General features: G+C 38.2%; 1 protein-coding gene across 1 annotated transcript; it reads left to right on the forward strand.

Moving 5' to 3' along the window:
- Positions 1-5,572: 5,572 nt before the first annotated feature.
- On the forward strand, positions 5,573-57,706 carry dlgap2a (discs, large (Drosophila) homolog-associated protein 2a). Its single transcript, XM_041972887.1, has 12 exons — positions 5,573-6,732; positions 15,800-16,014; positions 25,406-25,474; positions 26,402-26,561; positions 28,236-28,452; positions 36,607-36,666; positions 41,707-42,092; positions 52,792-52,880; positions 53,015-53,454; positions 53,538-53,629; positions 56,036-56,188; positions 56,317-57,706. The coding sequence occupies exons 1-12, from the start codon at positions 5,647-5,649 to the stop codon at positions 56,521-56,523; spliced, it is 3,174 nt and encodes a 1,057-aa protein (XP_041828821.1). The 5' UTR covers positions 5,573-5,646; the 3' UTR covers positions 56,524-57,706.
- Positions 57,707-65,583: the final 7,877 nt, after the last annotated feature.

A 65,583-nucleotide genomic window follows, 5' to 3' on the forward strand; every position in this document is an offset into this window, starting at 1 on the left:
ATGTCTCATCAAGAGGTATGAGTCATCACAGCCGATCAGGAAAACATCAGTTTCTTCTGGCATTTTAGATGTCCCTCTTAGCCTGAAACAAATTGCCTCTAAAGAAAAGAAATCGCTTAGAAGAGATGAGCTCCCACTTCTTCTCTTTGTATTGCATTACCAACTAAAACATATTGTCTCAGCTGATGTGCCAGACTTGAAATGTGTCCATGATTTTCTTTTTGCTGTAACCTGGATGGACAAGTGATAAGATCTGCTGGACAACTACAGCGATGGATACAACAAACCTTGCAGAGCTGACAGACTTTCTTTGTTCGTCAGCTTCTTCTCACATTTAATAAGTCATTGCTGATATGCCCAGAAGGTTTAGGAAACAAGTCCCTCTTTCTTAGATTTATTTCCTAAGTTCTAAAGCGCATGCATTTAACCTTTGGGAGAATGAGAAGAATGCTGCTTAACTGATTTGTTTTTCTTAAAAAACAAGGGATGTGACTTTATTCTGACCTGTTGATGTGACACTACTTGACAGGGCTGTTTCTAACTTGTTATCACTTCTAAGATTTTATTTTGTGTTTTTATTTTATAGTCTTTTTTTATTATTTAGGACGTGTCAGAGATAGTGTAAATAAGTTTTCTGCCATGGTAAAATACTTTTTGAAAGCTCTCATTGTTGCATTGATAAGCAGCAAGTAGCTACATTGAAGTAAAGCGTAAAAATCTGAAATATTGTATCTCGTGTTGCCTCAGCATCAGAACTCACACCTTAAACCTAATTCTCTCCTAAACAGCGCTGTAGCTACATGGTTAGCCACAACGCTAACACTGCCAAGTCTGAAGGTCGCATGCCTTTGATCTCTCAGTCTAGTTCAGAGCTTTATTATCTTTTAACTTTGTTTTCAACTCTGGAAGAGTAAGAGCCAAGGAAGGAGTGGGGGCTGTCAGTGATACTCAGTGAAGATATAATGCTATTTAAATGCTAATGTGTTAAGAGGAGCAAAACGACCTTTACTCACACTCTGCACGTGGGCGGAGCAGAGTGGTAGCACAAAACAGAAGCCCTTAATAAATGAGCCTCTTCCTCTGACAATGTTTTCTATCGCTGCACAACTCGTGTCAGGCATAATGTGAATTTCACAGTTGAACCCAAGAGGACTTTTACTTACACTGAAGAGCTGGGTGTCGTTGCCGGTGTAAATCAGACATGACTGGATAATTGCAGGATGAATATGAAAAAAAGTTGAATATGCCCATTAAGGAAAAAAAAAGTTTTTCCCGAAAAGTTTGCATATCTACAAAAGCTTAGAGTTGCCACCCTCCCCCCAAAAAAAGGAAAAAAAAAGGGACTGTGAAACATATCATGTTATAACATCATAATTTTTAATCATAAGACTTAGAAATATTGGAGCAAAACACATTTTATGGAGATTATTCTCAACAAGCAGAAATATTTCAGTTCCTTTTGTCAAGGATTAATTGTTATATTTTGATTTATTGTTGTACATACAGGAATGTGGGACAGCTATTAGCAACACATTACGTCTCCTGCCTGCGTGCCGTGAGACAGTACATGTGTATGTCTGGGTGTGTCTGATGCTTTTTGGTTAACACGTACTGGTGGTTGTGCCTATGGCCTAACTGTCTTCTGAAAACTAAAATTAAAATTTTGTAGGCTAATTGCCCCACTGGGACTGGGAGAATTAAGTTGTCTACACGAAGACATAGTTCTGTCTGGTTTAATGGTTTAACATAAAAAATACTCCAATCCAGTACTCTAATACTTTTGTTGCAAGTTTTTACAATTAAGTTATCACGTTATGTCAAGATACGTTTCACGTTTTTACAATAAAATGATCACATTATAACGTGATAAAGTCCTAAATTTTGGGGGATCCTCATGGTGTTTTCAAGGTGAATTTGAGAGATACTTACCTGCTTAACAATCCTATTAAAACATCTGTAAAACTGCTCAGGTTCACGTTTTGAGCTTCAGATTCTGCACAGCTACTCATGAGGCATTACTAACTCCATGATGAATTTGGCTGCTATTCTCTGGTTTTCATCGAAAGTAATGTGGTTTTCCTTAAGGACGAGATATTCTACTATGGAAAAGAAACACATATCTTGATTCTGACACTTCTGTAGTAATTTCACATGTCCCAGTTTTTGTTGTTTTTTTTTTTGTTGTTGTTGTTGTTGTTTTTGTTTTTGTTTTTTTTTGTTGTTTTTTTTAAGTTTGTTTTTTTGAGGCAAAGAATATACATGCAGCCCTTGTACTTTTGAAAATATACTTAAGTTATTTTGGGCATTTCATTTCAGACTGGAAGCAGAATAAGCCTTGTCAAGGAGAAGTTTTGCATCACTATTGTGTCTTTTCCTAAAGATATAATATTTTCTTCCACATCTTCATCTACATAATCCTTACAGCTACACGTTGTCCGTACTAGCAGTACATCTTAACAGTTGGCACTCTTGCCAGGAAGCCGATAACGTGAATGGCAGGTGATTGTTCTGTGTAAAAACAGCAAGCGCTCTATATGCGCACAGATGTCACTCATACATGTCTCCCTGTTTGCTGAGTACTTGCCAGGCTGATACACACTCAGTGAGGAAGCAGTGCAAATATTTAACAACCATCAGAATATTTCCTGAGATCTACAATTCTCTGCACTTTCCTTTTTTCTCTGTTTACTGTAATGTTAAATTCTGTATCAGCTGCAAAAAGAGATGAATAGAAGAAAAGAAAGATGAGGGGGGAGGATGAGTCTGTTATCTGTCATATTACCCCAGCAAGTGCCACAACTCTGTGGGTAGATAATTTATTCAGTGCAGCTTCTGGAGTACCTCAGGGGATCATCAGCCGTCAAAGATAGGCCTCGGAGTAAGACAGTGACATAACATCAGACAGAAATGTAGTGTCACATCAATCAATAATGCACCATCATCCTTCTGTTCTGATTTCCAGGAGACGTGAACAAGGCTGAGTCAGACCAAGCAAGTTAACTTTATCCTTCTTCTTTAAACACATTCATAAATAAAAGTTTCTGATTGGTGTTTTTTTTTAGCTTATTCATGGTGCACCCTTACGAAACCAGCCTTTCTTTAGAGGACATATTTTAACTTTTTTCTCCCTCTTGCAAACTTAGAGTATCCTAGATTAATTTTACATTAAGCAGCCGAGTAGACATCCTAATGTGGGACTGGTAAACAACAAGACTTTGTTTTCATCTCAATAAATGGAAGACGAGCAACAGAGGAGCATGGCTGCACCGCAGGGGTTGAGATCTCAGACCTCATTATAAATACGCTAGAATTAATTTCAATCACTTTGAAAGATGAGAAGGAGGATCTGCCCTTAGTTTCGCTAAAAGGAAAGAAAACATTGTGACCATTTAATACAAATTTTTTTTCTAAGTGACTTTATTCCTGAGACATTGGTAAAATAATTCTCTTTATAGCCAACAACTACCTTGGGAAGCAGCGACAGAACTCAGTTCATAAAAACATTGCATGACTTTAAATATTTACATTTTTATATCAGAATGAAGCTTTTATGGAAATATTTTATTTACAAGCATCAATTTTAGTCACCGTCTCATTTTTAGAAAAAAAAAAAAATGCAGTTTTGTTCTTTATGCTGACATCAATGACTTTTAGTCTTTCAAGTAGAGACCAACAAAAGATCAAGGTTGGTCACACATAAGTGCATGAAATATTAAATGTTTAACACCACATAATGGGTTGAAATTACTTCCTGGTACCATGTGAGTGATGTCAGTGGAAATTAAATGATGAGCTTTTTTGTTTTTATTTTTGTTTTTGTTTTTTTTTTAATGCACAAATTACCTGGTTGTGTAAAGGCCAATAAAGTCCATGTTTTGTAAAAGGATGAGTAGTGGTGTTGGCATGACTCAAACATCTGTGTGACTGGGTTTGTGGTCCACATGGGAGCAACATTTGTACAATCCGATTTTTAAAAAGCAGGGTTATGTGAGATATCTGTATAACATTATGCAATAATTTGCAAATGTCATAAATCAATATTTTATTCGCAATCAAGCAAAGAAAACATTTGAAATGTTGAAAGTGGGAAATTTTATTTTTTCATGAAAAAAACATTACTTCATCCAGAATTTGATGGTAGCAACACATCTCAAAAAGGTTAAGAAGGGGGCAACAAAAAGCCAGAAAAGTTAGGTGGTACAAAAAAGAAACAGTTGGAGAAACATGCTCCGGCTAACTGGGGTAATTGGCGGTACATCAGCAACATGACAGGGTATAAAAAGAGCACCTTAGAGAGGCAGAGTCTCAGAAATAAGAGCAGAGGTTCAGCAACTCAACAAATTGGGAAGAAATTTCAGAAGGATTTTATATAGTTTAGAAATGCAAATACATTGAATATTCCATCATCTACAGTATAATGTCATCAAAAGACACAAAGAATGTAGAAACATGACAGTCAATAATTGGGCTTCAAATCTTCAACCTGTGGTGTCATCATCTCACCCTGGCTATGCAGCAGCACATAAACAAAGTCTATAATATAAATATAAAGGGCAAATATCACATATTATTGTAGTCACTGAAGTGTCAATACACTGATGCGTTTTAAAAGTGCTACAGTTGTGTCTAAAACCTCTCGTCTTCCTCGCCTCTCCTGCTGTAGCTTCTACTGAAGCCCATAAAAACTCTCCTTCACTTTATGGGGGTACATCGGGAGTGCAAGTGCATGAGTTTATGAGGCGTATCATTCGCAGGCAAGTGAGCTTAGCTCCATCTGTTTGTTTTCTATTTTACAAGACAGGGTGCATACAAGTTGAAATGAAACCTGGGTGAGCCTTCCTACCCCAATATGCAGTCTCTGATGGAAAACAGTGTAAAAGAAAAAACTACAAGATGGAAGTCAAAATGATCCATGTGTTTTCTACTCATATCTTTGAATACTCATTAAACACTGTTGCTTATAGCTTATAAATTGAAGATGGTACTGTTTGTCATGTAAAGTCATATTGAGACAAAATCCTAAGATGACTTTAAGAGATGACATTGAAATCAGAGTGGGAGGAGAGAGTGTGGTAGATATGAAGATAAAGCAAACGTCTGCTGTGATTGAGTTTAATACCTTGGAATGTAGTTCTGGGATGTTTGCCCTTGGTGACATATCACAGAATTGGTTTTTAATCTAAGGGTACATGACCAACAGAATGAAGGAGGAGGGAATGCCAATTGGTGATCACCTCTCAAGGTCTCCATCTGGCCGTACACTTAGCAGCGCTCTCCTCGGGGCTTTGACGGATGACACCAGCACTACAGAGTGATAGGCTATTATTTCACTTTGCATTGGATGAATAGCAATGCGGGCTTCTACCTGTCGTCTGTCCCTCTCTTTTATTCATTCTATATAACACTTTATCAGAGAGGAAAAAAATTAGATGGGAAATAGATTTCACACCCTCTTTTTTTTTTTTACTGTCCAAATAGCATGTTTTTTTTTTCTTCCCTCCTTATTAAGTATGAAATACATTTCTTTTCCAGGAAAATTCTTTTTTTTATTTTCTGTCTGTGTTTTTATCTTTTACAGACCAGCAATATTCATGGTCGCCCTCGCAGTACTTCGATGAGGACAGCTACTCCCCTCCACCCAGGAACATGAAGGGTCTCTCCGGTGGCCGCCCTACCCAGCTCCAGCTCACATCCCCCACCTCTGCTCACACCTGTGGCCTGGCTGAATGCGACCACTCCCTGGACCACCATCTCCACCATGGTGACTCACGGTCTCCCTCCTATCTCCTTAGCCCCACTGAGAGCTGCCCACTTGAGAGTCACCACCGCTGCTCCCCACGGAGCTCCATCCACTCTGAGTGCATGATGATGCCGGTGTCCCTTTCAGCCACAGATCACTCAATTTCTAGTAGCACTTTTCCTCGCATGCACTATGGCAGCGCTTCACGGGACAGCGGTGGAAACACTTCTGGTGGCAGAGATTCCCGAGATGATGGTGGCTCATCTTCGCATTCACATGGTGGCAGTGGCAAAATGAATCGAATCCCAGCAAACCTTTTGGACCAGTTTGAGAAACAGATGCCGCTGCACCGGGATGGCTTCCACACACTGCAGTACCAACGCACCTCCACCACAACTACAACTACAGAGCAGCGCAATGAAAGCCCCGGGCGAATTCGCCACTTGGTTCACTCTGTACAGAAACTCTTCACAAAGTCGCACTCCCTGGAAGGTTCTTCCAAGATGAACGGCACCAAAGGCGACTCACACAGGGACAGCTCGCACCACCACCATCACCACCACCAAGGCCACCACAAACACAGCAAACGCAGCAAGAGCAAAGATCGCAAATCCGATGGCAGCGGCAAGCAGCGCTCTGGAGGTTGGTGGAGCTCAGATGACAATCTGGATAGTGACAGCACGTACAGGACACCGAGCGTCATGTCACGGCATCACGTGGACCACATCAGCCACTGTTACCCCGACACAATGCACGGCCATCTGGCGGGAGACCTTTCGTTGAAGACCTCCAAGAGCAACAATGATGTCAAGTGCTCAGCTTGTGAGAGCATAAACATGGCACCCGAGGGCAAGTTTATGAAGAGGAGCTCCTGGTCAACGCTAACAGTCAGCCAAGCCAAGGAGGCCTACAGGAAGTCCTCTCTCAACCTGGAGAAGCCCATGACTCCCACTGACCTCAAACCAAACCGTAGGCCATGCAACTATCTACAGGTGAGTTTGATCTATTTCTGAGGTGTGTGTGTGTTTTGTATGTTGTTTAGTTTTTATTTAGTTGTATTTTCTTTTATGTTGTGTGTTTTCTAAAAAATCTTTAAAGCTTTTGGTTTTGTGGTGTTTGATTGGTCCTGACGACAAGTTAAGGAAGTGACATGTTTTATCCTGCAACTGGATTAATTGAGCATCCATTTCAGCAGCAGCATGATAATATGGAGCACTGTAAACCCAATTTTTTTTTCCCAATCCAATCCAACCTTTTTTGTAAGCACTGCCACGTATAGTGTGGGGCCCCACCTCCATCAAAACATCTACTTTCCCTGTTAAACAAATTAATTACATAATGCAAAATTAGTATTAAACTAAAATAGATGACCCATACAATGTACCTGCTTGTATCTGATATGATATTGATCGAAAATTGGTTGTATTTGATTAGTTACTTCCTATATAAATATTTAAGTTTTATGTGTGAGGGGCACCAAACTCATGGGTACATTTTACAAACGGAATTTAATCTACACCTGTCAATCAAAATCACAACCGCAGTGTTCAAGTGCACAAGTGCCACAGATCTAAGGCAAAGATGAACAAACTTATGAACCTGATAAGGAAATAGCAGCCTAATGAGAAAGTAAAGATAATTCAACCATTTTTTTTACAAAGAAATCCTGACACATGGCGTTCGCTTGAAGAAAAAAAGAAGATAAAGTGGGTTGGCCCAGACCAACCTGGTTGAAATATTCAGCAGCTGGCAAGTGACTGAGGATGAAGACCTGGAGCCTCAGCACTAGAATCAGTCTGTGCATGGCACAGCGAAATTTGAGTGTTCTGCATAGAAATGGTGTACAAAATCAGAACAAGAAATGGGAAATTAAAAAAGTAATATTAAAAATGATAAAGAATAAACAAAACGGCCACAATCAGTGACAGCAGCCCACAGGGCAGACAACCTACATTTTCACTTTAAGAAGCACATTTATGAGGAAAAGGGACACAAGGAGACTGTTATTAATGTACTGCTGACTGTTTCTCAGTTTGTTCACCCTTTAATGTTATGAAAAACTTAACTGGATGTGATGCTAGCAGTGGCTTTGACTGCTTTCCTTGCTTGTTAGTGAGATAATAGACTTTAATCAGAGTCACTGAGAAATTTGCTTACAAGAATAAAAAGAGAGCTGAATTAAGTAGTGCTGGTTTTGTTTTGTTGTTCATAGAGCTTTGCGCTCCACCACACAAGCTCACAAAATAAATCTTTTATCGCCAGTCGCGACTGGCCCATTTACAACAATGTCAAAGTCATGAGAACCTGGGACACTGAGGCAGTAAAACAAAATGAGTCCCAAAGCCCGCTTTTGAAGGCATAAACTATTCTTTTTTGCCAGTGTCAGTCAACAGTCGAGGAGGGAAAGCTGCTCATCTCAGCTGAATTTCTGATTCAACTTTAAGACTATTTTCTTTGTCACTGCTCTGAATATTACAATGTGAACCTGTGGTATGGTTCAGCATGTGGTTGGCAAGAGAAGGGACTACCACAGCAGGATAAATCAATTATGTCTGTAGATGATCTCTGCCAGAGGGGAACAGTTGGCCGAATGACAATAAGATATCAATCTTTATTTTGACATTGTTTTGCATTTTTCTTTTAATAAATTAATAAATTTTTGCATAGGTTTCACTTCAGGAAAGGGTATTTGTCTGAGAACCTACATGATCGACTCTACAGGAGCACTGCTGGCAAAGAATTCAGAATGAGTCAGCACTTTTGATAGAAGCCTTTCATGGATTTTATGTGCATGCTGAAGGCTATATAAAATAAGAAAGCACACTTTGAAATGCCAATTTGCAACACTGCAGAGTTGCAAAACAGATTTTGTAACAATAAAGCTGCAAATGCATAACAATGTGATATCTGATAACATCATGTAAGTATCGCCTGCAGACAAAATAGCGTAAGCACTTCAGCAGAATGAGAACGAAAGATCCCGAAACTCTGTCCTATAGTATAAGTAGAGAGCTTGCTGTATAGATTACAGGCTGTCATAAATGAAAAGCCAATGCATTACTCAAATCAGCCAATGGAACCAAAAGAAGCTCTCAGTCTAAGTTTACATCAACAGAAAGTTATGCAATTTTGACAGGCATATTTTTAAACTTAATTGATAATCATGTTGAATAAAAAAGGAGGTGCATTGAACCACTTAAATTTATTGCAATCGCAGTAAGTAAAGTAATCTCTCAATGAGAGAGTGGCAGGGTGGATGGCTGCCCCCACCCCTTACTTGCTTCCATCCATTTGGTCATTCAGCTGAACTGATGTCCAAGTCACGGCACTATAAACACTTCTAAAAATATCCTCTGCTCTTGCTCCCTGCCGCAGGGCTATATTTAGCTCAGTGTTATCAATCCAGTCTGCACAGAATCAATGCCCTCTCAGGGACCTCTCAGAGAAGATGTATTGAAAGAGAGGGGAGCTGGGGATGTATACAGTTGAGGTTTCTGTCTCTGTGGATGCACTGAAATACTCCCAGAAGCGGAGAAAGCAAGAAACAAAGTAAATGAGATGGCTGTTTTTGCTCCCCATGCTGCTGTTGTTCATCACAAACAGCAGTCAGGCAGAGAAATAGAGCCTATAGTCAGGAAGATTACTCTGCACACACCGAAGGGTCACATTGGGAAGTATTAACTTCCTGCAGCTGCTGAACTGGTGCTACCCACAACTGTCTGCACTGTAACAGCATCAACAGTATTCAGAGAGTGTGTGTGTGTGTGTGTGTATGTGTGTGTGTGTGTGTGTGTGTGTGTGTGTGTGTGTGTGTGTGTGTGTGTGTGTGTGTGTGTGTGTGTGTGTGTGTGTGTTGGGAGGTGTTATTTCTTTTTATCGCCCACCAGATGGTTTGATGTGCTAGTCACCTTGTTTGCGTCCTTGGCTGATGACAGAGAGGATGAAAAACTTCTGCTGTGTTATTAAAAGTATGAGATTGCAAACAGAGAAACTTCTTTACTGATGTGTCAGTGTGCATTTCTGTGTGTGTGTTTGTGATAATGTATGAGAGATCAATGAACTGAAAATTAATATTGGCTTCTTCCTTCCTGAAATGACAAATGTTGGGGAATCAGATCTGACATTAGCCATCCCTCCCTGTCATTCCCACAAAGTAGCTTTATTGAACCCTTCCCTAAACACCTGCATGTACCTGTGTAGATGTGTGGATTACCTGTGCTCTATAAGTATCCGTGGGCCAAGAACATAACTTTAGAACACAATAACTGTGCCTTATTGACAACCCTCAGCCCTGATTAAGTTTTAGCAAACACAAGTCTGTTCTCTCTCTGAATACAGTGCAGTACAAAGGGAAGATTAGCCTTTGATAGTTTTGCAGACAGGGCATTGCTGTGAGATTTAATTAGCTTATTAATTGCCATGTTGACTTGCTGAAGGTGAAGCTTGAGAGGCTGCTAATTTTACTACAAAAGGGAAGTGCAAAGTAGCACGAACAAAACTGGTGATGTAATGAAAAACAAGTGACACACCTGCTTGCGTTGAACCTCTGCTCCCTGAGAATCCAAATAACTCAGTTTTTAAACTGGCTGTATCATGTTTATTTAGTTAGCTTTATGTACTGATAGAACAGGCTTTTACACCATACTGTTTGCAAATCCCCATCTCTGATTTGTAAGCTGAACTGGGAATAAAAGGTAGATTTCAGACAGATGTTTATTCTTTATTTGAGTTATCTCAACTTACGTTTGCTTTTATTATACTATTTATGCCAATGTATTATCTGTAAATGCTGCCAAGTCCAGGAAAGAAAATCCAGGACAGTAAACAAGGCATTTCATACAGTCCAGGAGCAGCCAGAGACTTTAAGCTTTTAACTTTGCAGACCCTTCATGCATAAAAAAAGGCTCATATTTATGTTTTATTATCTCACACCAAAAGTCTGTTTTAATTCTTCATGAAGTTTGTGCGGATATTACCATTTAATTGTCATTTGTGTGTGAGTGTGTGTGTGTGTAGGTTTGGGTGTGTGTAGGTGTGTGCTACTGCTCTCCCAAACTAAATCACTGACAACAGCATCCTAATTCTTGAGGGGTTTAATAGCCATGTTTGCAGCTTTATTAGCATTTTCATGCACTACTGTATATTAATGTCTTAACATTATAGTGTCAGAAGGACTAAATTTGGAAAATTTGTAGTATTTACATATATTTATTATATAAAGCTTGATTTTTTTATTTGATTTATTTATTTATTTATTTTTGTTCCCTGTGTTTATGGATCTTCTTCCTCCATGCATCTATATTGTTTTAGCAGCAAAGAGTAAAGAAGAAAATGTGCAAGCTTGAATTTAGATTTTCTTGCTCAGGATGGAGGTCTTCAAGGTGCAATAGAAGATGGGGATGCATGTCAGCTGAAGGAAGATGGAGGACCGAGCACCTGTGCCAGCTTTCATCATAATGAGCTGACGGTGCTTCGTTGTCAGCAAATTGCTAACAGAGCTTGACAAGGATATCGCCTTAGACAGCAGGAGTAGTGTCACAGCATTTGTTATGGATATTATGCTGACGATGTTCAGCTTTATCCGGTGAACCAAAATCATGAATTTCTAAGCTTTTTCTCTGAAATAATCACTCATCATCACTGTCCTAACCACTTAATCTATTTAAACTGTTGGTTTTTCAACTGGACAGTTTGTTCTGTCCTGTCCTTTTAGTATTTTGTGGAAAGGTTAAAGGTTTTCAGATATGTTATACAAGTTAATTTAACAACACACTTAAGAAAATAATAAGCCCCAGAGAAAAGATCAACACTTTTTAGCAATGCTAGTGTTAGCTGTCTTTTATGAAAAGCTCCAAGTAATACTTAGCTATTAGCATTTGACTGAACTGAGCTGGTTGCTTGCAGTTTGCAAAGAGGTTCACAGATCAATGGAAAAGTGCCCACACACCTCACTGGCCAACTCCAACTTCTTGCCATGCATTATTGAGAAAAAGGGACAATAAAAAGTATAGCCCAATTACGTCAACAAAAAAAGCTGTGTGGAGATGAGGCGTTAGTCTCAGAACTTGCTTTGGCATTTTTTGGAGCGATTGGTTTAGTGTATGAGCTCCAACACTGTTATAGTCAAAAAATGAAGAAGACTTCTGACTTCCTTTTGCTTTATTATAGAGTATGTCTGTTTACACTTCCATTACATACCATTAAGTCTCAATAAAATAGAAAAGATTACCATACACACCTCCTAATGACATACAGGTGGATGTAAGAGTGAAAGAGATGAAATGTGAGTGGTTGGACTGTGTTAGGTGTTCAGGCTAAGAGAGAATAAAATAGACAGCATGTTCCCACACAGCATGTCCAAGCAATTTTATGAGAGATCGAAGAGCTGTAAGAGCTTTCTAACTCTGTCTCCATACTCTCTGTCTCAACTATTTCTCCATCTTTCTATACTGTACCCCCACCATATCATCGCTTCCTCTCAGTCTCTGTCTACCTCACTCTATTTCTTCACTTAATAGCCGTGACTTATGTTTCTTCGTGGGTGTATAGGTAGAGCTGCAGAGTTAATCAATGAAATGCACTGCTGCACTGCAGGAGCTTTGCCTCGTGGCAACACCAAGCACACTCAGTCTGCATGGACACAGATCAAAGCACTTAAAGGTAGGCACACATTTCTAGTCTGCACTATCTGGATATTCATGACATTCCAGTCAGCCAGTTCACCTGGGTTATCTTTTTGGCAATGCTGAAATGCCAAAATTGCTCGGACGCATAATAAGAGTTGCAGTCATACCCTTAGTCTGTGTGGAAAAAGCCTTCGTCAACATGATTTTCTCCCCTCAAGACACCTCTCAATAACTGGATGGTATCCAGTTGATTAAAATAATTCCAATGTTCTGTTGTGAAAATTTAAGTTTTATTATAAAACTTCACACTTGGACTGTGAATTTTCACACAACTCTCACAGAACTGATCACATCCACAAGGAGCTTTATGTCACTGCCAAGAAAAAAAACAAAAGAGGACCTATCACGTCTTTATTTAGGACAATAGATTCCCTTACTAACAGTCTGTAGATTAGTGAGCAAAAACGTTCAAATATTATGTTTCAGACTCAGTTTGTTCTAATTCAAAATCTTTTTCTACCTTTCTTCAGATCTGAGCACAGATGGTTCTTTCAACCCCATATGGCTTGGTTTTTACGCTGACACTCACAATCAACTATGACACCTGCTGTAGAAAGATGAGCACCTTTTTAGTAATGCCCATTTCATTCATTAGGCTAAGGGGGACTTCTGTCAGGTTTTAAAAGCAGCTTTATGACATATAATAGAAATAGGAGGCTGCAGATTTGAGTTGAAAGTGTTCATAATTATGTAAATTAGCAGAAGAAAATGTGATGTTATTAAAAAAAGAGAAGAGAAAACTTGAAAGTGTCTGAAAACATTCCAGTGACACATTTCAGCTTTACTTGGAATACTCAGATGATTTATGTGCTTCCACAACAGTAAGCAGCATACTATCTTGCCCACTGTTCACGGGGAGACACCCTCCAATCTACACGGTTTATCAGCGAATCCAAATTAAACAAATCTCACCACAGCTTGCGCTTGTCCTCTGGCGTTCCGTTCATTAATTAGATGTCTAAAAATATCAAACCCCTCCAAGACTTAATTAACCCATCGACTCCATTTGGTAGATGGTGTTTGGCTGTCGTAGGAGGGGAGATAAATGACTTATCAGTGTGTGTTTGAGTGTGTGTTTGAGTCCTAATGGATTTGAGCATGTCCATGTTCAGTGCATGTTCCTGATAAAAACCATAAAAGTAAGTTTAATTCATCCATGCATGTCTAGAGGATGACCATTTTGCACTTTGCTATATTTTTAGCTTGTACTTTTGTGATGTGTATACACACTGTTTGCTAATGCTGTTTCCTGTGTTGTAATGCTATGACTTTGCATTTAAATCAGATCTTCTTCAGTGCTATTTGTAGAACATAAATATGACCTAAAAATATCAAAGACTAATTAAAATCCCATCAGTCTGTAATTGAGCAAATATTGGGTGCAATAAGGCTACAACTGATCCATTATTCTAGACATTTTGGTTGATTTAACACTTGTTTCTATCAGAGCTGGTACAGTGTGTGGATATCCTTTGTGTTGTTGCTCAATTTTATGTCTTTTCATTTAAAAACATAAGAAGCTTTTAATGTTTTTCTCATATTAAAAGGGTGTTTTTACCTTTAGGAGACATTTCATAGATCAAATCTGTTTTATTTTTCTTTTGAACAACAATCGCATTTCAGTGCACATTTGCATAAGAAAACAGTTAGGAGTCATGTGTCTGATGCATCAGTGACATTTGAACGTGGCCTATCTCCTCCTGACATTTGCCACAGACGATCTGCTGACACACAGCTCACTGTGAACCTGTAAAAAGTGATTTAGTCACGGGTGGAATACGGAAAACACATCATTAGTGTAATAAATGAAATACATTTGTCCAATATTTAATTATCCATAGTGGTTTGGGGTAGTTTTGAAACAAGTGTAACTGCTGCTCTGATCCAAAGTTATAAAACTGAAGACATATAGACATGAGTAAGATTTAACTTAATAAACTAGAGGAGGGGGCATTTTAACTGCTGTGGGTCTGATCTGCTTGCCAGAATGTTAAAGTGACAAACGAGTATAGCGTCAGGGAAGACTTCAACTACCACATAGAATTTAATGATTACTGACAATGTCATATTTTATGAGTGCATGAGCAAGCCAAGCTTCTAGCAGTTGGAGACAATCAGCAGAGTGCATTTGTAAGACTTCGGGTGGTTTCTGCATCTGTGTGTAAGGGTTTGTGTAAGCTAAGCTGGGTTCCTGACTAAGCTGTTGTTGTAAGTCAGCTCTGCTCCTTTAATGACAGTAAAATGAGTGTGTGAGGCAGTGAGTAAGACAAAGAGATGTCAGGAGTAATTGTGGTATTATGTGCAATGGCATTGCAAAACCATCAATATTGGTTTGTTATAGAGGGGGAAATCTAGCCCACAGAGAAACTTATTAAAATAATATGACATTACTGTGTGTGGTGTAATAGCATGTGCCATAATGGACTCATATTGTTCCTTTGCAGTATGATTATGACTAAAAAAATCATTTGCTCCACATAATATGTATTTATATTACTTTTTGTTAACAGTTACATGTGCCCTCCTTGACATTGATTCCAATAATAAAAATATTAGCCTTATATCAGTGCATTGATCTCCACTCTTAGACCTGCCTGGAAGATGATCCATCTTCCTGCTAACTCTACAGCCATATGCAGTGAAGACAGACGGTGCAACTGACTCCCTGTACTCACTTGCAATGGGATAATGATGAAGCTTACGCCTTATATTTAATTACCTGCTTTAACGAGTGGAGGAAAATTGCAGCATGCACTCTGCCTGTCTTGTTGTGATGGCAGGTGCAATCGCTAAAACAAGGTGAGCAAAGGTACAAATTTTCTTTGGTCTGAAGCTGTTGTCTGTAAGAAATCCTGTTTAACAGCCCAGCTAAATTCACTACAGCAGTTCAAACAGTCTGTTCTCTACCCAAACCAGGTAAAAGAAATTAATATTGAGTAGTTGCAGAAGCTACGTCAAGGTTGTGATGTGTGTTCAAAATGACTCCATACTTAAGAGGAAAGAAACAATTGTCCCACATGTACAGTTTCTACTGAGGTGCTCATCAAAGGCAGCAATGCTGCAACAAATAACTAAAAAATTAAAGTTTTTTGTTGGTCTGCTTTACATGTTTGTTTGTTTTTGGGTTTTTTGGATGGTGATATTAGATTACATTGTTTAATGTAGCTGAATTAAGATGATAATCTTTGAGCTAAGAGAAATTTTAGCCCTTTAATGTGATTATAGATTGCATGGTGACTGTGCTTAAGCATGGCTAATGTATAATTAGCTTATATATATATGTGTGTGTGTGTATATATATATATATACACCATCACTTTTAAGGATACATAAGCCAACTTTGCATTTGTCCTTTTCTTCTATTATTAATCAGGTGCCCCAGGATGAGTGGGGGGGTTATCCTGGTGGTGGGAAAGATGATGAGATCCCTTGTCGGCGAATGCGGAGCAGCAGCTATGTTAAAGCCATGGGCGATGAGGAAAGTGGAGAGTCAGACTCCAGCCCAAAGACATCACCTCAGAAGTCGGTGCGGCCCAACGCACTGGTCAAGGCCATTATCAGACCCAGGGACCTGCTGGACTCTCAGAGGTATAGCACACGCTAAGTCAAACATCGGTAGTTTGGTCTGTTTTTTTTTTTGCTTGTCCTTGTTTATGCATTACTATTGCCTCCGGTGTTGGCACAAAGTGAACAAGATTGGCCTCAAGAGTGTTCATGCCCATTTACTTTTTTACACCATAACCATCAGTAGGATACTTATTTGATTATTTAATCTGTCAGTTTCTGCTTTTATATGTTCAAAACAGAAAAATCTGTAGTTTCCTCTGTGCACATTGGATGGGATTCCACTGGGATGTAAACTGGGCACTGTAATGTTTTCATTGTACCACTAGGGGGTACCAAAGAGGAAATTAAACAATTTAAAGTAAAGATAAATGGAGTGATGAGGTAATCTAAAAAACTTCTAAAACCATCACAGATTGCAATTTATGTCAACAATCTCTGAACATCCTGAAAACAGAGAACTTGCACACTAATACTTTCCTACTTAAAGATTCAGATTGGGGGTTTTTATGTTTCATGCATGGTTCCACCACAACTCATTAGAATTCCTTTATGGGTATTCACATCGGCTGAAAGAAAGCACTCAGCACTTTCTTCTGGGATGCATCCCAATTTACTATGAGGAACCAGAGGGCTTGTGTTTTGATAACAGAGCAGACGAAGAAAACACTAAGAGGATTACATGATGAGACAAGCTGATGACAACATCATAAAATAAAGCACCTTGTTATGGAGAGATACAAGAAAGGTTACTATGATTACAGCACTCACAAATCTAGCGGGTTAGAATAAATTTTAATAAAAGAGAACATTCAGTAACAGCTTCACTTTTATCCAAAAGGTTTTTGATGATGAACATGTATTCAAATTATGTTTTTTCCCAAATTGTTGTATGTGCAAGGTCAATTGTACTATAATTAGATGCAGCTGTTGGACTCTACAGAATTAACTGTGTTTGGGTCACTGCTTTGAGTCAGAAGTTTGTTTGTTTGTTTGTTTGTTTGTTTGTTTGTTTGTTTTGTTTTGTTTTGTTTTTGTTGTTTTTTTTTGTTAAAATGTGCTGCTTTAACTGGGTTGTAATTTTTCTACTGTGTCTCTGCTTTATAATTCTGTTACCTTTTATAGTACCTCACATCCTTTTTCATCTTTTTTCCATTCATTTTGTCCCCACTTTACTTAAATATGCAGTAGTAGAGTGTATCAATTACTGCTGGCACCAAAAACAGTTTTTTACATGTTAGACTCAGTTCTGGTCATTATTTCCAGCAGTTTGTTGATGTTTATTTTCTTCAAGTTTGAATCTATAAATGAAACTATTGTTATTTTAATATAGCTGTTGCATTTAGTTCATTCTATGCAGCAGATTCATACTATCAAGAGTGTTTCTTTTTTATTTCCTTTTTATAAATTGGCAAAAAGCAAAATTCATTTTTATTTTCTCTTCCAGGAACCTTTTCCTCTGTGTTCACAGCAGAATGTGAAAACAGTAATTACAGCTCAGAGTTGTGGGTCGATTTTGATAATGTGACATTATAAAATATATTGCACACCTGCCCTTTAAAAATGCAATATTTTTACTTGTCTTGCTGCTTGTATATTGAACATTTTTTACCAGCTCAGTTTTAAGCTGAAATAATCCATTTAAGATACGTTGACTGAGCTTAAAAGCAGAAGACCTGACTGGTTATAAAGTTTGTTGATGGTCGTAAGTACAAATGGTTTCTAGTAATTTGGTGACTGTTGTGGGATCCCTTTGTTTAAATAAGTAATGTTAAAGTAAACATCAGCCCTGAAAAACTATTGATTATTAATTTATCTATTTATTCTTCTGTTTGTGTCTAGAAGCTTGACAAAGGGATTTTTAATGTTGCTAGAGGAGATCAAATATAAAGTAGATGTACAGTGAGAGAAAGATTGTTACATCTCAGTGTCAGCGACCAAGCAGTAAAGCATTGAGGACAAAGAAATTAATTACAAAAACTGGATTTTTATTGACCCAAAATGAATACAAAAATCCAAAAGAATAAATAAACCAGCCAGCCTATAAGAGGTCAACTTAATATTAACATACTCAAAAGTGTAACTTAAAGAAATCAAACTGAGGAAACTGACCTACTACAATGACACAGGAGGTTAACTTATATAGTGGTTTGGCCAAACCAAATAACACACACAGTGGAAAACAAAATGGCTAACAATAATTAAACAAAGACTCAAAACTAACTAAAGTGGATAACACCCCTCATAACCCAGTGCCACTTGGGGCTCCACAACCTTTTGCTATGCCTTTGCTACCCTAGTAAAATAACTCTTGCCCCACCATGGTAACTCAAACACAAAGAAACAGCTATTAACCAAACTATGCAGGATAATACTTTCCATAGCTGACACGTGCATTACAACAATGTGCTGAAAACATGCTTCTTTTTATGCTTCTAAAAGTGAGATTCACACCATAAATCATGTATTCTGGCTGAGTACTGTCCTTCAATAAAGCCAAAGTTGCGTTGACATATAACCTTACTTTTTTTCTTCTTCTTCTTCTTCTTCTTAAAATAGGGATAATGTGTGGACATTAATCACAATGGCTCTGAATGTTCAAAACATCGGGGCCCCATGTGCTCTTTAGGGGACCCCTTAGGGTATACTGGACCCCAGGTTGGGAACCACTGGACTACAGCTCTGCACAGTACACGTCTTAAGAAAGTGAGCTGTACAGATGAATTCACAGCCACCACATAGTGACAATCTGAGGAAGGTTTGAACCAGGAGGAGAAGCAGCTGTTGCTTAGATTGGATCAGAGGGAGGTGGGGAAAAAGAAAAAGCTGTTCTAATAAAAGGAATTCCCATTGACCAATCCTGAACCAGTGCTCAAACGGCAAATTTTGTAAAGCACATTCTCAAGCTGATCATCCAAAAAGAAGTCAGATTCGAACAGCTTTATTGACCAGAGAAGGGCCATTCATTTGCAGCTTATCCACAATCACACAACTTGGAGGCCAGCATGATTACCCCAATAAGATGATTAATAACATTCTAAAAACAGGCAGCAATTAAAACAGATCATAAACATACATTATTGCATGTGCTTCATGTAAGAAATGATCACAAACTGAATTTAAATTCATTATTGTCTGAGTTTGAAAACCTGAGAGCAGAGCGAATAAAAGATGTGAGGTATGGGTTAATATGTATGAGGATCCTCATTTGACACCAGAATCAGTCGCAACAATACATTTTATAGACTAACTAAGAAGAAAACTTATAGATATGACTACCAGGATTGTTTCTATAAAGACTATAGCTAAGACTTAGGTTTCTATTACTGAAGTATAACATAAACATATATTTCTTCTTTTATGCAGTTTCTTTTACCCAGGCAGGGATGTGTGGAAGATTTCCCCACACACCTTCAGGGCTGCACCTGACTGCAGAGCAATAATTTGACTTAAATTGCAGACATTATGCAAAGATGACCTTGCGTCTGACCTCACTGTAGAGTGTGGCCTGTGACAGACACGTAGTTGCAGTATTTGATGTCAGTACGAGACTAGATAACACATTCTGACTAACGCTGATGAGTCCCTCACTCATATTGCCATATCCTAGTCGGAGCACTCATCAGGCTGCTGGCACAGTGTTCATTCCCATTCAGCAAAGGTTTTTTAGATTTTGTCATGCATAATGCCTTTTTTCCCTTGAATTATTAAAGCCACAGTGGGTAATATCGACAGTACCAGTAATATTCTCTGTTAACCTCACCCTCATAAAAGGCCTCTGCATGAAAAGTGGTGAACATTTTCTGGTTCTGTTTCTGGCGTCTCTTTGCAGGGTAAAAGGAGAATGAGCAGGACTGTAAAGGTCCAGTTACCAGCTATTACTAACAAATAGTCCCCTTATAGATCTATAATAATAAGCTAGATATCCAGGCTTGCTTGATAACAAATTAAATATCACAGACTGTGATCAAGGAGGAACATAATGATATCTGTCAAAGAGGATGCAATTGTTTGGCTTCTTAAATGCGCTCAGATTATTTTGAAAAGTATAGTTTAGCCACAGTAATGTATCCTACTTTTCCACACCTTGTAAAGCTTCCCCTCATTATCTATTCTGAATAGTGATAAAAAGTGAATGATTTATGAGGATGCAACAGCAGGAAGGGATATAAATTGTTGTTATTGTAGGCCACTTTCAATAAGTGGTTCTGTATGTGGTTACCAAGAGGCTCTACTGAAGGTGCGCAGTATGGCTCAGAATGTGTGGCTTGCTTCTGAGTCTATTCAGTCAATGTTATTGAGTCTGAAGAAGGTTTGTTGGTCCTTTAATTTCAAAAGCTAGGAGTGTTCCCAAGAGTGCCATTACTAAAGACTCCCGATAGTCTAGCAAATCCACTCAGAGGATGATGCCATGATGGCATGTCCTCTAAACCAGACTGTTAAACTTGACAGACTGATATTGGAGAATATCCATCCCCCTGTGCGTTTCTCTGTAGCATTTCTGATAGTACACAATGGCAGAAGACAGAGTTCAACACAGTTTTAGCTGTCCTCCAGCTGCTACGCACTCAAAAAAGACACTGTGCCTTCCTCAGGAGTCAAATTAGCAGAGCCACGAAGGCATTCTTTCCTATTACAATACAATACAATGACGTCAAAGAAATGTCCCATGTTTACCAATTTCAGCAAGTTCCTGGCACATTACTGTGGAACACTAAGTGAGACAGACTAAATGGACAATGCCACACCGCTCAATTAATAAGCTTAGGTTTTTGTTTATCTCAAAACCAAACCAAACCATATATATTATGCATTTTCTTAATAATTATTTAATAGCATTTTTTACTTGTCTCTTCTGTCTTGTCTATTCTGTCTGCTTTCTGCACTTTATTCTGTAATAAGAGCTGCTGTAACGAGTGAATTTCTCCACTGTGAGATTAATAAAGTCTAATCATCATCATCATCATCAAAAGATAGATTTTGGAATTGAGTTTATCATTGATGCTGCAAATCTGCCCAAAATTATGATGCAACTTCAATCTTGCAAGTTTGGTATAACTTGATGAGCCGTGTCATTTTTACACCACATGAAACACAAAAGTTATATCATATCATATCATATTATATCATATCATATAAATGATTTGATATGATACATCTTTATTTTAAAAAAAACATGTCTGAAATTTGTTTTGCACCACGTCCGCAATGTTTGCACAACAAAATATATCCTCATGAAAGTTGCACACATGTACATCATCATCAAAACAAAGCAGCACGTGTTGCTCTGAAATGTGGTTTTATGACAAATGTTGCTAAAAAAATCGGCTCATCCTAACCCTGGTTATGGGTGAAGGATAGATGGTTGAATTCACTGATTAATTTTTTAAATAATATTATTATGACAAAAATACCATCTATGTTTTACCTGAAACTTCCTTTTAGCTAAAATACATAATTACTCAACAAGGCACGCAGTAGGGCTGTGTTTCACTCTACCAAAATGTAAAACCAGTTTAAGCCAACGTACAGTGATGTTTAGAGCCATGCATGAGTGGAACTCACTACCACAAAATATTATACAACAATGCACTGCTTATTGTTTTAAAAAGCAACTGATAATATACTATAAAAATAATCAGATTTAAACTGAATAATGTGCGAGTGTGTTTTTGTATGATAATATAAAAGATAAGAATGCCTACATTGTAAATTAATGTATAAATTGTGTATGTGAATTAATAGTGTATTAGTCGAAAATGTAAGATGATCAAAATGTTATTTTAATATTTAATTTGTAATCTGGTAAAAATGTAAATTGTACACTTTTTCTACTGTAAACTGACCCCAGGAAGAATAGCTGATGCAGCATGCTGCTGACGCTAATGGGGATCTCAATAAACATAAACATAAACATAAACATAAACATAAACATAAACATAAACCACTGAAAAATCTCAGACATAATGCACATACACACAATATGACAGGACTACACAATATACTACAATATACAATACACACCATCTACAGTACATACTTATGTTGCACACATGGTATCAGACAAGCAGACGATGGTGTGTGTACATTTCATACTGTTCAACCACAACTACCAGAGCCTGCAACACATCTTCACACTAATGTCAGAAATGACATACCTTGTACCTTTGGCCACGATTTGGCTCTTGCAATCATCTTGGTTTTGTTCAACAAATGTTTTGTCTTCATTTTGTCTAAGATTTTAATTGTTTTGGGTTAAATTATGGCAATCAACAGTTCCTGCTGTAATTCCTCATAACTCTTACAAGAATTCTCTCTTGTAAAGCACACTTTATGCCACACACTTTTTGTGCTTTTACCTCAAGACCATGTAACTCTGACTCATATCTACAACTCTGTTTCATTGATTAAGGTCTAACTAGAAATTTAGAAGTTTAACTATGTTTACTATAGTTACACTTAACTTAACATGCTTTAACCTTTATCAAATCAGTTTTCAAAATTTTCAGTGCCAAAAAATACTAAAAAAGAAAGAAGCCAAAGAAATGCCAAGGTTTTTTGGAGAGAGGTGGAGGTTGCGTTCACTGTTGACAAGAATTGTTGTTGTTCAGATCACTCACTTGGATTAAAACCCTCTCTCATCACTTCATTGTCCAGACCCATTGTTGGGCAAAAATTGGGCCTTTTTCCAACTCTTATTCCTGCTGTGGACCGTACCTGTTACTGTTTTGACTTCCCTGTATTAAAAGCAGAGATGCCAGTGCCACCTGACATCAGAGTTCTTATTCTGTCATGGTTCATTGGGCTTGTTTGGATGGAATTAGATTAGATTGAAGACAGAAGTGTCGTAGGTCGGATTTCCTTAGCACCCCTAGCAATTTGATGTCCCTCTGCGGTTCTGATAGGCCCAACACAAATTTGACAGCAGCGACTCCCTGAAGCAAATCATGTTTAAGTGAGAACAGGCTGTCAAGTCTTGTCACCTCCCTCCATCTTTCCCTCTTTCAAGCTCTCTGTCACTCTCCCGATTGACAGGGTCTTTGTATATCTCATCAACAAAGAACATATCACAGTCGCAGGTGTGCTGAGCTGGAACAGCCTGTGTACTTGAAGTAAAGGGAGATGTTGATATATGTTTTAATTAACAATCATTTACCCAACTTCAACCCACATGCACTCTGGTTCTGTAAGCTGCAAGGCCATCAGCTGTGATATACTCTTGTTTTTTTTTTTCTGGTTGGACCTGCTGAGGATGTTTAAGCATCATATTAATGATGATGAACACAGTGACATGTGGCAAACTTCCCTATTAGCCATTAGGATTATGAGTCAATCATGTGTCACATTTGATAACAGGTTGTGCTGACACACATGCACAGAAGAGTATCGCCATTTGACATTCATCTCTGCTAACGTCTCTTTGAGTGACTGTGACCGGATGTGTAATCACACAAGCCAATCAATCACACTAATTTTTGTCAGTTTCATAAATAACTCCCCTCTTTTTTTTGTTGTTGTTGTGCAGAATGATTGCTTTCTTGCATGGCTGTGATTAATCAGAGCTAATACTGGCAAAGCTTGAGATAATTTCTGATTTAACATAAAGTAGTTGCTTATTTGATTAGCTTTGTGTTGTGCGTGAGCATATCTCTGAGCTCTCAAGGTCAGGGCAGAATTCCACTTCATCGATTTGTGGCTGATAAAGACACATCATGCATAGCTAGGCTTGATTTTCTGTTTCTATCACTTTACCTGATTATTTGCTCCAAATGATTACAACCATCTTGATGTTTTGGTACATGGCTCAAACAGGATATACAGAAGTTTAAAGGTTAGATATAAAGTATATGTTTACTATAGTATAGAAATCAAACAGCAGCCACATTTTGCATCAGGACTCACTAAACCTCTGCAAGAGGTATAGTATAGAAATCACCCTGTGTGTGTGTGTCACGATCTGAGCTGCTGTGATCCGTTTTGTGACAACCGGGCCAAGCTAGCAAACTGTTGCATGTCTGTCCTGGTCATGAGGTTTTGAGTGGGCTTTACCTGAGTAATAGCCAACTTGCAGGAAGGGAAGCTGCATATTGAGCTGTTTGAAGGACAAACAACAGTAGGGATTGACAATCTGCCATCAGTAAATGTTTCTCTCTTGTCTTTTTGGTGTGTAACACACTGCACAGTTAGATTCTGTCTGCATTATTTTTAGACAATTCATGTTGAATCTGTGACATGTTTGTAAACCAGAGAGATCTTCTGACTAGCTGTTTAAGTGTAGGAGGTGAATCCATGATTTTACCAACTTGTGTGGGTTCTCCTTACTTTTTGTCTCTGCCTCTTCCTCTTTTCTTTACAACCAGCAAGTCTTTGTTGTTGGCGATGCCACTCCCATAACAAAGTTCACACTAATCTTATTCTTTAATTACACACAGAAATTTTGGACAGTTTGCTAAAGACAGTAGTGAGATAAGGAGCTTAATTTGCACTGTTAATCTACCCAGTGTTCTGATTTCCTTGTAAAACGGGATTGTTACAAAAACATTTTCACTGTTTTTTAGCATAAGATTTTGTTTTGACTGATTTGAATAATTTCTGATTTCACATGATGAGCAAACAGCAACCACATTTTGCATCAGGACTCACTAAACCTCTGCAAGAGTCCTTTCCCTGACAGCATGAAAGCCAGGAAGCGTTACATTCCCATCATCCCTCGTCCTAATATTGGCCGACAATAGAAGTGCATTAGTGGAAATTTGGTGTGGCATAATTTGATAAAAAGGGCCAACACATTCTCAAAACAGCATCCCTTCACTCAGCTGATGATAATATCTCTACAGGCAGGGGTGGGTGAAGTAATTCACCCATCCCTAAGCCTTGGCCTGAACACTTCTGTCTGATCTTGTCAGCTAAAAGCTTTTCTAACATTCACTGCACAGGAACAGACAGAAGATTTTTTTGTATGGATAATCTCATTTATCCACACGGGATGATAGCGTGTGGTTTATGATGAAGTATAATTGTTTCGTGCAGGCAGCTTTTTATCATCAAACACTTTTCGGTCAGTTGTGGTAGTGGACATTGTAACTGTGCATCCCACAAGTCATAACACGATCCTCATAACATTATGTGTCTGTGTACATGTCTCATTTGGAAGGCATTGTCTCAATCGGGCAATTCTATCCACCAGCCTGTTGTAATCGTTACATTTTCCCACTTTTCTCATCACAGAAAGGCCATATTGGTCATCCTGTATCACCCTAATGTTTGCAGCATTTGGTGAAAACTCCCAAGCAAACATTCAGTGTATCACAAAATCCATAAAGAAGTACTCCATTGGACTTTTGCTCAGTGATGTCACATCCATCCAACTCCCACTGGTGGGACCCAGTAACTTTGTTTTCTTCTCTACCCACAGCTCTTACCGCCTGGATAAAATCAACAGTGACATGCGTAACTACATCACCAATTTTGCTGCAGACTTAAGGTGAATACAGGCTCAGCGCCTCCCCTTACCTCTCTGTTGCTGCCATGTTGCAGCAGTCGGTTCTCAGAGCCAGCTGGCTCGCTGCCCTGCTGACGTACTCAATATGGACGCCTCACAGATTAAACACTCAAGACTAGTCAATGAGAGGTCACCTATGCCAATCTGCTGATACTAAGCATGAGACAATGTTTAACATAATAGAGATAAGATATTCTCTGATCATCATGAACTATTACAAAATGATTATGAAGGTTATTAATCCCATTACACCTCTTTAAAGATTTTAATGTTGATATTATGTAGGAAATATCTTTCTGCAGCAGCACAAGACGAATCGAAGGACTTTTATCACGCTGGTATTTTCCTGCTGCCAAACGTCAACATTTATCTCTTTAAGAAGCCCAAAAAACTGCTTTTCTCATCCCTGCTTTCCATTATAAATAGATCTAATCTTGCATTGGTAGTCCTGAAGTGACTCACAAAGTATTATTCAGTTCACTTAAAGCTCAGTTCCTCCTCATCTTCTCCAACAGATTTCCAGCCAGTTGTGGCTTTTAAGCATTTCTTATGCCCAGCGATTTTGATTGACCTGGCTGACTCTGGAGCTCTCTCTCCGAAGTGCTTGCTTACTAACTAGCTCCTGATTTGCATTTCCCTCATTTCCAAGCATTGATTGGATGTTTCAGCACATCAGAAATCGAACTGGCTTTCTAAGGACGCTGATAAGCACATCACCATAGTGGGGGAGAGCAGCAGAAAGAGAGGGCTTTCCCTTTTGAGAAATAAAGTGTTATAATAACTCATCTAACTTTTTTATATATGTATATATATATATATACATATGTAGCTAAAGTCAAACTGCTTGTCTTTTTGGTTAAATTGTATTTAAATGTCCATGTCTGTTTCTCTTTTTCTACCTCTGTTCAGTCAGAGCTACCACCTGCAAGCAACCAGGGACATGCATCCAAGCCTTGCCCTTGATCCCTCTATAAACTACAACTCCCCCAAGTTTCGCTCCAGGAACCAGAGCTATATGCGAGCTGTCAGCACGCTCAGTCAGGCTAGCTGTGTTAGCCAAGTGAGCCAGGTAAGTGTGCACCCTAAACTTTGCAATGCTCATCACAGTTTAGGACTGCTGAGACCCACAGAGAGAATTTCCACATAATTCTTTATAGCAATTTCATGCATGATTGAATGTCACTTTTTTTCCTTTAAATACATTTTTATGTTATATTTTTATGCAGCCCCTCAATTCGTCTCTGTCTAAGACAAGTCATTTTTAGCTACTGTATCTTTACCTATCACACTTGAAGTAAAGGTTTAAAGGAAGGGACCAGCAAACAAATAACAAACAAAAAAAGTCTCCTTGCTTACAATCTGTGTAAGTCATGATTAATACATTATTGATGCAGTGTGAATAAATTAATAAATGGGCTTTGCATAAGATTTAATTAAATCATTGCAAACATAATCAATACTTATATTTATTCATTTAGTAGTTCTGTTTTTAATGACATTTTGCAGATAGGATAAATTAAAAAAAAAAAAACTTTCCAGTAAATTGATCAATAATTGACTGTAAGGGAGGACTAGGCTTTTTTTTTATACAGCACATTTCATACATAAGGCAACCAAATAAAAACACAAGGCTCAGGTGTTCTTGGTACCACAAAAGTAAACTGTCAATATTCCATCCATAATTATTTGTTTGAATGTAATTTTTTATTCTTGATCATACAACTTTCCAAATATGCATGTTCATGTCTGAGCATGAGAATGTTTCCATGAGTATCCAAGATTACTTTCAATTTATAAAGACGATTGGTTTGATGTTTAGAACATACTGCACCTGAAGCAGATGACCATCTGAGGAAATCTGTGATGAGGAGACATTAGCATGTTTAGCTTAGTTATTTACCTCATTATTTGAAACTATGACCATATATAATATGGACATAAAATATTGTATAATTTCTGTTATTGTTTCAAAGGAAAAATATAACAGATCCACTTTAATAACCCTGAATGTCCCTATTTCACTGACTGTTTATAAATAACCTTTTGAAAAGCTTTTTCTTTTCTGTATTAATTAATTTCAAATTACATTCCGTGGATTATTTCATATTGTTTATCTGGATTAATTAAGGGACTTAGCAGGGGTTATTGAGATATGTATCTCCCTCTTGAAATACATGCTTATTGATATGTTTGTAGTCTTAAAAGCTCAGCTAAGCCTCCTCTAATTCCAAATCCAGGTAGAACAAGATGTGTATCTTTTTCTTGAGATTCCCTAATGTAAACATTAAACCATTTCTAATCATAAAGCAACTACTTATAATAAATCTGCATCTAGTCTGTCTCAGCACCGTATGACCTTGACTTAATGAAAATTTATTGTACATTGTCTAGAATTTGCAGAACGCTTGAGGTACTGTAGTAAAAGTAAAAGGTGCCAGCCAACAGGTTATTACCTGGTGTGGAAACTATTTCCAGGCAACACACAAATAAAAATGTATGACAATATTTTTTGTGACATTGTAAAAAACGGCTTTTTCATTGTTCTCTCTGCTGGTTTTTAGCTTTTAAAGCATGTGGAATACATTCAATTTCAGCAGAAAGCCTTGTTTTTATGCGAAGTGATGAAGCAAAGACGCAGTTCCTTACCAAGGCTTTTATGACCAACCAATTAATTTCTCCAAACAGACATGTCCTTGTATCTTAATCGTACAGAAAGCATATTTGGAGCTTTCTCTTCTTGCAGGTGAGTGAAACTGAAATAAACGGCCAGTTCGAGTCTGTGTGTGAGTCAGTGTTCAGTGAGGTGGAATCTCAGGCGATGGAGGCTTTGGACCTGCCTGGCTGCTTCAGAACTCGGAGCCACAGCTACCTGCGAGCCATTCAGGCTGGCTACTCCCAAGACGATGATTGCATCCCACCCATGGCCTCCACTGTCACCTCCACCATCAGGTCAACCACAGGTAAGGATTATTAGACCTAAAATTAACTTGAACAACACAAGGCTGTCTTGGAAGTTGGCATTTTGTTTGCCTGGAAGAACTGGCAAGTTAATACTAAAACTATATGGCACTGATGTGTGGTAATTAACAATTATAGAACAGTTAGTGCCAACTGGTTTTTATCTTTGCATGAACTGCTCTTGTCTGTTTCCATTCTTTATGGAGGTTTGATGACAGTGGCTACTACTTATGAGCTGTGCCAGTTCATCATGCTATATACAGTGCTTCATTCGTTCATCCTCATGGATGCATCAGAGAGTAAAGCTATGAACCCTATTGAAAATCCCATATGGACATTGTCTGAAATTAAGCTTATGGTCAAAGTAGTGACATAACAACTTCCTCTACTAAACTTTGGAAGTCTCACTTTCTGTTTGGTGTCACATGTTGGGTTTCATGGTGGCACACAGTAGATTTCAATACAAATATGTTATTTAGATCATTCTTTACTTATAATATCAGTTTTAACCATACTGCCAAACACTGACTGCACCACTCAATTTTTTTATTAACTTATTTATTTATTTATTTGTATATGAATTATTTTGTCTCATTTCAAATCTCATGTTGAAATCCTATTACAGAGCTGAAGATTATTGTGTCAAGTCCTCGATAATGGATATTGTAAATCTGACAATGACTATACTGGTAACTGAACTGTCACACTGATTAGACATATATAACCCAATAAATCTAAACCTAGTCAGCTGACGAATGCATTTACTTCTGATACCGGGCCTTTATTGTAAGTCGTAAGCTGCTTGTGGTTTCAACTACTCCAATGATTGTTGGATTCACAGAGGAAAGAATACACCCTTGTAAAGATGAAGAATGTGGAAAGAGAAGAAGCAAAAGTGTCGGGACAAGAAGTCTGAATGGATTGCACCTCCTCCCACAGTCAATTTATGAATTAACATAAGCTGGGTTACCATAGGAAGAGTTAGAGGTGTGGACATCTGGAGATGTGCTTGTGGTCAATTCCTAATACCTGATAAATGTTTGCTTACACTGCTTTCTCAGTAAACTTAAATATTTGCATCTCTACAATACAAAGTTTTTCTTGACATTAATTGTTTTTACTGTTATGGAAATGGGGCAATTAGTGCTTTGATTGAACTGGTCAAACTGGACCTTTCCGTTTCAATAGGGTTCATACTATACTTCCCGATCACTGAGAAAATGTTTAGAAGCTTTGCTCACCTTTACCTCTTTTCACTGCACAAAGTTTACATTTCCTTACATCAACTAAAGGAGAAGGGCGCCTAAGGATTTATTTAAACATGCCATTTATTATATATAATGTCCATTGTCTGTGATGTGCTCTGGGATCTAAACGTTTCAGCTTTGTGCATTGAAAAGATGTGAGGAATGCATGCTACGAATTGCGTTTGAGAAGGCAGTGTAAACTATTTACTTAAAATGAGTCAAAATGGGAGTGCTACCTCAGTGATACTCTGGTTTTCAAAACTGTTTTGCAAATTCTAGTTGGAAATTCCTATTTTTATGGTATTATGTTGAGTAAATTGGCCAATAGTCATTACTTCAACAATTGGATGCTGCAGATTTCAGATATTATCTTATTTTGACTCATGGCATTCAGTGCATGAATTTATGTTACTGCTTTGTGGCAATAAAAGGCACATTCTCTCCAGCTGCTCACACCTGTGGCCATATTACAGATACATATTTACATTTGTCTTCCAGACAGAAATTATGTGCAGGAAGAAACTTGTTTACCTGACCAGACCAGTATACATGAGGATTTGCCAGACACGGTCCCGTTGACTCATGATGATCTAGGCTGCCCCATCAGAAGAGACAGGCTTTACCACCAAGATAACATGGGGGCTACAGCAAAACCTCTGTCTGGACCGCCTGTTTCTCCAAGCCTCTTCAGGTCACCGAGGTCTAGTGCCCCAGAACGACCATCACCAAAAGCCATCCAGGCCAGTATCAAAGAGTCAGCCACTTTGGCTGCCGCTATCAGCATGCAGTGGAAGGAAGAGGTCTCTGCCATGCGTCGAGAGTTAGCTGAACTCAGGAGGGACCTGTGTAAAGAACTTCGGGCTTTCAACAGTAATTTCAACACATTTACGCAGCATTACAACACATGGTCTCCCCAAGGTGGCAGCATGACAGCTGAGCCCAGGACAGGGTTAAGTGAAGAGGTTGGGACTGGTACAGGGACAGGAGCAAGAATGGGAGGAGGACTAGGTCCAGGAGAAGCTGGAACCACTGCAGCAGATAGAGGCACCGGAGGAGCAAGAGAAAAGAAACCCCTGATATCTAAAGTGTCTGTGGGAACTCAAGCAAGAAGCAAAGGCCTGGTCAGGCAAAGCACAGCAGATGCAGCGGTTAATTGTCCAGAAGAAAAAGAGGAAAAGAAAGGTGCACGCAGAAGTCTGCCAAAACAGCTCTCAATGGACCCAAGCATTCTTGCTTGTCCACAGTCAATGTATGTAGAGAGTGCCATTCCACTCTCTTTGGATCCAATACTTCCTGGCTCTGTCAGGGCAGTGCAGCTAGAGATATTTGACTTGACTGCTGTGCCTTCCACAGCTAAACCAGAGCCAGAGCCAGAGCTACCAGACCAAACAATTGTGAGTTTGTATGACATGGTCACCAATGAAGAAGTCATCACTCAAGATATTGCGCCGCTCTCATCAGAATCAGTTCTCGAATGTGCTCAGGATTCATCAACAGAAATAGAAGAAAAGCTAATCACCCTACAAATGAAAGCTAGAGACCCAGTTAATGAGTCCCATTCAAATATTGAACAATGTCTCTACGATCACATGAAATCCCCAGACTCGGAACAAATAGAAACAGATAAGATGCAACTACCATTTCCAGTTCCTACAGTTACTGTGTCTCCACCAGAGGAGCATGATGATAACATATCAGATCCAGAATCCCCTGATCCTGTTAGTGTCGAAAAGCCACAACCTGTCTATCAAGACCCTTCTACTGTGTCTTCACCATTCTCAGGATTAGATGATCCAGATTTCTCAGACTCAGCAGAAATAGAACCAAAGCCATTAAACACACACATACTATCTTCATCCAATGCTAATAATCAAGCCTCACACTCAGTCTTTGATGCACCCACATGTGATCTAGATACTATTATATCATGTGATCTACAGGCTGACATCCCATGTCCATCTATAGTGGTGTCAGAGTATCATGACCCAGACTCACCTGCAAGTCCAGCTGACAGCGACACATATCAAGATCCCATTATTACATTTCCTGACTATCTCTCTGACCCTCCTCCTGAGCCAATGACATCAGTCTCAACCATTGATTCTAGCTCAGAAGAAACTCGACCTAACCCCAAGGCAGAGTCTCTAGACACAGAGTGGCCTCCTCTGCCAGAACCGCTTGACACCGCACCCATATATCATGCTGATCTGGTCCACTTTGACTTAGTTATGCTGACTTCCCTAGATCAGGATGACCTTGACTCAGTGTTCATGGACCCTGAACCGGAGCCTTTTGATTTGAGTGCAGACTCTTCATTCAATGCTGAGGATTTAGATCCACCTGCATATCATTCAGATTCTCAAAGTTCACCCCAACCAACAGTTGACCCTGCTACAACGAGCTTCATGAGTACATCAGCAGAGTTTGTCTGTCTGGATTCAGTTACAGAGCATCATCTGGGTCATATGTCTCATGATGTGGCCTCAGAGTTACATGAAATACCATTTCCCCAGGTCACTGTCACAGTATCTCCTCCTAGTTCAGTCTCTCCTGATACATCTCTGGAAATAGACTTTGGACCTACAAGTCCAGTCCCAGAGTCTCCTCAACTTGATACAGATCCATCTTCACCAGTTCTCCAAGAGCATACAGAGTCAGGTTATGAACTAGCTGAGTCACAGGAATGTGTGGCTATATCCCAAGAGACTGAGGGGTTTGTAGAAGACATAGAAGAGGGGATCCCCAGTAATCAGGAGAGAGCCCCAACTGACCAGGCCTTTATGTGGTACAGGTGGCAGAAGAGGGGCCAGAGGCAAGACTCATTGCGCAGGAGTGCCAGCGTTGAATTGTGGAGCGGTAGATACGAGTACAACAGTGCAGAAATCACATATGTGTCTCTCACTCTGTAAACTCTTACCTCATTTTCAGCAGATAAAATGTAGCTCAAACTAAACAGCTTATGGTTTGTAGCTGCCAGTGCAATGCAGAGAAAATAGCAGATAGAAATGTCACGTTAATTAGCATTCAAGCAAGGACTTCGTTCTTCGCAATCCTGCAGTAACACTCCATGGAAAAAGACTGTGGACTGCAGCAAAACTGAAAATTATGGATTGCAAGATACCGCAAGAATGTAGTAAACCTTTGTGGCGAAATGTACGAAATATTCCAAAAACATTTTCTGAAAGGAGGATAAGCCTCTTCAAAGTAGTGACACTACTGTTATGAATTATCTTCCAGGACTCTTTATTTAAGTAAACTGTTTTAAATCGTCAATCAGACTCATAATGGGTGTTCTTTTTTGGTCTGTGCATCAAAAATGTCTCAAAAATATGGTTTTAGAGACTCTTCATAGAGCTCTGAGTAAAAGAAATGGACAAGATGGCGTAATGTGTACAAGATCTTGACAATCCTTGCAGTGATGATGGAAACTTCCCACTCCTTGTCTAAACTATTTTTGTTTTGCCACGTCAGTGTGGGGTGAAGTCAATCATCGTAGTTATCATATAACTATAAAGACATGCTGTTTACTATGTGAGCTGTTGGGTGGGCTCTGCAGTTAAATGGAAAAGGGATGTGATGCTGTGAAATGCTGTTTGCACAATCTTAGATAAAGATGGAACACTGTACTGTTGCAGTTGTGTGCAAAAGTTTGGACAACTTCTGAATTTTGTTGATAACTTAAAACTAGTAAATCAATCAGCAAACACATATTTAAAGAAAGAAATTCAAAAAAGAAAGAAAAACTAATGCACTTTGTCTTTATTTTATAAAAGCATCAAGAAGATTGGATCAAATGGAATATTGTTAGCGAATATATGGCTTTTGCAGATGAGTGTCCACATTTTTGCATGCAACTAAAATTCTGTGGGATAATAACATTAAATTATTCTCTCAAATATAAATACAAACTAGTACAGTTTCAGTATGTAGCCTCTTTGAATACACAACCTCATATTATCTACATACATACACTTTGCTATCAAACATACTGCACATATATACACATTTTTGCCAGACTGTAAGTATAGAACCATGTTTTTTTTAAGTCAATAATTATAGCTCATTAAATTTATCTGATAATCTGACAATTGAAGCAACATGCTTTGTTTGGAGGTGATTCTCTTTTTCTTTTCTTTTTTTTTTTACTGTAATATGTCATTAATGCTCAGGAATCAAAGACTGAGAATGTAATACCAATGAGACATAAGTGTAATTACTGCTGAAATTGTGTTTCTTCCTGAAAAGAAATGTTCATCATTATGTGAATATTTTTTAATGTGTGTGACACTGAATGATGAAATTATTGTTACAACAGTGCATGACAAATGACCTCTGTACTTTGTGCATTACATAAACTGTGCCTCAATGTTAGTATTTGGTTAAGCCCATAATATAATTTTGATATTCCGAGCATCGAAAGAGGCCAAGAATCTCACAGAATTCTGCAACCAGCAATGAGAAAGAGACAGTTCACAGGATATTCAGTATCTGTGATATCTGTCCAATTAATGGGCTTTAAATGAAATCGCTCACTCAAGTCTGTGCTCTAATAAAGTGCAGTGGAACAAGAAGAATCTTTAAGTAGAACATCAGTGAGCTTCCAGAGAGGGATTTTTCATGTGTGTCATCTTGAGTTGAATTAATGAAGAGCACTTTGTAAAAGTTTGCGAAATTGGCCAAATCAGAAAGCTTTTGAAAGAGATGAGAAGTTAATTAGATTTTTTTTTCTTTTCTTTGTATTCATTTTACCCATTTCACCCACATAAACTGCACCACTCTTAGGAGTTTTGTTCTTCACTTTCAGAAAATAAGGTACCTAATTTAACTTTTAGGGGTACAAAAGATTGCCACTGGGGTGGTACCATCAACACTGGGTACTTATTTGTACCAATTAAAAATTAAAGCTTATAAAGGCCAATATTTTACCTCTGGGGGCTGTCCTCTACCCTTATTTAAAAGTTAGAAATGTCTGTCTCTCACCATACCACAAAAGGAGATTATGCTTCTTCTCTCACTCACACATTCATATGCCAATGAACACATCAGAGGCAATGTGGAGTTTAGTGTCTTACCCAAAGACATTTCAACATGTCTGGGAAAAGTTGGGCTTAAAATACCAAACTTTTCACTGGCAGACAATCACTCTTCCTCTTGAGCTACAGCCAGGGTGGCAATACAAATGAGGACAATGTGAGTACATTTAAACAAAAATCAAAATGCAAAACAGATCATCTCCTACTATATCTCCTACTATTGTACCCTGACATTGCGAAGAAATCATACATATATATGACATTTACTACTATGGAACATAAATGTACCTTTTAATCCTTAAAGTAGCACACAATTAAACCTACACTGCAGTGACATTATGTTTACTTGTTACACTGAATCCAGAAATAAATTGCTTCTGGATTTGGGATAGAGTGAAGTTGTGCTTAACTAAATGTCAGTCTTGCATAGAAACATACTAGCTGACTTGTTTTATCATTACAGGAATTAGTGTTATATTTACATTGTTTAATTTACATAATTACTTAGACTGTTTCCTGCTTTGAATATTTTGTGTACCTCATTAAGATGAACCCTCACGGTGGCCATGAAAGCTCACTGCACTGCAAAAGCCCCAGCATGAACACAACTGAAGTCATCTTTCTTCAGCAGTTTCCAGTTTTAGAAAGCAGTAGTAAATAATAGCTGCATATTTTGAGCCTCCAAGAAAAGGGAAGTTCTCTTACCTTTTCTTTTTTTTTTTTTTTTTGAGCTGAGAAAGAGATCCTGCCTGCTTGTCGATTGAAAGAAACCAGATTCACTGGGGTTTCAACCCATTACTTACTGCAAATGTAACACGAGTTTATGCATTTCTTCTGACAGTTTAGTTGCTTAGGAAATGTTGTGTTTTCTGCAAATCAAACTGGACAATCTAAGCTAGCCATACTGTAAATGCATTATTCTGGTTTGGTGATACTGTGAACATGTCCATTTTTCTACTATTTCACTTGTTATTTTTGTGGCTTCGGCAGAGTGGGGAGTTCTAAAAGTTTCTGATTACTGTGATAAAATACTCCAAAATATTGTTCTTGCTACCTGTAACTTCACCAAATACTTAACACATTTATTAAATTGAGTGGTTAAGCCCTCTTTGCACATGAGTTCTTATTATTTAACAAAGATTATTTCTGACAAAATGTAGAGCTTATTGTGTCATTATGAATAATAACCATAAAACCATCAAATTACAAATAACAGTTTATTATAATGACTTTACTCAAGCACATTTGACACATAAATACAAACAGATACCACTCTGAAGTATTTCCATTGAGGGAATGCGTCTCATGCAGACAATATCTCTCTGTCTATTGCATTTGTGAAGGGGCAACCTTAAGACAGACATGGTGCGTTCTCAGGTATTCATGTGTGAAATGCCTTCTGATGAACAGTTTCAGGTCAGTGGTGAAACCATGCTAGAATCAGCTGTGGTAGATAATCCATGTTAGCCACATCACATGAAGGATAAACTTGAGTTGGTGTGTCTACCTGAAAGAAAGATTGATTGTTAGAAATATTAAAGCCTGAAAAAGCATCATAACACCACAAGGAAACCAAGTTTATTACTCATGTCACGTATGATATTTGAATCAAACTGCGTATTTCAAAGGTGTCTCTTATAGTAAATTCAGACTTAAATGGCAGTTTGCTACCTTAGTGAAGGAATTATTTTATAGTTAGGGCATTTCTTTGTGTTCAAAAGTTTGCGAATCATACTGTGCAATGTAAACTTCATGCCTTGGAGAGTCTTCCTGGAAACAATCTAAGTTTGTCTTCTGTAATGTTATCAGATTGTTCTTTATGTTTGGGCAAATGTGCCCACTTGTCTGAATATCATCCCAACTCCCTTGTTTTCAGGGATCCAGTTCTGCCTCCCTTCCACCTGCAGCATTGATTGGAGTCCCCAGCCAACCCCAGGTAAACCTGCTGCCTGGAGCATTCTTCTGTTGCCTTCTTTTCAACATGTGAGCTATTGTTTTAATGAAAGATGAACTTCCCTGTGGCAAGTTAATGCTGAAGCATGGGGATAAAGTACATGGAAGACGTTATTCTTTGAAATAAGGTGAAGTTTCTACAGTTCAGATGCTCACAGCCAAATATCATGGACTTTCTTAAAGGCTAATATACAGAGTGAGTCCCTAGAATGAATAAAACTCAGTCCCTCTAAATAATTTCATCCCTTTCTTTTTTTATAAAAACTACTTGCCATTGTTCAGTTGTTTTATTTATTTATTTTTTTATTTTATTTTATAAGTTGTTTTTCCAGGACACAGCTGATCTACTATAACTGCACAGCAGTTCTACTCTGTTTTCACCATCTTTCTGACTGAGACAGTCTGTCATCTTGACAGACGTAATTGATAAGAACGCTTTCTCTGCCGTCACTTGTCATATTTGTGATTACATCATTTTCTTAAACCTGCTTTCTAATATCTCTTCAGTCTGATGTCTGCAATATCATTCAGTACAGTCTGACACACACACCTCCAAATGCTGTAAGCCACTATTGGGCTTTGTTGTAATCTATCGACTTGACAAGAGGCCAATTTGTTTTCTTGAAGGCCGAGGAGAAGAACACAGTGACATGCATCTAACTGGTTACATCCAGATTCTTGAAGTTAAAGCACAAAGGTGGTTTTCATTAGCGAGCTCAGAGGACAATATTTAAAACAGTCTTGACAATATGACTTTTGTGAAAAATAAAACAACATCTGAGACATTATTGCCAAGTGAGAAACTGCCCTCAATTCAGAACTTAAAATGAAACTGGCCAAGAACTAAAGACACTTTCCTTTTGTTGCAAACACATATTTTTTTTAGCCCGTGATTCGTCACAGTGCTCAATACTTTTAAACTTTCAAAAGCCATCCAGGGGTGGCTAAATAAGTTTGAGTAATGACTCATTCAGTCTACTTTTTCTTATCTGTTGTTGCCTATTTTTGTATTACTTCCCTTATTGTTTCTGTCTGCAGAGCTTGTGATAGTGCCAATAATGGAGTCCACAATCCATCTTCCTCCCTGTCCAATTTTCCCTCCAGGTCATTTACATATCCTTAAAAGCCTGTTGCAAAACAAACTGCTGCATTTCCTTTGCAGTGATAAATCCAGTTGGAAAGAAAAATACTTAACAACATGGCACTCAACTCCCATGTTAGTATACAAGGCATTCCTGATGGATTGAGAGGTCCTGACAGAGATGGAGTGGTTGAACGCTGCCTTTGTGCCTTTTGCATTTGCTTTCACTTTAATCCAAACAGCTGGCACAGCGCTAGTTCTGTGTGCATGTTTATCCGAGATAGGGCAATCAAATGGTATTAACACTGAGAATAATTATTCTGCCTCAACTACTGCAGGTTGTAGCACTACCCCATCACAGCTTCTCTGACTGTTGGAAAAATTGTGTTTGTTAGGGAAAGGACAAAAGACTGTATATGAACAATGGATATAACCAGTATGTATTTGTAATTATATTAACATATTTAGCTGATATTCTTTTTTTACAGGGTAGGTGGCCATACAAAGGTTTTATCTAAATCAAGTGAGAGAATGAGCAAACACGTACTAGAGAAATACTGCCACTGCCAAGATATGAGCAAGAATTATTACTCCCTTTTGCACGACTAGCTGGCTAATAATGGCTCTATTTTGGTGCTCCTGCTGAATCATGCCTCTGGAATGGGTCATCTCTTTCCTCCCTTGATCTTACTATACTCCCTGATTTATCCTTACTCTACTGCACACACAAACCCCTTCTTCTTTCCACTTTTCTTCCGCATCCCTAATCCCTCTCTAATTTTTCAGTATGAATTTCCTTGTCCGCGTCTGGTTAGTTTCATGAGTGGACAGCAGCCTGAGTTGTTAAGACCTGAGGGCAGAATGCTCTTTACAAGCTAAATGTCCAGCTATTTATAAACGCAACCAAAATATGGGTGAGAAAAAGGCCAAAGGGTGTTGAGGAGTTGAAGTGAAGCCTGAGATTTTATGCTTATTCATTTTTTTTTCCTTTTTTTATGCAGCAAAACAAAAAGAAAATACAAATGTGTTTGCTGTGTAATTGTGACATTCGGGCCACAGTGTAATTAGCGTGAAATGCTATTAATTCTGCTGCCCCCACAGCTTTCAGGGGTCAGAATGGAGCTCATTAGAACTCAAAATAGATCAGATTGAGACTCAAGCAGACTTATTTAATTGCTTTGTGTGATGTAAGCATTTGTAAGACAGAAACAGAAACACAAAGAACATTTAGCCTCTGCTGCAGAAAACGATAACCCACAACTTAACCTTAAATGAGGATTCTTCCTCCTTTCTTTCCTTATGTCTTCTCCTCCTGGCTCCAAAGTATCTGGCACACTCTCAGCTTTGATCAAAACGCATGAAATATGCTTGCACTTCACGTTTCAGCCTGTTACAACACTTAGTGTTCTTCTCTCTCAAAGCCTCCCTAAAAATAAAGAGTCAAAGCCCAGAAGGCGTCTGTGACCCATTCCTCAGTCCATTTCTTTGTGGATTAAGTCCATCTTCTCATTTGCACTTGAAAGAAAGTAATCCCTCTTCTTTCTGTCATGAAATGGACAGAGTAAGAAGATGAGAGTTGTCAGACTTCCTTGAGAAGTCTCCGCGCGAGTGCTGTTTATTACCTCCCTGAATTTACCCCATCATCCATGTCTGACTTGTGTCTCGTATCACAAAGGCTTTGGTGTTTTCCAGTATTCTGTCAACTTGTTCATTTTTTTAACTCATGTATATGTTCATGTATATATTTATAACATTTTTAACTTTTCTATCCCTCATCTGAGTGCTAAGACCAGACTGGAGAGGAGGGAAGAGGTTTTTTTTGCATGCAGTGTAATGGCTACTTACTCATTCAGAAGTTTAAAGGTACAGTGAGTAAGAATTACTGCCACCCAGCAATAAAGATGAGCATATCTACATCTTATCCAGCACTGTTGTGAATGGATGGTGGCCGTCAGTAGCCAAAATTCTCCCAGACATAAACATGTTTTGATCTGTGAATGAATCCATTGGTCTCCGGTGTAGCAATGACTGCACTACAGGAAACTACTTTTGGTGCCTTTTAAAAAAGTTACCTATCCCAGAAAAGCCAGAACTGCAGTTTTAAAGCTCAGAGGGTTCTCACTTCAAACACAGTTGGTTTTCCATTCAGAGACACCATTGTGAAAACGGTGGCACAAACATAGCAGCTTCCATAAATGTGGACCACAGCAAGTAGAAATAAATGGTTTATTTAAAAAAATAAATAAATAAACACATAACAGTTGTTTTAGTAATGCAATAAAACACCAATAGGAACACAGTTTTAAATTACAGGTTCCATTTTTCTGTCATTGACCACTGATTTTGTTAAACACTGCACCTTTAAATAAGAAGTGATCCCCAAGGACAGGCATGGAATCAGTTTTTACAAAGTCTTAATTTACGACGGATCACAAGCAAACTGATAATTAGTTATCTGTTCATTGAGGTTCAAGATTTTCTTTCTCTTTGTCAGCGGCTGCATTTACGTCAAGCTGAAGAAATCAGCAAGTCACAAAGAAAATCTGGAGATTTTGCAAAATAATTATTACACCTAGTGAAAAGCTGGTGAACCTGTTATATTGATTAAATGCGAGAAAGTGCAACAAAAACAAGATTTTCTCTGTGAGATGCTGCCTAGCGATGGCTAATTTAGCATCCATCTTACATCCTACCTGTACCCTGAGCTCTCTCCAGTCAGTAAAAGTCAACCCTATGCTGACTCTTATCTCTTGCTCTGTCACTTTCTCTTTGTCTTTTCCTCTCTACCACCAGTAAAGTCCTTTTGGATTTTTCTGATGAAGTAGCCATGGGGTGTGTTCAAAACAGCTGGTGTGTTGATATTCAGTTGCTGACGTTAGACACACAGTGCGAAGCAAAGCTAAACGGCATCCTGGAAGCTAAAGTTAACCTCGGGATGCTGCTGGGAAAAGATGGCTTTAGCAAGTAGATAATAAATGTTACTTTGCCATCAAAACCTGTCAGAAACACACATTTTTAAGGTTAGAAAGTTACATAGTGCTACGTTAAAGCAAGTGTTAACATTGTTGTCCTGTCTGAAAGCATACTAAACCTACTAAACTGAATTACTTAAAGCCAGATTACCATACTTAAATGTCAGTTGTACTTAGACTGACCTAGGTGGACTGGACAACTTTACTAGTTTTCACTAAGTTCAAAGAAGAACAAGCTGATAACAATCGAATAATTACAAGTTATAATGTATATAATGTGTATAATGTAATACTCCATTGTTAAACAAAGAACATTGTCAGTTGATTTGGACTGTGTAAAAGGAGAACCTGAAAAACAGGCGTCATTGACACCCTTCATAGCAGTTAGACATATTTTGGTCAGCGATCAACTGATTCTTCCTTCATGTTTTTATACAGGGACAAAGAAAGTAGTTCAGTTAAATTACTGACTCAGATTCATTTCCACTTAACTCTGATGTAAATGTACTAAATTATGTAACAACTTACAGAGATACAGGGAGCTGGTGTCAGAGTATATTGATCTAATAAATGTTCCAAAGTCACAAGTCATCAAAATGGTCATCATTTTAGTTGATTTTTGAGTCATTCAAAAATGTTTTCATAAATATTTAGTGATATTCGGTATGCATCGGCAGCTGAAAATAGTCCCCGCGAAATTGTTTTTGTTTACATTTGATTTCTGTTTACAGGGAAACTACAAGGCTGAGATGTTTAAAAAAGTTATTTCAGACATTTTTATAGATTTATTGATAGTAATAAGGATATATTGTGTATTTGTTTTATATAAGGTATTTTGCAAGAGCCAGTTAATAATGGGGTTGTTATTGTTATTTTTAACCTTTATGACAAAGATTATATGAAATATATTCTGGTTGTGGGGAAATTGATTGGTTAATAATTTCTTAATATGCATCTGAACTTTTTCCAGCCATCACTTACACGCCGAGCTACAAGAAGACGCCTCCACCTGTTCCACCCCGCACAACCTCCAAACCGCTCATCTCCATCACGGCCCAGAGCAGCACTGAGTCCACCCAGGATGCTTACCATGAGGGAAGACACCCCCATGGTGGGATGTGGGCCCCAGATGGCCTCGGCCTGGGGCTGAGTCCTGGCAGGACTCTCTACAATTCCACCGACAGCCTGGACAGCGCCAAAGCTGTGACTATTGCCATGGAGGCAGCGGGGGTCATGACTGGAAAAAGACACCCATCCACAGACTCTCATAGCTCAGTGCTGACCTGTGACAAAGCAGTCCTGGTATCCAAGGCTGAGGAGTACTTGAAAACACCTCGATCATCGATAGGGATACAGGTTAGTCTTTTGCTTTGTGTGTACGATGAAAAGATCTTTCTGAAAAGACCTCTTCACTTTTTACGTCTCAAAGTTATCCACATTTGTACGATTTTACTTAATAGTTTCACACAAATAGATTCAGCAGTGAAACGGTGCTGTCCTCTCAGCAGCTAAAAATAGTAAGAGTGAGTCATCTCACTGCAACCCATTAATTAGGATTCCTCTCATGCTGGAGCAGGTTTTGGTGAATGATAGTTCACTTCATGGTTCATTCATTCTTTCCCTACTTACCATACCTATCTCTCTGTGTTTTTTAACCCACCGACGATCTTTTTTCTTTTTTTTCCCCTCTCTCCTAGTCCCACTCTGTATAATGTGATACGTTATTTGTCTCTATCATCTGTTGATCTGCAGCATGTGTTGCTGCAGTGAAAAGGTTGCAGGTTAGCTATAAAGCAAAGAGCTGTCAAGATCATCTCATGAGCATCCAAAGTATTTTATTAATGCAAAAGGTTGCACAGTGTCAGGAGGAATTACTTTACTTTCATGTTAGGGCCTTAAGGTGTAAAACACTGACCATGCTATAGGGAAAAACACAACAGTAGAGAGAAAAACAAAACAATGCAGCAAACTTTAGAAAGATGCAGCAAAAGATAAACAGTTTCAGAACATACAACATTTTACACAGCGGGGAAAAAAAATAGCGTTATGATAATTTCTCCGCTCAACATTGTTTACACAATACATAGACTTATCTACACAATTTTTACTCTCTCTCCCACACATGAATCTGTACTTTTACATCTTAGCACAAACAGTAAGAACATTTGTGTTTGATTGGCAATAAGTCTTATACGACTAAAAAGACTATTTTCCCTTTTAAATGGTGACACATTTGTAAGTAAAATGAATTTGTGGGATGAGCAGCAGAGTCGAGTATGCGGGTTGCAATCTGAAGGAACAGTTTATCAGTTTATTCATTTAACTAACTGGGGCCTGATGAGCAGGTGGAAGAACCATACACAGCCTGGTACCTCCTCCTTACCCTGGTCACCAGATTGGTCACTCTCAAACAGCACGCATACTGATACCACAAGAGCTCAATAAGGTTGATGTCTGGACTGCAGGCAGGCAAATTTATCTTCTCTGCTCCCAGATTCTGAAGGTAGTCTCTGATAAACCCAGTTCTACAAGTGGCAGCACTGTCATATTGGAGGATAAAGTTCACTCCCAGAATGTGAGGTTGTCTTCAGTGATGACAAGCCTTGTTTTTCCAGTGAGGCGCATGCTGCCCAACACCAAGTCAGTAGCAGAATGAGCTGTTTGCTATTGGCAGAGAGGTTTTTCATGAGCACAACCCACATACTCAACTCTGCAGCTCATCCCATAAATGCATTTTTCTCACAAATGTGGCACCATTTAATGGGAAATAAACAGCCTTTAAATTGTATAAGACGTATTACCAAAAAGCATTGTTACAACAAAAAAAAAAAATAATCCACCTAACAAAAATTTCCTTACTTTTCTTGCTAAGTTTATACTTTACATTTACATGCTGTCTGTTGAGCATTCACTCAGTCTGGAAAAGCTTTAAATATTTAAGGTAAAAAAGACAACACTTTATTGAACACTTTATTTATAGGTGTTTTCAAGTTTTCCTAAATAAATCAAGCACGCCTTGAAGGGCAGTTGCTGTGTTTTCTTTTTACAGATTATATTAAGAAAAGCTGGCTGGAGATTGATTTAACACCAAAATTACATAAAATCCAGTGACTGCCAGATGTTGCCTTCAGGGATCAGCTAGTTAATGAATGTTTCCTCCAAAGTCAACTGATCCCACACTTGCTACATTGTATCATTCTTCTGGGTTATATTACAGAAGGTTTCACTGACGTGGAATTTTTCTCTGTAATGTCATTTAGCCTTCAACGTTCTTGGAGCTAATGCAAATTAGTGACTTAAATTACGTGCAGACAAAGCAGCTGATTAATCTGAAATAGATGAGCTATGAAGAGAAATGTGTTTAAATTGGTGGACTCCTGGTGCATTTAACAAACAGGTTAATTTTAATCAGGGTTGTTTCACATGTGTCATCGTCCATAAATATATTTCAGTGTGAAACAGTAAACACCAAGGTTGTTAGGTTTTGAATGGTTTTACAACCCAAAAAGTCAGCTACAGCATCCTTATAGGTTAATGGACTATGGACTATGATTATATATGTCTGCTGGCATTACAGTTACCATAATCTATATCAGCAGTGACTCCTCAGTTTACTTTGACATATATTTTTTAATATGAACCAAAATTATCTTGTTTTTCAGGTCAGCTTAATTTAATTTGTCAATGCCAAATCTATTCTAATAGCAAATTTAAAAACAAGAAATCTGGCCAAAGGGTTTTACAAGTTCAGTAAAAATACAAAAATCCAATCCATCAAAAAAATGCAAAAAAATGAAACATTAAAGCAAATAAATAAAATAAAATTGACAAAAAAAACATTTCAAAACAAAGAGACTCCACAACATAAAAAACTGATGCTTCCCAAACTGAAGTTGAATTTCAAGCCAAAGTAAAACCCCAATACCCTAATGTAGTACTTAATGAATGTTTCCCACAACATCTATAGCCGGTGTGGCTATGTCAACTATCAGTGACTGATGATGACTCAGTATTATCTTAGTCATCAAAGATCACAGGTTTCCAGCTTTGACTTACACTCCTGCCCTTTTTTACTGAAATTCCTCAAAGTTCCTTGAATGTTTTAATCATATTATAAACTGGAGAGAGAAATATGCAATTTTCATAAAATATTACTTTTTGGATCATTTTGATCAGTTCAGAGACTTTATAAGGATTTCTTTGGACAAACTGGAGTCATCTGTCCATCTTTGGTCCTCCAGGACCAGGAGTCAAGTCAGATAGTGTTCTTTGCTTAAGAAGGTTCTTTACTGACTGACATGATACAGAAATACATAAACAGCAGCTACAAAAAAACATGTTTGAGTTCTCTCAGCTCTTGGTGAAGGAGCTTTAGTGCTCCTTCTATTATCTCCTTTTGCACAGGAAACACTGAAGCATTCTTTATGAAAGAAAGATGATAACGCCATCCCACAAACCCTGGCAGCTGCATTATGTTTATCCAGTTGCAAACCCAGTTGTGATGTGAGCATCCTGCGACAACAACATGCTTTGCGTTTGTGCCTTTTTTCATTTCTTAATTACAAATCTTTTAAATAAAGTAGTAATTAAAATTATATCTGAACATACTAATGTGATATATTCTGTAGTCTCCATGTAACATTAGGATTGCATAAGATGAAGCACTGTCAATTACTTACTGAATATTTGTAGTTTTAAGTGTAGTAGACTTGCACCACAGCTTAGTGGTAGTGTGTCATTGCCTCACAGTCTTTCTGAATTTCTTCTTCTACTTTTCCTTGACTCTGGGATTTTTCCAGTGATGTGAAGATAAGAAAGAACATGGGAAAAGGCAATATGAGGTCATATCATTTGATTATTTGACTGGAATCTCAACTTTTTGTAGAAATTGTTTTTGGACCAAAACATGATTATAACCACCTGTTGACCCGCACTGTTTAAAATTACATTATTTATTTATTTACTTATTTGTTTGTTTTTATTTGCTTAATTTCTAGCCCTAAGTTGCCCCCATCTAGACAAATTTGTTGCTGTGTTGCAGCCCTGACATGTAGTAATAGGTGAAGGCATATTGACAAATAGCAAAGCAAGGTATTAAATATCTGGGGTTTGTACACTTTTAAATTAGTTTGTTTGTTTTTTAATCCCTTCCTGACTTTTTTTATTTGAATATAACAACTGAAATAAATCCAGTGTATGTTGAACACTGAAGGTTAAACGGGCTTAAATAAGTTCTCAGTGGAGCTAAATTAATGTTATTTTTCAAACCACAGTGCATGTCAGTAGTTTATGTATGTTTGAGCTGTCTGCAGTCGTCACTGATGCATGTACAATTCCAGCATGAAATAAAAATATTAATTTTTAGGGGAGAAATCAGTTGAATGTAAATGAAGGTTTCTTATTTTCCAGGCTGCATTAATTTCCTGGCTCGTGTAAGCATAGTGGTTCAATCAGTCACATGCAAAACACTGCCTCGCTGTGAATTCATTAATTTGCTTGCTCTGTCGTCAACGTGTCTTCACCTGACTGATTTAGTCAATTAGCTTCTTAAAACACAAGACATCCTCACTCCCACTCTCCTCTTCATCTTACCACATGTTCTGTGAGGACTTTCTCTCTCTAAGAAACCTGATATCTCTCTCTCACACACCTAGTAGACACAATTTCTTTTTCCTGTCAGTTGAAGTCAGAGTCAGCCATGTGGGGATGATTGAGCCAGCCAAAAGCAGAGCTGTGATGTAAAAACCTTACGTCGCGCATCACCACACTTACAACAGTCAACACTCACTTAAGGCCTCGTCCATCCAAAGCAGTATCACTCATTAAACTCATCCATTACCATTTTAAATACAGTTTTACCACAGTAGGCCACTCTTATTCCAGTCTCTTTTAGTAGATGAGAAGAGGTGAAGGTGGATTTAAGGGCGGTGTAGCATATGTGTGCATTTGTGTTTCTGTGAGTGACAGAAACTGAAAATTATATTGGCTTTGAAATTGGCTTCAGTCATGTGTGTAAAGTCAGAAGGAACTTTAGATTACCAGCACAGGTGTTGTGAAGAGACACAAATGCAGAAATTCCTTGCTTTTGCCTGACAACAGTATTTCCTTAAAAACTTGCATTAAATGTAAATATTTGATCCCTGTGCCTGTTTCGTAGGTCTCTGCTAAAAATTGCATATCTGTAATGAAATGAGTATATTTCTGCAACCATAAACTTTACTTGTGAGATTTGTTTAGATGTATAAACATCTATATATGTGTTACTGGGGAAGAATAAATGAAGATGGCACATAGCACGAATGAAAAAAGTTTAAGGCTTGCCTTAAAAGCATCAAACACTTTCAGTATGAGTATCGTTTTGGAATGATGCAGCCATAACTCTAAACTTCTATTAAATCATATTACAGTGTGTGGACATTATCTCTGCAAATGTTAACTCGGATAAAGTGAAGCAGAACAAAAAAAAAGTTCAGATGAGGTCACCAAAATGGTAATTTGGACACAGTTTGGCATCATTTATTCTCCAGGTCCCGAAATTGTGGGACCTGTAGAATAAAATATTAAAATGTTTAAAATGTTAATGTCACTCCACCATCACCTTAATATGTTTGGATTTAAAATCAGGATTTAAATTCTGGCAGCTACACTTTATTATTTTTTAAGGAGCCACTAAAGTACACACTTTAAACTTAATGTTATCCTCAGCAGCATGGAGAGAGCTTTAAAAGAACATTTAGACCTTTATTTTTTACATAATTGAAATGGAAAGGCTTAATTTAACCGGGTTATGATAACATAATGTCTCAGATATTCTTATGAAAAGACCTGATTAATATATTAATAGCAGGGAATTCAATTTTTTTCCCTTTAAGTTAAGCAAATACTTATTTTAAACAAGAACTTCATTAAAATACAAAAGACACAAACTTTTGAGTGGCTGATTCAGGATATAACATATTGGAACATCAGTTGAGACATTTAGAGAGGATGTTAGGAGGCCTTTTATCCACCACTGCAGCATCTTCTAAAACCCCTTGAGGTGCTGCTTCACACGCCAACATCGACACTCACAGAGTAAATTATGGAAACCTTACTATCCTAAATCTGTTACTGTACATTAACTGTAGAAAAAACAATAAAAAATAGGACAATAAAGTGCTACCACTGGCTCATGTTTGGACTTGATACGTATTGATTTAACACCGTGAGCCACAATCGAGCTCATATTATATAGACAGTTGATCTGCTTCACACACCTCTAGTGATATAATTACCTGGAATAAGCCTTATTTAGTGTTGAGGTTTACCTTTTAATGGGCTGATATATTTTAAAATATAATCTTTAACCTCATGGACTGGGTGTTAACTTTCCAAAGTACTTCCCACTGGGACCACTTTACAGCCACTTTCGTTGCACTTTGCTTGCCTTTAAACTGAGAAATGCTTACATTCAAAAGGCTGCTTTATTTACAACAAACTATTTTAAGTGGCACCATAATGAGGCTGGGTAAATAGAGGAGTCAAAGATTTTGATTTTAAATCATCATTGTCTAGAAGAAGTCACCAGGTGGTGTTTGTGAGTGTTGGTCAAAAAGGTTCAGTGGTCTCGTTCTTTAGTTTTTTTTTAAATGCTCACCCTAACAGTTTCCCACACCTGTGCTGATGCTGACAGTGATTACTGATGTACTAAGTCAGTGTGTGTAAATTTCTGTACACATGTCTGGGTATTATTGCACACACATGCCAAAGCACCTTTAGGATAGAAAAGCATGTTGAGCACAAATTGCAGAACCTGCAGGATGCCTTGTCTTCCATCAGTCCTAACACTCTTTTTATGAGCTGGACTTTGCTCTGTGTGCAGCATAAAGTAATGGAGGTCACCTCAGCAAGCTGCAACACACTTATTTCCTCCTACCGAACAGCTTTATGAACCAGCCTGACAGAATACAAAAGAGCTTTCCAAAAATGTCACTCCTGAGCTTTAATACTAATTCTCCATACCAAAAGTAGGGTTGACATTTACTAACAACACAAGCTTCCCCAGTACCTTTCACTTGTAGTCATAGTGCAGTATTACACTAAGCTGCAGATTTATAAATGGCAGGCTCCTTAAAGGACCTGTATAGGTGTTTTTTGGTGTTTTTGAAAAGCTTTGCAGCTTGGGAGGATCTTTATGTATGATAAATACAAATATATTCATCCATGTCAGCATGCTGTACCTTTAGCTAAATGCTAACAGGAACATGAGGCTGTCAGTCATAAACCAAATATGAGATGAATTAAAACCTGTTTAGAGGGGACAGAAATGTTTGTTCTAAATCTCGTCTTACAAATGTGAACCTTGTTGAGGCACTCGCTTATGGTTTGTTCCCTTACATTTATGCTTGTCTGTGTAAATACAGTGCAAATCCATCTAGCAGTTGTTGAGAAACTATTAGATACTGGTGGTGATAGATGCTGTCAGGGCATTTCCCAAGTCATTGGGACTTGCAACCTACACAGAGAGAAGATTTTCTCCCAAGATGAGTCCTGGGATTAACTTATGGAATGAAATTTTTCTCATAATGGTAAAATATGTGCACTGTAGATGTGTTTGATAAGATCAAACATGGCGGCATTGAGAAGGACTGCTGATCCCTGTAGAAATGCAGTCTGATCTCATTTGTATTCACAAAACGTTTTTTTAACATGAAAATGATCACATCTGTTGAGGGTAAAAATCTGTTGGTAAAATATTATTGTTTGTGCATGTAATAAAAATGCTTAATATTTGCGTGTGGATTTGAACACACAAGTACTCAGAGATTGTTCTATATGTTTGCAAACCATGTAAACCACATATGTAACCATTATGAGACTAATTTAACTCTATAAATGTTATTGTAATTTGGCTCTGTTTATAAAAACACATCTGAATTGAAGAACTTTTTTTGTTAAAAAGGTTCAGTTGTGCTAAAGTGGTCAAGAAAAAAAACAACACCTTCCTAGCCCAGACAGGAAAATAGCAGAAAGAAAAGGTGCATCCTAGCACAGATTTAGTGCCTGACTCAATCACTACACCTTTCATTTGTGCACCATTGCTTGTTTAATATATATATATATAAAAGAAAAAAGTCCCCACTGGGAAACGGCGAAGCAAAACTGAAATGACAAAAGAAGACAAAGGGAAGCTTCAGTCAGCATAAGATTTTAACAATAAGCCTGCAGGAAATTAATGTGAATGCTTGACAATGAGAGAGGTGAAAGACAGAAATTAAACAAGGAGGAAATGAGCAAATGGAAGAACAGAAAAAAAACCTTGATAGGAAAGCATAGGGACACACTGACTAGCTTTCCTTAAAGCCTTTAACACATGTGACTCCAGGGAATAATGCAGGCAGCTGTAAAGAATCTCTGAGCCTGTGTGGGCTCCTGGATCAGGGTTGTTGCCCTGCAGGAACAGTCAGGATCACTATCAATCTCTTTTCCCTCCATTTCCATTATATTCACTAATATTACCCATTATTTCATGTGTGTGGTCCCTTAGCTGTCAGATCAATCCATACTACTTAAATTAGTGTTGAGCCTTTTCCTGGCTGAGTTTGTTAGTGTTTGGGTTAACAAGCAGACATGCTTTTGTCTTTGATTTGATTTGTGTTTGATTTTTAAGTAGATTTTTTTAAGCATTTAGATGCAGAATGACAGGCTGCAAACACAACAAAATGAAATTGTAAAATTGATAGGTAGATTGTTATTGATTGACTTATCTAAGAGAAACTGAGCAACATCATCCAAGTGCGTTATATAGGAAGTTTTTTCCCAGTTATATTTTATTAAATTACTGTATATTAATGAATTATAGATACTCTTGAGCTAAAAATAAAAAGTTTGCAATATGTTCATTATCCATATGCAAATAAGAAAAATATTAAGTTTGAACCCACTCATTTAGGTGTTTTTCTTTATTAGTGCTGTTTTTTTTTTGTTTGTTTGTTTTTTTAATAATACAATCTTGAAGGCATCAATACTGCTGAGTTATGTTTTAATAAAAAAGAGTTACACATTATTGGCCCCCTGAGGTTGTCTGCAATGATTTTCAGACAACAGTTGTCTCGTCAAAAGTTAATTGGTGGTTAATTGTATTTATATCCCACCTGAGACCATCAGTTATGTGCTGAGGTAATACTGACGCACGGGAAACAGCCCTACTGAAGTATTGTATTTTATGGATATTCTTTCATTACTTGATTACATGAGGATCAGCTGGTCTGAAAAGTTTCAAGAATGTTTTGAGCTTCCTCAAGTGCAGTCTCAAAATCCATTCAAATTAGCAATGAAAGAGTTTCCCCAGAAAACCATGAAAGGGAGAAAGTAAGTTGTTCACTCTGCTTCAAAGGAGAAGTTCACAAGCATAACTAACACTGAGTTCAGATTAGAGCTGAAGCGGCACTACTGAGCTTTAGCAGATTTTCGCACTTTGGCCGTCCCCTAACAAAGATTAATTAGGCATCTATCTTGCGCCCTGTCTCTTCTCTGAGCTTTCTCCAGAGAGAAAAGCCAGTCCAAAGTTGACCATTGTGTGGAACATGTCAAAGTAACTTAAAACGTTACTTACTGTTCACAAAAAGAGCTAGCTCTGAGTCAAATTGTAGCCTCTTTAGCTCTCACAGTGCTCTCCACTTTGGAAATACAAGGCCAGTGTTAATCCGAATTATGTCCCTTTCTTTATCAGACAACTTCTTCGCCAACGGCCGTAGTTTTTATTAGAGGTGATGTCGGATCTTGGTGGTCTACAAGTGAACGTTTTGTTCCGTTCGCTGCCATTTTGCTTTGAAAATATGAGCTGCCATTGTTTGCTTACTGAAGCTTTTTAAAGAAAAGGGGGACTTAGAGGGGAGGGAAGAGGCGTACGTTCACATGAACGTACATGAACGCCAGGCCAGACTGACCGGTAAACACGGGGCAGGAGAACAACACAGACAGACGATGGGTGGCGTCATGCTATATGCTAGATTAAAATACACCTCTATTTTTTTTTTTTTTTTTTTTTTAAATTCCATTAATCTAGAGATGACAAATTTTCGCTTATTGCCCCTTTAAAGCAACAAACACATCTTAAAATCAGTTCCAGAGATATGATATCAGTCTTCCATGGAAGCTCTACAGGAGACAACTACAGGGATGAGAGGAAAGCTACTTGGGTAAAGAACTACAGCTCTACTTTTGGACTTTGCCTGTAGTACGGTAGCACTGCCACTTCAAACCTGTTGCTTTTTCTCTGAAGTTTGCAGCTTGTGCTTGATGGCCTTTTCTAAAATCAAACTTCATGCATGTTTGGTTGGAGTGTGAACAAGGATGATCGTCTGTGACTGTCTGTTCACCTTGCACTGGACCCTCCCACTCGTCTAATGTCAGCTGGGACAAGCTCCAAGACTCCAAGTTAAAATGGTTATAGGCAGGCGATAAAGAGTTTGACTTGGACCACAGAGTGAAAGAACAGCAGCCAACAAGCACTCAGCATATGTGTGAACTCTGTCAAGACTGATGGAAAATCTCCAAGTGGTGACCCCAGAAAGATGGTTGAGAGACTGCCAAGAGTGTTCAAAGTAATTATCAAAGCAAAATTATGTGTAATTTCATATTTCTGCTGTCTTCAATTATTCATGAATTATAGGTACATTGAATGCTGAGGTATTTCCAGAGCGTTGACTGGTACAGTCTGTGGTATTCTCTTGGTACTTAAGTAATTTCCAGCAATTAAGTTCTGAAAATGCTTTTAGCATTTCAGCCAATCATAGATGCGAAGCTAAAATATACTTTCATGTGTGCAACGTTGCAAACACTGCTTCATGATTAATTTCTGTAAAAGCCAAAAAAGCATTGCAAAGCATTGCAGCAAACTTCTTAATCTTGTAGCTTTTGTAGCCTTCATAAATCACACAATGATTACTTTCTGACTTGCTGTGTACAGTTAAGTTGCTCTGTCCAGTCCCAACCCAATAAACCCAGAAGCACAGGGAAATGGCAGCTCATATAATGAAAACCGCTATTGGCTTGTATCGTTTCTTCACATTAGGTGGAAGCAGCCACTGACTCTGAGTCTGAAAGCAAAGGCTCGCGAGAGTACCACTCTGTTGGGATCCAGGTGGAGGATGACAAGAAAGGGTGAGCTAATGGCACTGAGATTTTAGCTACTGTTTGATCTCACAGCTATAACTTCTATTATTTGTTTTTTGTTTTTTTGTTTTGTTTTTTTTTTTTGCTCATTCATCCATGCTTTTCAACTCTTTGCTCTGCAGACAGGGAAGGTTCAAACGCTCCAACAGTGTGACTGCAGCTGTGCAGGCTGACCTGGAGCTGGAGGGCTTTCCCACCATGGAAGACAAGGGCCTACAGTTTGGTGGGGGCTTCCAGCGACACTCTGAGCCCAGCACTCCTACCCAGTATGGGGCAGTGCGGACTGTCCGCACACAGGGCCTCTTTAGTTACCGTGAGGATTACCGCACCCCCGCTGAGCCGCCCAGCCCTCGAGAGACCACCAGCGATACCACTTGGCAGCTAGAACCCCCCTCTCCTCGGGATAGTGCAGCCTCATCAGTTGAGTCTGGGAGGGTGTCACCTTCCCTGCGGAGGGATGGGAGCTGGTTCATGCAACTGCTTCATAATGAGACCAAGAGGATGGAGGGATGGTGTAAGGAAATGGAAGCAGAAGCTGAGGAAAACGACCTGTCAGAGGACAGTGAGTGTCTTTAAATGGCTTCACGTATTGTATTAAAAGTGTGGCATTGTGTCTGTTAAACTGATATAATGTGTGTGTTTCAGTACTGGGTAAAATCCGAAGTGCAGTGGGAAGTGCTCAGCTGCTCATGTCTCAGAAATTCCAGCAATTCTATTGGCTGTGTCAGCAAAACCTGGTAAGACATGATTATGTTTTAGGCATACTGACTCTTTGTTTTGGGCTCTGCATTCCTTCTGTGTGATTATCTGTGACCACAAAGGCATAAAGCTGAAAAAAGGGAAGGAAAGGTGTTTAAAATAAAGAAAAGTGGGACAAGGGCGGCCATGTTCATCATCCAAATAAAAACTGTTGCCATTTCTCAGTTTCATGGCAACATTTGACAAATTATCATGCAAGTCCAGGTCAGACCTTTAATAATGTAAGTGTATAACTTTTCCCACAGTGCATAAATCACATCACAACTGTATGTGAAAGGTATAAAGAAGAATCTGAATTAAATCTTGTTTATACCATAAAATACATTTCTGTCATTAGACACAGTGGTGTGTCCTCTTCTTGCCCAATCTTCAATACACATTTAATGCTTTAGCTGCCTCTAACAAACTGAATCAGAACTCCCTGAATTTGTCATTGATTGTCTGTGTTGCAGCTTTCAGCAATCAATAGCTATCCGGCTCATTTATATGAGCATTTTGAGTACTGTACGAATGTGGATGGATGTGTATTTAGCCAACCTCAGACCAACCCAAGTACTTTTTTCTGCTGAAGGAAACAGTATTATGCACGTTTAGACAACAACCTTCTCTCCAACCCTGACAACACTAAATCCATATGTACTGATATTCGATTCACACTCTGGCTTTGTTTGCGAAAGGCCCACAAATTAGAAGCTTAAAAATGCTTCTCATCTTGTTTCATCAGCCAGCTTCTCTTCAACCCTGAAAGTCTGACTGAAAACACTTCAAAGACAGACACTGTGCATGGAGCTCTTCTCTGGGAGGAGCTCCAGGGTTTAATGCGTGCACTGACATAGCCAGAGCTTAAAACTCTCGACTCTTGCTAAATCTGCCAGCTCTAGATATTTGAAACCTTAAGAATTTTGAGATAGGTTGCAGAACATCACATTCAAGGGCCAGAAAAAGCTGATGAAATGTAGAGGCAGTCATTTGTTAATTACAGATAACAGGCGCATGTTCTGATCCTGGCTTACCTTACATCATGGACATTATGATACATAAAATCTAGGGTAATTTTGATAAATTCCTTTGCTGCACTAAATAGATTTATACTAATCCCATAATACTTAACAATTATCAAAGTAAAATACAGGCTTGCTGCAGGACAAAAAGGTCTGCTTCATTCACATTTTGCCACATTTACTATTTTACAATGAGTTTAATTCTATTTTAAGATCATCTTCAATATCCTTGATGTATTTATACAGTATAATTTTTTAAATAGGGTGATATAGAAGGGAAAGTGCCAACAAATACAAAATTATTATAAAGAAGGCTAAGAACCAAAATGAAATGGAAGCATGGGAGTAATGCAATAACTCACCCATGACAACAGCATGGAAAATACCAGATGCTTCTATCTAGCTGTAAATCTATTGAAGCATCAGACAGGGGCAACTTTTACCAGCCACCATATCTAAATGTCACAAGGTTTAGAGCATGATTATCTTGGGATGTATTAAATTGACACATTTCATCACAGATGTCTTGTAAAAATGGCTGCTTATTTTATCAAATCTAGGCTATGACACAGGTGGTACGAAAGATTCTGTTGTTTTTTACAGAAAGGAAGAGACCAAACTAGCATATTGTTATTATTAAGCATTCTGCAATATATAAATAGTCTGAGATAAATTGCATTTTGGGTTGCAGAAACCTTGTTTAACTGTATTTATGTTTCATTAACATTTACACTACTTTGACTCCATGAATTTCTTCCTTTTGAGTATAAAGCTGTACTCCTGTATTCAGGTAACTATTTTACAATAGTGGTTTTTTGCATTTTATTTTAATGTATATGGAAATAACTGAAGGTCTTAGGTATTGTTTCTGTAATTATAAAACACATTACCACTCCTGTCAGAAAGGACTGATTGGGAAGAAAAGTACAGGAAGTGTATTTATACATCTAATAGGAACTCATGACTCATTACAACCTGCAGTTGGCCAGTTTTGGAGACAATGGAGCGCCTCTCAATCAGATGTTCTTTTCATCTTAGAAATAAAGTTATGAATAGGACTGAACTGACTAAAGCAGTTTATTATTTTAGACGTCAGTCATAAAAATATGCCAGAATTTGTCTCCATAATAACTTGTCATCCTTTGTTGCAACCAAAAGCCCCCAAACTGATGTTCAAAGTGAAGTCTAAATGAGTCTGATGAGGACATCTAGTGGATGTAAGTTGAAGTGCAGTAACCAGAGTTCTAGAAATGCCATGGCCAGGCCATGCTCGTAAAATGATAATTGGATCTCAAGTATCTGCCTGGTAAAATAAAGGTTAAATAAAAAAAGAAAAAGAAATAAATGAGATATTAACTGTCTCCTTTTAATCTTATCCTGTAGGACCCCAGTGCCATGCCGCGACCCACCTCTCAGGACTTGGCTGGGTTCTGGGACCTGCTGCAGCTCTCCATCGACGACGTCAGCATGAAGTTTGACCAGCTGCAGCAGATGAAGAACAACAGCTGGCGGTCCATAGATAGCCCAGAAAAGAAGGTGAGGAGGAGGTGGAACTACATTTTTATCCAAAAACCCTAAATACTGTGGTTGGTGTAAGAAATATGAAAATTGTATGGGCAAGGATTGCACAACCTTTTATTAGTTACTGTGTCTCCATCCTGCAGCCACCAGCTCCTGTACCAAAGAAGACAGTTCGACAAAAGAGTGCGGTGACGAGGGAGAAATCTCTGGACCTCCCAGATAGGCACCGGCAGGAGGCCCGTCGACGGCTTATGGCGGCAAAGCGGGCAGCTTCCTTCCGGCAGAACTCATCCTCAGAGCGAGCGGACAGCATCGAGATCTATATTCCAGAGGCTCAGACTAGACTTTGAGAAGATGTAGGGTCAGGGGCCAATACGTGTCCCTGTTCCCACGTTGTAACAACTTTAAAACTAGCCTTTTTTCTAGACTGCTACTCTCTACTCCTACTTTATCCATCTGTTGTCTGATAGCCATCCTCAGTGCCCATTGCCAACAACACTGGACTGTAGGATGTGCCAAGGCTCTTCTCACATTGTATGTCTGACATTGGTTGGATGAGTTGTTGTCTTGGTTTGCCGGAGATTATGATACCCCAATTACAAGCTCTCTCATGTCCTGGATGGGTACGTCTGTAGTTTTTCAGCATTTGCAAAGTGCCATTTAAAAAGTGCAGCTTTGATAACCTACCAGCAGCCAGGCCTTTGAGCTAAAAACGAGTCAAATATGTTTATTTCAAGTTGTTCAAAAATGGTCAGTTAGTAATCCTTAAGTATTTTTTAGTCTTTTAGGATTACTTTTTGTTTCTGTAATCTTTAGAGGGTTAATCAAAAGCTAAATATTATTAATTTGTTGTTCAAGTTTAAAACTCTGAAAAGTGCCAATGCTTGAAATACCTCAACTATGTGCACGTGGCACCGGTCGCCCATTCAAGGTTATTCAGGCAGCCCTTAATAAGCTCTGGACTGGTCAGTGTTGAAAAATGCAGCTTTCTACCCAATCTGGTTGTAGTCTAACATTTGTCATGGTCTGGATTGGTGGAGGAATGACATCTGTCAGCTCATCAAAGTGCACCTTTCACACAGCGTTCCTATAGATCTCATGTCCCTGTTGCCAACTTTCAGACATTTACTTGAAGCTAAAAACATGCAAGTGTTGTGCCAACATTTCCATTATGTCAATGCAGTAGAGAAAAAAATAATAATATGAAGGTTTGTGTAACTCTTTAGATCAAAATGTGTAGACAAATGCACTTGTGCACTTATTACAATTCTTTCTATTTCCAAGGGAAATGTACATACCCAGGTTCACAATAGTACTGTTGTATTTTTGAATTGTGAGTGGGAAGATCATGCTTTTTTTTCCCCTTCATGCCAGCTGCTTGTCTGCTCTCATTGTTGCTTTTGACAAATCTGCATTTGTTGCATACATGCAGAAACTTGATCATGCACATAAAATCACGCCGCTGTGCTTTTCTCAGCCCCGTTAAAGCTGCGCCCTCAGTCGCAGTTAATGAGGAATGATAGAAATAACCACCCAAACATAAACAAAATATATCTGCATATGTCTTTCTTTAATCTAAGAAATGCCTTCTGATTTTGAAATTTCTTGAAAAGTATTATGGTGGTGGAAGTCTCAACCCCCCCCCTGCCCCACCCCCCCAAGCAATATTATAAGTGAGCCCCTCAAGGAAAAGATGAGAAATAATGAACTGAAACTGGGGCAACAGCATTCTAGAGGGATTCAAGCAGCAAGTATCAAATAACTCAAACTTTGCAAGTAGCCTGCTGAAGGGAAGTACATGAGGTGAACAGGATAGTAACTGCCTGTGGCAATGCAGCCCATGCATGGTGTATCATAAAAATGACTGGTGACAAATACAAGAAGCAAAGAATCACTGCAGATCAATATAAAGCTCTCTTAGATTAACTTTATGTTGTGATATACAGGTCTCTGGGATGAAAATGTTCCCATCCAGTGGATAGAAACAATCACAGAATAGTTTGATGAGAATGAAAATTATCTGAATTGGCTTTTACAGTCACCAGACATAGACCCAGCTGAATACCTGTGGAAAGTTTGAGGCAGACTATGAAGCACTATCATAAAAACACCAAAGACAGGGATATCTTTTCACAAAAGATGAATTGGCCCTCCAGTAAATTTCACATAATATTAAAAATGATGCAGAGGCTAAAGCTCTGGGTGGTGGCCAAACACATTTACTTTGACATCCATTTATTAATCCGTGTGTTTGCTCAGAAACAAATTCTAAAACCATTTTTGTCATTCATATTTAAAAATAAGGTGCTTAGAGTAGATTTTACATAGGCATTTGAAAGAAAGAAATAAAAAAAACTTAGTTTGTATTTCAGTATGCATGAAAGCTGGTTGACATTCTTTTTTATTTCTTTTACTTGTAACACAGCAGTATGTCAGACTACTTTTATCAAACTTTTTCATCTCTTTCTAAAACTGCTAAAACATTCTTCTAATCTAAATTACTTCATGATAAAAGACAAGTCAAAAACAGTTGATGCAACTCAATCTCAGAGAATGATAGACTATCATTGACTGTTTCTACTAAAAACATACTATTGGTCTGTCAGTTGAAAGTGGAAAACTTATTATCAAAATTATAACTCCTTAACATTTTTAGAGCTTATTACTCCTGTATTTTATTATAAAGAACAACATGACAGCAAACACTAAGATAAACTGCTAAAAGTAAAGTATAAAGTAGAGTATAACTACTTTTATTTGCTACTAATAGGCTCTGGTTATTATTATCAGTGTATGACAACATTATGGGCAGGATGTCTACAGAGATAGACCCTTTTGTTTGTCTTTCATTTCACTCAGTCTCTGTTGTGTTGTTCCTCTTAGTCCCTGCATTATTTGCACAGGGGTGCATGTTATGAGATGTTTACAAAAGCAGAAGTGAAGGTGGAATATTAATGTGCAGCTGCTTGAGACATAGAGGAATTATTAGTTTTAACTGAATATTTCGCTGAGAGGCATCTGCTGGGATCATATATTTGAAATTGATGGCCATCGCTGCTTGTTTCGTACACACTTAGAGCTCCTAAACCGAAGAGAGGACAAAGAGATAGTGTAGCAACAACAAGCAAAAACGTTATCTGATGAAATTGCCTCCACTCCTTCTGCAGCAGGTCTTTCTACTTTTGGAGCAGCATTTTTCTTTAGTAAAAGGTGCTTTAGTGTAGGATTCTATCTCCTATGTGGTTAGTAGTAATCGTCCTGACTGTTTATGACCAGAGATATTTTCATCCATTTGTAGCACAGCTAGCTCCAACTTCAACATGCCTCAAGATAGCCTGTGACAGCTTTGTGAAGTGTGGCTCAACATTTAGTTGGCACAGCTTGAAAAAGGACTAATGCTGTTTTTAGAAGGCGCTGTTTTCAGAACTCTGTTGTGTTAATGCAATCTTCTCAGGGCAGCTCCTTCTGCTCTAACTTTTACAATTTACTCTTCACCAAACACTCAAACAGAAAGGTAACCAGAGGCGTAGCTAAAGGGGTGGCAAGGGTGGCCACCACTGAAATCTAATTTGGACAACCCAGGTGATTTTGTCCATGACTGGACAAAAATGTCTTTACAAACACGCATGGATCACCAGTGTCATTACACCAGTTTGAAGTAAAAAATTTTTCTTTGTTAGTCATCTTTTAAAAACATTGACATTTGGCTGCACATTTTTAAAAAGAGATTTTGTCGCTCTGCAAGTACAACTACAAATTTTTAAGACTATTAAACCTAATTATATGGTAACACTAAATTAGTTTCAAGGTAATGTGGGAAAACCATGTCGGTTTTCATTTTCAGTGATTATATTTAGGGACTCAACATCAGCTCAGTTTATCAAGATTATTACATTGGAGGTGAAAATAAATTATGGAGAATGCTCAGAGAGTACCTCAGAATTACTTAGCACTGTCTAAAATAGAGCTACATGAGGATTGCAAGGCTGGTAACTGATTTAAAAGTAAGCTACAGTATGACATTTTGGACAAATAACCTGTAACCAGTCTGATCGTGTGAAAGTAAACAAAAGAATGAAGAGAAAAGTGGATATTTCTGACTTTTCTGACACACGTCAGGCTGAGACAGCAGCCCTGACAGCTCCCAATGTGGAGCTAGCCACATTAGTCATTGTGATTAGACCCAAAGACCCAGTCTACTACTGCCCCCTACTACCACATCAAGCACCACACAGTGCACCCCAAAACAACCAACTTACTTTTCTATGGACCTTTTTGACCTTGTTGCAAATATTTCTACTTGGTGATCCAGATTATTAATATAAAGATGTTTTATGTCCCATTTTTTTCTAATGTGACCACAGTTACCACAGCAGTGTATGTGAGTGTGTGTGGGTGTAAGAGAGAGGATGACAATAATTTCCTTTCTTACTGTATGGCCCTAAGAAAGTCTTGCCCACCCTGTGGCCACCCCAAGAATAATAGTCTCGCTCTGCCACTGAAGGCATAACCAACCAGCTCAGATGGTGCTGCTTTTTATTCCATTAGTACAGTATTAGGTAAATAATCAACTCCGCCCAAAGTGGTGTCAATGTGTCATACTTAAAACTCTATTTTTATCACTTTGAAATCTTTGGTGAGCACTTGTGCCAGATTCAATACAGGAAAGACGGAATATCAACCATAAAGACATAAAAGCAGAGTTCTTTCTTCTTACAGCATACCTTAGACAATAAACTTCACAGCTAAAATCCACAAGCTGTAGAGTGAGACTGTTTAACAAAGGCAGAGCCACACTTCAATTACAGACTGAGCTTCTCACAGCATCAGAGTGTAAGAGTATACACATAAATGTGATCTTAAAAAAAGAAAAAAGAAAAAAAAAAACATTTTTTTATTGCAGCAACTGGGACCTTTAACAATATGACAGCAGGTTTCTGGAAAGTGTCTCGGTGTGGGATGCCAGGCTGTTGGCAGAGCAGAGACGTTCTCCTGCTGTTGCCAGAGTGGCAGGCAGACGGGAGGGAGACAGACTCAGCCTGACATATGCTGGCTTAGAGGAGACGAGGGCTCCACAATGAGCCCCAAACTGCTGGTGCTGTATGCTGTTTGTAGCTGGAAGGGTTGGTCTGTGAGGATGACTAGGCGCTGTGCTGGGTAATTTTCAGCCTGCCTTCGACTTAGCAAAGCAGCTTATGTAAGATTTTGGGTCCTTGGTGAGATATAGCAAATAGCCTTCAAGGCCCTTCATAGCTTGTGTTGATAAATGTGTTTCTGAATGTTGGCCTGTACTGTAGAACTTAAGCATCAGCACTACACATGTTTGCCTCTGTCGGTCTCTGCTGGGCTAATTTCACTGAAGACTGTCGCTGAAACAGCAGAGGAGTTTCTGCATTATGCAAACCGAGCAAGGCTGTGAAGAAATGCTGCATTTTCCCGACCTAGGTTCAGTTCAAAGCATTTCTCCTGCTCCTCCAGGAGGCACTAATTGCAATGAGACCATTTATCTCGTCAGACTGTGAATTAACCACCTCAAGTAGCAAAGTGAGATCAGTGCCAGGCCTCAAGGGAGCAGAAAATGCTTGTGTAATAGTTGGTCACATTCTGAACTGTTTTAGCTCTGATTCGAATGTTTATAACTTGTATTTTAATAGAACTCATCTAACTCAGTGTGTCCTTCAGCTAAGAACATCCAGCACATGGTGACAGATAAGCAAGACTGTGATGTAACTAAAAACCATCAGTTAGATATGCATAGAATGACATAAGCAAGAACCAGATGTGATTAAGAATCATCAGTTATCAGTCAGGTCTGTTGCATTAGAAACACGCCTAAATTTAACATTTACACACATTGTACAGCACATCCTAATCTATTGCAAGAGCAGTAGGTGGCCTGCTAACGTCTATGATAACTGGCCAATTACAATAGGTTGCGTGTCAAGATTTGAGCAAATTTTCAGCTAAAGTTTGAGGTAAGAAGTCGACATTCCCTTTCTGTTAAGGAAATACCATTGAACTCCTATCTTTGAGACATTTTCTAAACCCAGAACAAAGCCTTTCTGCGGTAATGGCAAGGTAAAAGCTGTCTCCTTATTATTTTTTTCATTCATTATTCTTTTTTCCTTCCTTTAATACTCTCTTACATGAATGAGACCACCTCTTACAAAGTGAACTTGTGTTTCCTTGATTCTGTGCTGGATCTTTTTGGTTGATGTAGATTTGTGTGGGTTGCAGATGATATTGTGCACACTATAGGGCTCCTCAATTTTTAAGTTTTCTGTCTAAACTTTAAAAAACAAGGACGAAAAACTGCAACACCATCCTTTATTGTCTAGTAAATATCAAGAGGGCAGCAGTTAACTACACATACCATCTTTTTAACTTATTCAGCAGACTCTAAAATCATCTTTCAGCCACATCACCCTTAATGAGCCTATGTAACCGAATCATTTCAGGTTTCCCAGTGTAATAATTAGAAATCTCTGTTATTTTGGCTTTGATTACAACATTTTGAATTTTTTTTTAACTAATACCCATTGATGTGAACTACTTCAAGGGGACTTTTTCATTAGCGCACTGTGGAAAGAGCATCACTAAGACTGATACAACACTTCCTTGAACTTGGAATGTGAACTCTACAATTACTAGAAAAATGAAAAGGTAGTTGTTTAGCTAAAACTATTTTCATCTCTTGTATATCTTATCTATAGTGAGGATGAATATAATGCCAAATATTCATTATTTGTAAAGAAATATATATATAGATATATAAATATATAATATACGCTACATCAAAACATGACTATTTTCTGCTGTTGCTCTTGTTCTGTTGTCATTTTTTACTTTATTTTTATTTTATACGCTGATATGATGGCATGCAAAACAATGATTTTGAATGTAGGCTTATTTATTTATTTATTTATATTTTTGTTGAGGGTTAAGACATCGCCCCACTGATATATATTTGTTTTGTATTTGTTGATCACGTGTGCATTTCTCAGTGTGTGTGTGATTTCAGTGCAAGTTGAGGCATCTTTGAGCTATTTTTTGAATGATTTGGGTTAAATGTGCATTTCTCTGTTCTTTCCTAGCTGACCTACTTGAAGATTTTGCCTCTTTGAGTGGTTTGATCATTGCTTATGTCATCCAGTGTAAATAATTCTGCAATTAAATTTTTTGGAGAAAACATTTGGACAAGTTTGTCTTTGTGGTGCTTGTTTAAGAGAAGCCTGTGTGTGAAGTTAGCAAAGCTCTACATGCAGCTGTGCCTTCTCAGTAAAAAACAGTAATGTTAATCAAGGGTTATAAATTGATTTGAGATGCATTTCATAGCAGATATATATATATCCTCATATCCCCAATGGTAGGATTTTTGCTCACAGTATGAAGGCTCAGTGAATTTATCCAAATTTTCCAGATATTGCTTAAATTTTATATCTGCCTCCAAACCAAAATAGCCGCAAGATAAAGTTTAGCCCTGTATCATCTGTTAGACTTGGTGCTTTTACTATTCACTGTTCATGATTAAGTGTATTAGGAAGGTCAGCAGTGATTTGGCAGTTATTTCGGGGACAGAAAAGATATGATGGACCTTATTGAATGAACTGATGTTCAATTTCATGCTGGGTCAACTCAGCTGGTTCCTTCAAATATACCAAACTATTTATATTATAATAGATTAACATGTAACATTTATAAACTATCCAGCTTTGAGGCAGGAAACACAACAGACTGACTCATAGACTGAATTAGTGTTTGAAGTAATTGGCTCAGAGCAGAACCAGATGAGAAAACATAGCCTGACTAGCAACATTACTGAAGATGTTGTACTATAAAGGTTGGTTGTTATAGGTGTGTTAAAAGAAAAGAGTTCATTGTCAATTATCTAAGATAGTCAAAGACTTAGGTAGTGCATCCAGCAAAGCCAGGAAGACAGTTAGGAAGATGCTCATTTTTTGAAAGTTAACAGCAGGGATGTCCAGCTCTGGTCCTCGAGGGCCACAGTCCTGCAGGTTTTTGATGTTTCTTTGCTGCAACACACCTGATTCAAATTGAATGACTCTCCTCAACAGCTTGTTGTAAAGTTCTGCCCAAGTATGTCTGTCAATACCCTCTACCTGAGATGTGCCCCACCATAAATCGTCCCCACCCCCTTTTCCTAGGACTGGAAGCAGGACAGGTTCTAGCCAGATCAATCAAAAATGAGAAACACAGAAGGGTGGAGGGTATTGTTAATATTTTTCTGTATTTAACCACCTTTTATTTTTAAGACAGAGCACAAGGAGAGGTTGCCAGTCAGGGTCTCTCTCTCTCTCTCTCTCTCTCTCTCTCTCTCTTTCTTTTTTTAGCTATTTTTTTTTGTTTTTGACTCACACCCTAGACACCCAAGGGCCAGCTCTGACTGCAGCAAGACACATCCACAACCTGCAGCAACCATTGAGAACCGTCTTTGAACACCCCTGTTCTATGGGATGTTTTTTTTTTCTTTCACTTAAACATGAGTGTGTATATATAATCTTGTAGTTACGATTTATTTTTGGAAATATTAAAAAAAAAAAGTTATGTTAAGCTTGCTATCAAGTAATTTCTGAATGCTGTTTAAGAAAGTCAACAGAAACCCCAAGTATAACCTCACATATGTACTACAACACTGCCCCCTTTGGGTCAAAGACATGAGTTATTAAAAGATGTTACAGTTTTTGCTTTTTGTCTTTGTTTTTTCTTCATATATATATATATATATATATATATATATATATTTGCCTAGAACAACTTTGATTAGTTTTTTTTTCCTAAAAAAAGAAATTAAACTTAATTTGAATTTAATACTTGATCACGTTAAGTATTGACTTTATATTGATAAGATCTAACTTTTTCTTTATTTTTTTTTTAACTTCTCTGTTCTGCTTGCATTTTTCTTCTTTTTTTTTCCTTCTTTTTTCTTATCTTTAGCTACAGACCTGGCTGACACACTTCTTTGGATGTGTTCAAATGACACTGGAATAGCTGGGGAAGATCCCAAACCGGACTGTCAGACTGATCTCTTCTACTAGAACAGTGTTGGTGCCAGACCAAAGTCATCAACCCCGGCCAGAACCTGGTCTGATTTTGTTCATCACAGAGGTAAATCCTACAGGACATTTAAAGCTCCAGCACTCACTCCACCACCTGAAGTCTCGCTGAATTATAAATATGATATATTGACTCATATTCAAATGAATGATCATGATTGTAATGCAAGGATCAATAAAAACTTAAGAAATAGCACTAAAACTCAGCCAAGGGCTAACCAAACCAGGAGGAGAGGCCAAAATTCCACAAACAGGAGATAAGAGTAAAGGACACAGCAAAGAGGCAATCAACTCCCAGCTCTCTCGTCTCACCTCTCACTCACTCTTTTCCACATC

Source organism: Melanotaenia boesemani, chromosome 20 (assembly GCF_017639745.1).
Source record: "Melanotaenia boesemani isolate fMelBoe1 chromosome 20, fMelBoe1.pri, whole genome shotgun sequence".
Classification (NCBI taxonomy): domain Eukaryota; kingdom Metazoa; phylum Chordata; class Actinopteri; order Atheriniformes; family Melanotaeniidae; genus Melanotaenia; species Melanotaenia boesemani.

Coding starts and splice junctions, on each gene's coding strand:
- dlgap2a (XM_041972887.1), top strand. CDS start 5,647: ATGAAGGGTCTCTCCGGTGGCCGCCCTACCCAGCTCCAGCTCACATCC. Junction 6,733..15,799: donor GGCCATGCAACTATCTACAG/GTGAGTTTGATC, acceptor ATTATTAATCAG/GTGCCCCAGGATGAGTGGGG. Junction 52,881..53,014: donor GTGGAGGATGACAAGAAAGG/GTGAGCTAATGG, acceptor TTTGCTCTGCAG/ACAGGGAAGGTTCAAACGCT.